The sequence below is a fragment of the Nymphaea colorata genome, chromosome 4 (assembly GCF_008831285.2).
Source record: "Nymphaea colorata isolate Beijing-Zhang1983 chromosome 4, ASM883128v2, whole genome shotgun sequence".
Classification (NCBI taxonomy): Eukaryota; Viridiplantae; Streptophyta; class Magnoliopsida; order Nymphaeales; family Nymphaeaceae; genus Nymphaea; species Nymphaea colorata.
In genome coordinates this window covers 3,582,292-3,654,380 of record NC_045141.1, presented here as the reverse complement: position 1 = coordinate 3,654,380, position 72,089 = coordinate 3,582,292, and the positions used below count along the sequence as shown (strand labels likewise).

General features: G+C 37.1%; 1 protein-coding gene across 4 annotated transcripts; it reads left to right on the top strand.

Annotated features, from left to right (window-relative positions):
• The first annotated feature begins 32,865 nt into the window (after window positions 1-32,865).
• LOC116252938 (casein kinase II subunit alpha-2-like) lies at window positions 32,866-62,087 on the top strand. Of its 4 annotated transcripts, none has more exons than XR_004172338.2 (11): window positions 32,866-33,325; window positions 33,708-33,837; window positions 34,556-34,750; window positions 39,565-39,722; window positions 49,686-49,776; window positions 49,859-49,924; window positions 60,875-60,957; window positions 61,274-61,337; window positions 61,417-61,485; window positions 61,561-61,693; window positions 61,858-62,087. XR_004172338.2 is itself a non-coding variant. In XM_031627582.2 (10 exons), the coding sequence occupies exons 1-10, from the start codon at window positions 33,030-33,032 to the stop codon at window positions 61,618-61,620; spliced, it is 1,212 nt and encodes a 403-aa protein (XP_031483442.1). In that variant the 5' UTR covers window positions 32,866-33,029; the 3' UTR covers window positions 61,621-62,087. The 4 variants fall into 4 exon arrangements, 1 of the variants encoding a protein (XP_031483442.1); XR_004172340.2 differs by having other exon boundaries at window positions 61,798-62,087; XR_004172339.2 differs by having other exon boundaries at window positions 61,561-61,730.
• The last annotated feature ends 10,002 nt before the right edge of the window (window positions 62,088-72,089 follow it).

Genomic DNA, 72,089 nt, shown 5'->3' with positions numbered 1-72,089 from the left:
TAGATGTTAAAGAGCTAAACGAGGTTTGGACATCATGCTTACATCACCTAAGGTTTTTGAAATCATTTAAAGAAGCTGCTTTTGAAAATATTTTAGAGAAAACTATGATTTTGAAAGGGTTCATGTCAGAGGACCAAGTTGGATTCAGGTTTGTACATATATGGGCTAATGCCACATGTATGTTATTAGGCTCATCTGGTATGGTTTCATACAAGGGGTGTATGTGGGTGCAAGGTGATCATATTAAAACAAAATAGTGCAATGCATGACTGGTGAAAGCATAAAAGAACTGCATTCTACATGCATGATTTAAGCAAAAACTATGGAAATAAAGAAAAACAAATAAGACCCTGGCATAACCTAGAGACATTAAATTAAATCTATCCTAGTAAAACAAATAAGCTAAACTAAAATATTATGTAAGCAAATAAAGAAAACGTAGGAATTAAGCATGAAAATAAACTAAACTAAGAATGCTAAAAGCAAAAAAGAAAGCTAAAACATGCATGAAGGAAAAGGAAAGAAAGAAGAACACTAAATTGCAAATAAGGAAAGAAGAGGAAGGAAAAAGAAATTTCCTGAACATAGATACCTAGCAAAGGTTGCTTCCACGACGTCTGCACAAGCCTAGTTGGTTCTTGTTCAAGAGCTAATGCAGCCCAAACCATGGCTTAGACCAAAGACTCTAAAAATTTAACTTATTTGATCCAAGCCTTTTGAGAACCCAACTGAAATTTAGCAGATTATGTGGGCTTCTTTAGACAAGCTCAAGGTGTGAAAGAGGGGTGGGGTGGGCTGAGCCCCTATTTATAGGAGAGAAGGGGTCAACCCCTTTGGGATTTGTGATATGGATTAAAATTTAGTTCCTTCTCTCTCCTCTCAAAACCCCAAACCATATTGTAAAATGTGTTTTCAATTAGAAAAATGTTTGCTAAATTATTGTCCGTGAACCAAATTTGATTCCACAGGAAGCAATGGATGCATGGAGAAGTGCTAATTTATTCTTGATAAAGGATTTAGATTGACATTGAGTGAGGAGAACAAACGATGCGAGAATATGAAGTGGAGAAAACACACATTAAAACCATAGTTTAAAATTGATATGTAACAGAAAAATGTTCATACTAATCATCTATGGCTACCAATTCCAGTTTCATCTGAGCCAGTGTGCTCACGGAGAATTTCACATGTTTCAAGTCCTTTCATGTAAATTGATGTTAAGCATAGCGTGAGAAAATCATGATGCATTTTTGAAATATAATGCGTAAGCTCACATGTGACTCCTAGATATGGGTTTGATACTAGAAGATGAATCTAGATATGAAAATGATATCTGGATCAGGATTTGATATCTAAGATTTGAAATGTGGGATAATGAATCTAGTCCTATGAAAACAGATTTTAGATCTGAGATTTGGATATGGGATCTAAATATAGAAATTGGACTTGGATATGCAATCTAGATTGAGAATCTGAATTCAAATCTCAAATAGTATGAACCTGGACTTGGCTCAACCTGGGCTAGGTGGGTTCTGGTTGTATGTCATGGACTATTTATGTGCTATGTTTACTGTTGAAAACTAGGTTCAGACCAAGGTTGAACACAGGTTTATTGGGCACAAGTTTATCAGGCTCAACCAGAGTGTTATTTTTGGAAACATTGGTCTAGTAAGCAATTGTGGAGATGTGAGCATGGGCTTGAGCCTACTAGATTCATGAGAATATACACAAAAGGCAAATTTAGGTTCACGTGGCTCCTAAATTAGGTTTTATCAAAAATTTGTGCATGATTGCAAATAATGTGTGTGATTTTGAGCTAACATAGGTTCAAATAAGGAGATTGGTTTATACCAAGTTTCTGGAAATGAAAGAAAATCCTAAACCAAGGTATACATGGCATATATCCTATGTTTATTCAGAAAAGCACGACTCAAAATGTAAATGACCTTTTTACCCCTATGTGCAATTCTTGAGATCCATATGAGTTTTCTCTATTTGACTGAACCAGCTTATGGGCCTACTCCTATATCAGCTTTGGTTAAAATTTTTTCTTTGATTGTTCTAAAATTCAAGTTAAAAAATTTACCAAACCATAGACATTATATTTCTAAAAGCAAATCAAGGAAAACCATGAAAATCTCTTTTTGTTTTTAAATTTTCACTAGTGGAGCTGAGAGTGCTTGGTGATTTCAGCTCACTCTATCAGCTTTAGCTCAAATTCAGCTCAACCCCTACAAACAAGAGAGAGAAAGAGCTTAAAACTGAATTGAACTGAAATTAGGATTAATAAACTCAAACCGTGCTAAAAGAAGATTGATTTATATATGATAAACATGGTTTTATATCAGTTCAACTTACTTTATCGGGTTGAGCTCAAATTTTGCTCAAACCCATGAAAATAGAAGAGAGAAAGAGCTTCAATGCCTGTAGAACAAATTAACTAAGGAAATATTTATGCACTGTAGAGAGGTTACTTTCAGCTCAGTTGGGATTGACATGGTCTTGGTGCATGAGAATTAGCATGTGCTTGGTTTCAATGAGCTGGTTGAACTAGAGTGGGCTGAATTTGAGATGAGATAACGCTACTGAGCTGACTCTAATGACTCATGAGGTCTTGTAAAGGTAAGAAATGATCTAACTACACAAATGTTAGGCAATTCCTAGAAATTTGGTAAAAACTTTTGCTTTCCAGGATAACCAAGATGCAGGGGCAAAATGATCATTTTTAGCTCAAGTAACCTGGGTGATTTGGGTCTAGGTACTCAATGTTGAGTCGTGTGTTTGTTTGGCTCAGAATTATCCCTTGTTCTTAGAATTTGAAATCTCAAAGTAAACGATAAAATGGTCATTTGGACATGTGAAATTTTTTTGGTGTTCATAGATGCCCCTCTTTGCTACTAACAAAAAAAAAACGTGCTTAACGGCAAAGACAGAACACCATCCCTAGAAATGATGAAATTTTTGAAATTAGGCTTTTGAATATCAGTGTGATCCTTGTGAAAATGTTTGAAATTCTAGTGAAATTTTTGTATTGGAGTGCATGTGCTTGTGTGCTTGTATGCACCAAAACGCAAAAATCTTGCATAAAAACATGAGTGCTTATGAAATATTTGTAGACTTGTAAAACGCTTGTGAAATTCATGCATTGATTTGCATGTTTTTGTATGCTTGTGTATACCAAAGCATGGAAATCTCTTATAAAAATGTGAGTGCTTGTATCTCTTTTTCCTTGTAAAGACTTGTATGGTTCATTTGCTGAAACGACAAAAGCTTTTAGCCGATGTTATGAGATTTACTTGAAACTACTGTTCTTCCATTTCCAAAAGCTAAAAATAGTTGCTCTCTATGTCAGGGTTTCTTAATGCAAGAATTTTCACTGTCCTGACTTCCTTTGTAAGAAGAAGAAATTTTTTACTTGATGGACCTTGGCTTTCTAGGCAAACATTTTGCATGTTTTGAATCTTCCTTGAATTTTGCCATTTTTTCTATTTTTATTCATTTCTGTTGTGTTCTTGATGTTTTAGGTCAACCTTCACTTGCAAGGGAAATTGCCCACCACACTACATGCTACTATGAGGCTCCATCACTTTGATGTTTATATAGTTTTGTCGTGTGCAATGTTATATCTATCTTGCTTTCCACTAAACCATTGTAATGACTTTTGGGTTTGTAGCTCCCAGACCAGTTGAACTAAGGTGTAGAATACCCATCGGATTTATTTATTAGAGCTCAAAAGGCATTATAAGACATGCAAACGTTCATGGATCATATAATTTCACAGAAAAGATACAAATCAGCTTTACACCTACTAGGTACTTTTGAGTGCTTATCCATTGGAATGGCTAAATTTACCCTGAGCCAATTTCTCAATGCTCATTTTTGCACATCTTGCTTGCTTTGCTTAGGTCAACTCAATCTTTTGTTCTTTGACTGATTCTTGGTAAGCCCTTGTTGCATTTAGGGGTCAAAGCCAGTTATAAGACTTTCAATTCCTTCTATGTCCTTGAGCTTTTTTCATGGCTTATAATATGGTCTTGTCAAAAGTTTCATCTTTCAATGGTCATCAAATCATTGGTTGAATTTTATTGTCCTTAAGTGCTTGCAAAATACAATATGATAACTTATAACAAATGTTTAGCAGACTTGAAATCATGTGATACTTCTATGTGTCAAGGCGTGAAAATGTGTACTAAAGTGTGAAAATATGCACTGAAGTGTGAAATCTCACATTCAAATGAGAGTTCTTGTATGCTTGTGGGTATCGCACAATTATGAGAAGTTGCATGCTTGTGTGTCTCATACGAATGTATGAGTATTTGTATGCATGTGGGTCTCGTATGAATACGAGTGCTTGTATGCTTGTGGATCTCATACAAATGTGTGATGCTTGTAGGTGTCTCTACGAATATGAGTGCTTGTATGCCTGTGTGACTGTAGATGCTTGTAAAGATTTGAAACTTATATGTACTGAAGCATGAAAATATGCACCAAAGTGCGAAATCATGTGTTGAAACACGAAATGTTGTACAAAGCACATAATCATTTTGAAAACTTGGAAGATTGAAGTCTATTGTTTGACAAAATTATAAAGCTTGTGAGCACTAAAGTGCAAAAATGAAAAAATTGTATGTGATTGGAAAGCTTTAGCACACAGAAGTGCAAAATTAGAAAAACATGCAGGCATTGAAATGTGAACTTGAAAAACTTGTATTCATTAAAGTGCAAAATTGAAAAACTTGTCACAAAGGTGCAAAATTTGAAAGACCTGACTGCACCAATGTGTAAAATTTGAAAAATTATGTATCAAATTCTTGAAAACTTGAGGTTCTTGAAAATATCACAAAACCTGAAAAATTGGTTTGGATGTGCACACTTGATGGATTGTTCTTAAATTTGAATAGTCTGGAATTTTTCTTGTTGAAAAATGTTTTGTGGCCATTTCCTTGGATTGGTATGCAACTTGTAGTCTTCATGTTAAAGAAAAAAATGCCCGAGTATGATGGGCAGTTAAGAGAATGCATGAGTTCATAAGAGAAGTCAGACCACCAAGAAATAAATTGCATGTAAGAATGCAAAGATGCTTGGATATGAAAGTGGAATCAACCTTTATTGCTCAAGACATTGTAGAGGGGACCTATCCCTACAGTGCATGGGAAAACACCAAAACAACACAATAGCAAGTTCAACTTAGACACCAACATTTTCTTTAGACATCACTTCCTCCACCAAAAGGCCATTGTCAATAGAATTGTTGCTTATTTTTCCCTTTTATCTCTGTAGGTTGTGCTACCTTTAGGAGTTTGCAAGCCCTTTTGTGAGAAAGTATTCCAAAATTTCTTCTCAAGTATTCCAAAATTTCTTCGCCCTTTTGTTCAAGTTTGGTGAATTTTATGTTATTTTTCCAACCTAGATATTTCTTGCTGTCACATTTGGATATAGGTGTCTTAGATTGCTTGTTGGTGTTCTTGTCCATTATCAACTAGCTTTGCATAGTGCTGACTTGTGGTTTACTGCAAATACAGTGTGTGCTTGTGCTGTGTTCGGCTTCTTGTTGCTTTGCTCAAGTTATGATTTGAGATAGCCATTTCTCATGGTTGTCTCAATCATGTTCACTTTCTTTGTTAAATCATAAAACTTCTCATATTCATATTGTATGAGATGTTACTAGAGATGCTTTTATAATCCCTTGAGAATCATAATGAGGGCATGGACCTCGGGCATCTGGGTTCTGAGTTGGAGGCTTGTTGTTTGCCACTTCTGAGTATAATCACAAGCTGATTCTTCAAGATCTTGTTAGAGGTTAATGAGAGTATTAATCGCTGGCACAATAGAAAGATTTGGCTCATATTTTGTTATGAAGGCATTGACCACCTCATCAGTTTTTAGATACCATTGAGTGGCATTCCATCCAGGTTTCATGGGAAACAAATAAATAAGGCCTTGTTGTTGTCCCTGAATGTTTTGCATTTACCAAACAAGATCGACAAATGCATATGAGGGCGATAGATACCTTCAAACTTGTTGAATTTGCATGGAAATCCCTCAAGGTCCTCATTATGTAGACCTTCATAGAAGGTTCACATGGAGTAGGACACTTTGCCTTTGCTTCGGATCCACCAACTAGTTTTCTCCATTTTTATATCCAAGATTGAATGGGGTCTGTCATATGCATGGTGGAGACCTTGAACTCTTTAGTCATGGTTAAGCCTTCCACGTTATTGTTGCTTGGCCCGATGGCCATTCTATTGTTCTTCATCTACTGTATCATCTTTTAAATCACCAACATGAGAGTGTGGTCAATTGGGGATTCTCCATTTCTTCTTGAATATTTGGTTATCTCTCCTCTTTGCCTTGTGATCTTGTGGGGCCATAATGAGTGCTTGTGATACCTGATGTTTGAAGGATGACAGTGAGTCCAAGAATAAAAGGGGAATCATGAGGAGGAATAAAACCTAGATAAAAGATAATGACATTGTAGGACCAAATGTCAGAAAACAGACATACAAGAAACCACAAATAAAATAGGAAGATGACCGAACTAGGTAATGAGACTGTGCTTGTTAGGGTCGACCCAGTAGGAGGGTTTGACTATGTGATAATTTTGAACATGATAGGTTAAAGGGACCCTACAGGACAACAAAAGAAAGGACAATTCTAGATGATTTTGACATAGGAAACAAAGGGTTCTTTTGAAAAATCTATTCAGTTTTTAATGAAAAATTTTGTGCATAGTATTGATCAAATGTGATGTATGTAAAATAAAAAAACATGTCATCAAACAATACACACAAAATTCATTAAACAACACCCCCTAATAACACAACTCTATTATACAGATGTTTGAAATAAGCTTGGTCACCTAGAACTAGATGTCTAAGATTTGAGATCATCAGTTGTTTCGTATACTAGATCTGCCTAGATACCAGGAGAAGAAGTCCAAAGTATATGGTGTAGACTCCTCCAAATGTGGTTCTAAAGGTTAAGGGTTTTCATTCCCCTTGATCATTCATCAATATGTTGGGCTAATGCCTCAATACGGGTTAGGAGAGGGGGCCAATACTTGCCTCTAGTGGGTTGGTCCTACCATTGAGCCATCCTGAGGTAATGCATACATGGAGTATGCTACAAAATACTGACCGGGATATGTAGGTGAGGGAAAATTTTAAAATATGTAGGCAAATACACAATTAGTTGGCTCTAAGGCAATCTGACCTAAGATGGAGGCTAAAATCAAGGAAAGAAGCAAACATTGTTTTCAAACAACAAATTGAGAGAAGTAGTATGTAATCCTATATCTATGTGAACATGGAAAATCTCCCTCAATTTTAAGACTTAATACACATCAAAAATATGCACATCAAATAAATGAGGGTACCTAAGTGGCTCTAAGGGTGAGATGACATTTGAAAAATAGAAATTGGAATATTTTTATCTAGTTAAATAGTGACAGGTCTTGTCACGATCACCACTTTCTTTGCATGTTTAAATCTTACATGTAGGCTATATAAATGAGATAACATACCTATACTCACCTTTGTTTCTTAGAGATGGGATCTGACCTGTCGGTACATGGTCTGACCATTTTGACACCTTTACCAAGGTAATCAAACCAATGGCTAGACTAAGCATTGCACTTTCTAAGTCTAAATGTCATCCAAAACCTATGAAAACCAAACATGTCCTAAAGCATGCTTTAAAATCTAAAAAACTCATAAATAGACTGATGAACAAATGAGAATATCATATATTGCTTATGTCCACATCATCATAGATCAATACAAATTGATGTTCTAAATATAATATGATGCATGCAAAACTAGATCATATTGATGGTCTCTATTGGGACTTGGGTGTAGGACATGGGACTATCTGGAGAAAACTGGACCTGAATTCAAAAATTGTAATCATAATCTAAGAGATATTATATAATTCTTGTTCTAAATTTGAAATGAGATATTATAGAGGTCCGAAAATATCATATGATATGAAAGTTCAAAATTCATGATGCTAGCTTCAAAGTCAGAAAACCAGTAAAACTTGATCTTGTGTTTACAATTTAATCTTCTAAAATTCAAAATAGGACAAGGTGGATCCAAATTTGGTAACTATCATGATTTAAAATCCTATTTTGAGTTTAATTCTATGGGAATTGACCAGGATTAAAATCAAGGATTATTGTTTAGAATCTGATTCAAAATCTTGTGTCTAAGATCCAAGATCCAAATTAAGCTTTGTGACCCAAAAACTTAGGTTCATAATGCAATAACTATAATTTAAGATCCAAACTCTAATACTTGAGATATAAAATCCAATACTTGGGATCCAAACCTAAGTGTGCTACAATTGGGCCTAATATCAAGGTTTATATCAACATAAGTTTCATAGTTTGAATCCAATACTTTTGAGTTAAAATCCAAGAATTGTAAGCTAGGTTTGAAACTACAAGGGGATATGTTTAATTAGAGTAAATCTGTTTAGCTTTAATCAAACCATATGATTCATGATATAGATTTCATTCATCTTATATGGATGGATGTTAAGGTAGAATCTAGGCTGTGAGACTAGGTTTATAGGTAGTAGGCTCTCAAAGAGGTCTGGGCCAGGTCTTAAAGAGCTGTACTAGGTTTGGACTCCACGCCAATATAACCTGGGGTTTTTTAAATCATTTAAAGAAGATGCAACTAAATTGCAACTAAAAAAATGAAGCGGAATGACAAAAATAACCTAAACCTAGAGATTTGTGTGAGCCTACTACCAGAACTATGTACTGAGCCTGGTAGGGTCTAGGTTGAGTGCTTATGCAGCCCAAACCAAGACCTAAACCCAAAAACTAAAATTTAACTTGTTTGAGGTAAACCTTTTGAGTACTATGGAGTTTTACCAGATTATATGGGCTCTAGGCAAGCTCATGGTGTGAAGAGAGAAGGGGGTGAGTCCCTATTTATAGGAGAGGAGAAGATCAACCATCTTGGGATTTGTCGTATGGACTAAACTTTTGTCCTTCTCTCTCCTCTCAAAACATCAAAACCATAATGTAAAATGTGTTTTCAATTAGAAAAATGTTTGTTGTGTCATTGTCTGTGCATGGAGAAGTGTTGATCAATTCTTGGTAAAGAGTTGAGATTGACATTGGGCATGGAGAAAACACACATTGAAACCATCATTTAAAACAAATATGGAACAAAAAAAAGTTAATTTCGACAACATATGGATACTGGCTCAAATTGTGTCAGTGTTAGTGTGTTCATTAAAGAATTTGACACGTTTCAAGTCCTTTTGTGTGAATTGACATTAAATGTGGTGTGAAAAGATCACATTACATTTTTTAAATACAATGTGCATTAACCTCATATGTGGATCCAAGATATGGGTTTGATACTGAGACTTAGATCAGTGTCCAGATCTTAAGAAAATTGTAGAAGATGGATCCAGATATGATAATGAGAAATAGATCATGATTTGATATTTGAGATTTAAAATTTGGAATCATGAATCCAGATCTATGAAAATAGATCTCAGATATGAGGCTTGGATATGAGATCCATATATGAAATCTTGGTCATGAATTTTTAATTGAAATCTAAAATGGCATGAGCCTGGACCTGGTTCAACCTGGGCTAGGTTAAATTTTGAAAACTAGGTTCAGACACAGGCTAGCTGTAGGTTTACTAGGCTCAGATTGAGTGCTATTTTTGGAAAACCTTGTTTAGTGAGAAATTGGGGTAGGCTGAGCTCTAGCAGATTCATGTGAATAGTGAAAATGACTAAAATACCCATGTGTGTGATTTTTTTGCTGAAGCAAGTTCAAATAAGGAGATTGGTTTGAACCAAGGTTCTAGAAATCAAAGAGAACCATAAACCAATGTATATGTAGCTATGCCTTATGTTTATGCATAAGAATATGGCTCAAAAGAAAAATTACCATTTTATCTGTGTATATAATTCTAGAGTTCTGGATGAATTTTCTCAATCTGACTGAGCCAGTCTATAAGCTTTCTGTTTTATCAGCTTTGGTCAAAATTTTACTCAAAGCTTCCACTCAGATTTTTCTAAAAGTCAAATCTAATTAAAGTTGTAAATGTCATACTTATAAAGGAATACCATGCAGGGCCATAAAAATCTAGTGTTGATTTGAGGGTGCTTGTATAAGCTGCTTAGCTATATGGATATGCTAAGATATTGGAAAATTTGATCTAATTCTACTAAATTGAGCTCAATAGTAGTTTACGGAGTGCAGCAAGTACTAGGAATGAATTTCATAGCCTTTAGAACTCAATTTAGCTCAAACTACAAGAAAGAACTCAAACAAATCTAGTGGAAGATTTGATTTATACATGACCAACATGATCATAACTCGGTTTCAGCTCAATCTATTGGGTTGAACTTAAATTCAACTAAACCATTGAAAATAGGAGAGAGAAATAACTTAGAACTGAATTGAACTCAAACCAGGATGAATGAGCTCAAACTAAATTAAGGAAAAAGTGATTTATGCTCGACAAACATGATCATAGTTCGGTTTTAGCTCACTTTATCAAGTTGAGTTCAAAATTCAGCTCAAACGCTTGAAAGCAAGAAAGAGAAAGAGCTTAGAACTAAATTGATCTCAAACCAAGATGAATGAACTTAAACCAAACTACGAAACATGATCTTAGCTTGGTTTCAGCTCACGGGAGAGAAAGAGCTCCAGGGCCTCGAAAAGTGTAACTAAGGAAATACTTTGTAGGATTGATAAGAGCTTACATTCAACTCAATTTGGATCAACATGATCTTGGCGCTCCAGATTTGGCAGGTGCTTGGTTTCAATGATCTAGTTGAGCTAGAGTTGACTTCGAGGTGAGATAACTCTAATGTGCTGGCTCTAACAATTCCTGAGTTCATGTAAAGGTGAGAAATGGCCTAATTGCTCAAATGTTAGGCAACTCTCAAAAAATTGGCAAAAATTCTTGCTTTTCAAGTCAAGATGCCAAGACATAGGGGTAAAATGGTATTTTTTAGCTTGAGTGACCGTGATCTAGGTTTAGGTGCTCAATGCTGAAATGAAATGTGCTTGTTTGGTTCAGAAATAGCCTTTGTTCTTGGAATTTGAAAACTTAGGTTGAAGGGTAAAATAGTCATTTGAACTTATGAAAATTTTGGGTGTTCACAAAATCCCTATGCAAAATCTCAATAGTTAAGCTCTTTTTTCAATTCAAGACCATGGAACCGGTGTCACGTACGAAGGGAGCATGATTTATGAAAAAAAAAAGTGCTACTTGCAACGGTCAAATAATCATGATCTTCAAATTAAGTGAAATTAATTGAAGAGAAACCCCAAAATTAGAATGTGCCAGTGATTTTTCTCCTCTAAACATGTATATGCTTCTTCGACCATGCTCTGCTCACCACTACTTGCGTGCATGTGCGTACAACTTAGCTTCTTCCCTAGCTTCACTCTTCCCCCCTCAATTTGTCACTCTCTTTTTTTTCTTCCGTCTCATTGTCTCTCTTTCACCCCAACTCTTATTTTGGAGCAAAAAATGGTGCACACCATCCCACATGAAGGGATGTTGGGTGGATCTTGGACCCATCCAAGTCCAAATCTAAGTCCATAATATGGATCAAGGTGATTAATATTGTCAATTATGGTTAAATATTAGTTAAGAATGGTCTAACTAATTCAATAATGTGATTAGCTAACTTAATCAGACATTAACATGTAATTAAGGTGTCCCAATTCTAGATTAATTTTCTTTATCCATCATTAACTTAGCGAATCTGTAGGTCTTAATCCTAGTTTAACGTCATTAATCCTATCATTAATAAACCTCTTTTCCACCCTAGTCTTTTGTTTAAGTGTCATTTAAATCCCAATTATTAACATTGCTAATCACGATTAATCAATGATTAATCTGTAAATTTAAGAACTTATTTAGGCAATCAACTAATTTAATCATTATTAATTTGGTAATTAAGAGGTCAACAATCCTAATATTGATTAATATCCTTGATCTTTACATTAGTAATTGACTAGCCTAACCTTAACTTCTTTCAAGATTACATCCATGTTCCCTATCCAATTACACAGTCACTTTTTAGTCTCTCAGGAATGCCCTAAAAAAGTTCACATTTGACTGGATAGATATCAGTGTTACAAGTTTTGTTTTTCTCCATGAGATCAACAAACTGCCATTTGAATACAACAAACTGCCATTTGAATACACATAGCATCTTCAGGCAAACAAGGCCAGTCTTCAGCAATAATGCCTATCTTCATCCAAATTTCTCATGCTTTGAGACCTTCAGGGGAATTTTTAAGATAGAATCTGTAATGCTCCTCATAGCATCTCCAAATTTTCATCATCAGTTCCTCAAAACCCCCCATCTTTTATCCACCAAAAACTTACTTCAAATCATCCATAAATTCCAAATGACAAGATGGTATGAAGTATGCCAGTAAACATTAAGCCAGCATGTTTGTGTCTATTGGCAAACCATATTTGAAGTTCTCTCCTCATTTCCAGGTGAGGTTTCCTTTGCTTTTTAAATTTCTGATGCAGCCAATCCCAGATATTGTTAGCCAAGGCACACATGAAAAATAAGTGCATATACATTTTCCTCACATTGATGATTGACATAACATCGATTAGCCAGAACAACCCTTTCATTTAAGCCTAGATGAGGTGGCTAATCTTCCCCAAGTGGCCACGTATACAAACCATTGGGCTCTTGGGTGGCATTCGTCTACCCAAAACCCATTTATGCCATAACACTTTATCATCCTTCTTTCTGCACATACCCCATAAAACATTAAGATCATAGTTGCCCATAGTTTCCTTAGGAGAAGGGAATCACAACCATTTGAAACCAAAGGAGTGGAGATTTGAAAATTTGAGCAAAACCTCTGAAGCTTGGACCCATATTGGACCTCAGAGCTAACAAATTCTCTAATTCTTATTCATTGGCTAGATTTAAAAGCCTCATACTTCTCAAAAGAGATCAGACTATACAAGCAGCTAGAACCTAGTCACCCATCCAGAATTTGATTTCTCCATCCCCTACCTACCACTTCACATTTCCACTATGTCACCTGATCTAGCTTCTTTGAGAAAATACGAAGCCTTATTACAGTACTTTAATGACCACAAACTATGGAATCTCAAGTACTTTTTACGGATTACATGAGTCCATAGTTGCTGACCTTGACAAATTCTCGGCATCAATCTACCAAGACTGGCCTTATTCATTTCCTATAATCTAACAACGCCCCCACCATCATCATCAACAGACCACAAATATTCTTCCAAGTGACAAGTTGCTCCATTTCGGTCCATCGTATCCCCCCATAGAAAATTTGTCATAGTCAGATCAACCCCTTTCATGGACAATTTAAACAACCCGCTCTGGAATTTGATGATGTAAAGCAAGATGTGCTTAATCAAGCACACTTTGCCTGCATAAGATAGGAAATTTCTTTTCCAAGATGCAAGTGGCTGATCCACCTTGACAATCAACTCTTCACAATAGGACACCAACATTTTTCTTCAAAATATTGGGAGACCAAGATATTTTAGGTGTAGTTCTTCAAAAGTTCATCGGAAGGTAGTAACAATTCTAACTGTCACTTCGTTTACCATGTTGTAAGGGACGATAACAAATTTCATAGGGTTAGCTCCCAACCTCACCTTTTCCTAAAGCTTGTCACAGAAAAAATGAAGCTCTTGGACTAAATTATCCTCCCCTCCATAGAAAATTCTAACATTGTCAGCAAAGTTTAGCATGAATGGGCACACTCCTAAACCATGAATTAGAGGAGGCTTGATCAGGTGCTATTCAACTCTTCTCATCACAGAATGATGTAGGACCTCCATCACAATAACAAAAAGTGGTGGTGATAACAGATCAACCAGCCTCAAGATTCTTCACATATAAAAAAAATTCTCCAATCTCGTCAGTTCACTATGACAAAAGCTAAGGTTATATTGACACACTTGATAACCCTGCAAATCCATCTTTCATTGAACACTAACACTTACAGCTTTCCTCAAAAAAGACCAATTCATTTTGTCATTAGCTTTGCCAATGACTAGTTTTAGACGTAGGCCCCTCCTATTGCTTTATCCATAGATTGGACTATTCCATAAGCAAGGATTGCATTGTCATACAATTCCATAAGCAAGGATTGCATTCTCATACAACTTCCTACTTGGAAGGAATGCCAACTGCTCACTACTGATTATCCTATCAACAATCAATCTCATCCTATTGACGACAACCTTGGTCAATATTTTGTACAAAAAATTGCTTAATGCAACTGACAAGAATTGCTGAACACTTATTGCATTGGGGACCTTAGGGATCAACACTACAATTGTTCTATTAAAGTTTCTAACTATCTTGCTACCAATGAAGCAATTTTGGACTGCGGCATTGATATCACTACCAACAATTTCCCAGTGGGTTTTATAAAATGAGCATGGGCAACCATCAATACCAGGTGCACTTAATCCATCATTATTGAAACTTGCCATCTTAACCTCTTCAGCTAAAAGAAGTTGGTTAAGGGCTTCATTTTCTATCACTGACACACAAGGACCAGTGTAGAGATCTCCAAAATCTCTCTTGAGCCTTCCTCCTTGCCCATCAGGTCTTGAAAGAAATTTGTACATGCCTTTCAACTCTCTTCTAGAGCTACTAAAATCACACCATTTTTTTCCAGCTTAGAGTTAGAGTTCTTCACTTTCCTCTCTCTTACCATGGCACGAAAGAATCTTGGGTTTTGGTCACCTCCCTACAACCACTTGACCATTGCTTTTTGTCTAAGCATATCATCTTCTTCTTCCAGCATCAAGGCTAGTTCCTCCTATAGCAGCTGATCGCATTCTTGTTCCCCATCTCTACTTTCACTTGATTCATGTCTACCACTTTCTTCAAATTGAAAACTATCACTACCATGTCCCCATAAAATAGTTTGCCCCACTTTGGCAAAGCATTGTGAGTTCTCTCCAATTTACACAATACTTTTATCATTGGGCAGTCCCAATCAATCTGGTTCTAGGCCAATTAAACAATGTTCTTTCGTTCTACCAATCTACTCCAGTGGTCAAAATATCTAAAAGAGAAAAACCGCCATGAAAATTGTTGTCCACATTCTACAAAAAATAACAGTGGGCAGTGATATGAAACAGTCCTTGAAAGAACCTTTAATGATTGCCTTCCATCCACTTTTCTTTCCAATATGCATTAATGACCTACCAGTCAACACAATGTTCTTCTCGCCTCTATGATTGTTAGACCAAGTAAACTTCCTCTTTGCTTGGTCTTCCAACTCCATGAGGTGACAGTCTCAAATGAGTTTATTATACACATGGTAAGATATAACAGTAGGTTCCTCCGTATCTTATCACCTCTTTCATGCATAGCATTAAAGTCACCCATCAATAGACATGCATCCCTGTCACTCATCATCAATGCTTGTAGCCTAGGCAGAAGGTTTTGGCTAAGGATAGACAAAATATAGACTACCAATCATGGCCTGCTCCCCTTCCTTCAGCATTGAGAAATTGATGAAAACCAACTTTTGGAAATGTCATTACAACTCTCCCATTTATTCTTGTAGGATCCTAGCTTGCGATCACATGCACCAAGCCATTATTCTCCTTCCATTTGCAGCAACAGCATACCTATCGATCCTCTTCTTCCACAATTCAAACCTAGCCACAATCATCATTGGACCAAAAATAAAGAAAACTGCTAGGCACAAGTCATTGATCAGCCTCCACAATTTAGCCTGGGCAGCCTTTCGTGCCAGACTTTGAATCTTTCAAGTAGGACTTCCATTTAGATGGGAAACATTTCCATTAATCCTGGAGGAAGACTCCCCGAACTCCTATTCCAAGGAAAGGTGCTTCCTTACCCCTTTATACTTTCTAACAAGTCTAGGAAGCATACACTTTTATTATTGACATCTTGCAAGACCTCTCTACCTTTTGCTTCTCTATTACCCCTTGCCTTGCCTTTCTTGTTTTTGTCTATCTACTGCAATGCCTTTCTTGGTTTTGTCTATCTATAGCAAAGAGTCCCTCGCTATCTTCCCTTTAACTTCATTCTTAGAAGGCCCAGGATTGGCTTCAACAAAGCTGATCAATTGATCCCCATTTTCACCTTTTGCTTTGAATTTGAAATGCTGGGGACTTTCACTTTTCACGCCCATCTCACATGGCTCTATTTGCGCCCAAATGCATTATGAGACCCCTCTTTCTTAATTTCACCCAGAACTTGCAATAGAACATCCCCTAGACGAAGCATTTTTGCGAATGTTCTTTTTCTTGCTGTAGAGCTATCACCAATTCTATCCACCTAGGCTTTTGACAAATCCGAAGGAGCTTCTTCTACAATCTCAAAGTCATTTCAGCCCCATCTTCCATTGGTTCACCCACCTCCTACAAGATCTGAGATCTGTTTTCTCCTATAGAACCCTCACCCGATTTGGCCTTTGCTCTTTTTCTTCTCATTGGAACAAATACAGCCTTTTCTGTACTTCTTTTTTGAGTTTCTTTGGCATTGTTAGGCCATGCAAATTCACTTCATATGCTCGGTAGAACCTTATTCTTCCCTCAATGACAAGTGCCTGCATTTTTAGATCTTTCCCTAATTCAAGCTCTACCTCTAATATGAGAGGAGCATTCAACATTGTATCCGTCCATGTTCATGCAAATACACTCCTCAAAACCTCACTTGTAGTTCCATCAACCTCAATTAGTTGCCACATAAGGCTCTTTGCAACACCCTAAAATGCACAGTGATTTTGTAGAATCGGTGTAGACCATGGAGGTGAACCCAAAGAGAAGCGACTTCCAAACCTATGAGTCCAACCTATGCAGATGCAATTGCAGACAGTCGCACTACCTCTGTTAGGCTTCTCTTTTTTACTCAAGATTGTGGTTTGGTCCTCGACGAAGATTGATAGTCAAATCCAGTCTTTTTGACAAGCCAGGGTCCAGCCACAACTTTGAATTCTGTGTCATGTCACGTCATGAGCAAAGCCCAATCAATGTCGAGGAGAGTTCAAAGTGCTCAAGCCAAAGCTCAAGGAATACCACGTCGTTGTATAGCACCTGATAACGGCGCCTGATTGACTCTTTTGGTCTGAATGTTCGAGCCTCTTCTTCCTCTTGCTGCCTGACTTGGTTGGGTGGACGAGTAAGGGGGCCAGGGCAAGGGTCAATTTCCATTCCTATTGGGAAGAGGGGGCGATCTCTGCCATGGACTGGAATTGCTCTCCAGCTAGGTCAAATTGGAGCAACATTGTATGAGAACATATTATCCATCTTCGGGGACAAGGGACAGAACAACCTCTCGATCTACTTACTATATCCTCTCCCAGAGAGTACCATCGCTATAGCTCACTGGTTACCAAAAAAGAAAGGGAGTAATGCTTCCTAGGATGGGACACGGAATGGGACCACTTAAATGAAAATAGCATGAAAAGAAATTTTCTCCTTGAAGTCAGGTAATGCTGGCCTTGAATGGTCGAGAGACCGTGATTGGATGAGGAGCAAAGAGATCCTCATTCTCCAAAATCAGAATGATTCCATCAAGTAGGAGGCCTAGCACCATCCGAAATTCCAATGTCTCTTGTTCTCGGGGGCATCAAAATGCCCACCTAACTTGAGGATCAATCACTCCTACTCTCGATCTACTAGTCACTAGGATTTTCTCCCAAGATCTTCTCATCGTTGCTACATCAACTTCTTTTTCTTTAGCAACACATATTAGGAAGCAACTCTGCTAAAGTAGTAAACATGACTGAAACCCTACCCTTCCATAAGCAAAAGAGCTCTTGAAATGCAAATCTGTAATCAATGCTTACCTTTGATGAAACACTGATGAAGCAGTCAACTACCAACCACTCAAAAGCCTTGGCCATCCATAGATAATCTGCATTAGGGATCACAATTCTTGGCCAACCTTGATTTTCAACAACTTCTAATGGAGGGAGACATTGATCATCTTCGTCTCACTACTGGCTACAATGCTTGCCCATGAAGGTTCATCCAAGCCCTTGGTCTCACAATGATTTTTCCCTAATCATGATCTCCACTGCCATGAATGTTTTCTTCTGAAAATCCTAGAGGAGGGAGCACAGTAGGGTCGTCAAACTCCATTTTTTACTTTGGCGCTTCTTTCTTCATTCTGTCGATTACTTTTTTTTCTCTCGCTTTCTAGATCACCCTCAACAAAATATTCTGTTCACTAAATCATTTGATGAACTAAATCAAATAAATATTGTTTTGAAGAATATTTTCTTATATAATTCAGGTCAAGCAATTGCTTACATGAAACATTCTATGGTTGTGAAAGTTGTTTTTAGGTTCAATAACCATATACTACCAATCCTCTTAGAAAACTATATCATTCAAGTTTTCGTCAAGTTCTTCATATTCTTCATGGTTATCCTATATTACAAGTGTTGGTTTTTCTACAATTATATTTGGAATGAAAAAGCAATCACATCCAAGAAAATAGCAAAGTAGGGTTAAAATAGGGGAAGTTTTTTTTTTTTTGGCTGCATTCCGGTTAATCAATCATTGTGTATGTGTGATGACACAAGTCCATGGGATTCATATATTTTTGGTTGTTCACATCTTCATGTGTGTTGAATGTTTGCATAGATTTTGTCATTGCCTATTTCCAGCTGTAAACATTTTCACCATAAGAGCATTGCAGCCCTAGCAGCAAGTGTTTGGTTAGTCATTGGACAGGTGGATGATGGAGTGATTTAATGATAAAAAAATGCAATCAGCTTATATGACTTGTAACTCGTACTTTCTGTGCACTAAAGTTTTATCTTTTAGAGAACATTTTTAGCTTAAGTTTTTCCTTTCAGTAGTAGTATGAACACCTAAAATTATCACAAGTCCAATTGACCATTTTATGCTTCACCATGAGTTTTCCAAATTGGTTTTCAAAAACCAAGTTTCAAGAACAAAGGTCACTACTAAACCATGTAAGCATACTTTACATCAGCATTGATCACCTAGACCTAGATCACCTAGGTCGCCATTACCAAAAGTGACCATTTTGTCCCTAATTATTGTCACTCTCAACTAAAAAATGGGGATTATCATCAAATTTCTGAGAATTGCCTAATATTTGAGTAACTAGAGCATTTCTCAGCTTGACATGACCTCAAGCTGATCCCAAATTTCTTACTACCCATAAAATTTGAATTTTTGAGTTTTGAAGGGGAAAATGAGGTCATTCTTCAACCAACTTCACAAGATTCCTTACTTTGACTTTGTGCAGATCCCAATGTGATCAGTTATGACCCTCTTACATTATCAAATGCAGAACCGTATGGATGCTTATGTTGACAATTTCCTAATCAAATAAAAAATAGGAGATAATTACTTGAATATCCTTTCTCAAGTATTTGGAAACTCATACAATACAAACTTATATTAAACCTGTAAAAGTGCATGTTTGGGGTAGAATATGGAAAATTTCTATGGTTCATGGTCAGCAAAAGGAGATCAAAATGGACCCAGCTAAAGCAAAGACAACCATTAATATGCCACCACCCACTAATGTAAAAGAGTTGTGCAGTTCGTAAGGTAAAATCCAATCAGTTTGGAGACTGATATCTAATTTGGCTATGAGATGCAAACCATTCAATCAACTCATAAGAAAATGAGTTAAATTTGGATGAAGTCTCGAACGCCAACAACCATTTTAAAAGATCAAGAAGTATCTCCTTGATCCTTCAAACTTAAAGCCCTAGTTTTAGGCAAACAACTATTACTATACATCACAGTTAATCACTCAGCTTGTGATGGCTTACTGGCACAATACAAGAATGGATTATATAATATTCCATCTACTATGTCTACAAAACATTCATACAATACAAAAAGAATTACCCTCACATGGAGAACACACGCTTAGCATTTGTCTGGATGTGTTAAAAATTAAGATACTACCTTCTATACTATGAAGTACAAAGTTTATCTAAACTTAATCCACTCAAATATATCCTTGAACAACCATTCTTAATGAGATGATAGCCAAGTGACAAGTCCTATTGATACAGTACAATCTGGACTATGTATCACAAGAATCAATATGGACAAGCCATTACATATCAATTGGCAGAGTTCCCCCTATTAGAAGAATTCCAAATAAATGATGACTTCCCAGATGAACAGATTGTAATGATTGAACAAGATCAGTTGTGGAATATGTACTTTGATGACTCCAAAGGCATCGAGAGAGCCATGATCAGAATACTTTTCATCACTCCAAAAATGAGTTGATTCATACTCAAATTAAACTTTTCTTGTACACACAACATGGCAGAGTACAAAGCGTTGATTGAAGGTTTCAAAATGCTCATCAAATCCAAAGTATGATGAGTTCATGTCTTTGAAGACTCACTCTTAGTTGTCAATCAAGTCAATGATGACTGGCAAGTTAAGTATCAAACATTGATTCCTTATTAAAAATGGGCAACATCGCTCATAGAGCAATTCAAGAAATGTCAATTATCACATATCAAACGAGAATTAAACTCAATCATAGATTGTTTAGCTAGCTTAGGCTCCACCATCACTTTTAAACTTGAAAAATCATTCAGATCTTTCGAGGTTGAAAAACTAGAACAATCTGCATACATCATATTAGAATTGGTGCTCTAAACAAAAAGTGAAGAAGCACCATAGTATCAAAACATTAAATGTTACATAAAATGGGACATTTCTACCAGAAATGTCCTCTAAAGCATGAACGGCATTGAGATATATATATCTACAATAGATTTTATTCTCGCATGAGTTCTCTACAGAAGAGGATTCAATGCAGAATATGCTTGACATCTTGATAAACAAGAAGCACTATAAATTATCCAAGAGAACCATGAAGGAATTTGTGAAGACCATGTAGGGTATCAAAGTCAAACAAATAATTAGGGCTGAATACTACTAGTCTACTATACAAAAAGATTGCTACCAATTTGTAAAGAAGTACATTAAATGTCAATTGCATGCACCTTCAATACATGCCCAAGCAGTTTACCTCTATTTGGTTAGCTCACCAGGACCTTTCTTGATGTGGGGCTTCAGCATGGTCTACTTAATCAATGTTCTTGCTTCAAAACGTCACTCTAAAAACAGTTGAAGGATGACATTTAGTGTCATTCATCCACCAAAACATTTTATGCAGATTCGACATTCCTCATGACATTGTTTCAGGCAACGACACTCATTCTAAGAATGAGAAAATGCATAGTCTCCATCAAAAATATCAAATATAACTTCACTTTTTTCCCATATTACTCCCAGAGTAATAGACATGCAAAAGAAACTAACAAGATTTTGATTTGTGACTTAGGAAGGTCTGTTGATGTAGGCCAAGATTGGCATAAGAAAAACACAATGCACTTTGGGCATATCAAACCACGATTTGGACACCCACATACACCACACAGGTCCAATTAGTATGTGGAATAGAGATGGTGTTCCTATTACACATTCAAAAACCAACAATGAAATTTGTTGCCATAATCAAGCTCCCCATAAGTAAATAGAAACGAAAGAGATTGACATAGCTCGATCTCCTTGATGAAAGAAGGTTACAAGCTATGAAACATGCTGAAGCCTACCGCAAAAGGGTAGCTCGGCACTATGCAAAATCTGTCATCAAAAGAAAGTTCAAAGTGAATGATCTAGTCCTTTAATCTATAGCTCATCATAGGGGCATGCCCAAAGGCAAATGATCTCCCCAATTGAAAAGGACCTTATGTCATGAAGGAAGCTCTTCCCCCACAACTTGTATCGACTTATTGACACTGATGGGGTGAAAATCCTCAACCCAATCAATGCATTACACCTCAAGAAATGCTATGTTTGAATATATGCATAATTTAAAATCATCAACATTTGAACAAAAAGTTCCTTCCAAATGAATTTCCCAAATGAAATTCAAATAATTTTTTCAAAACCATTTCTACAAATATTTTTCAAATTCCAAGAGTAAGTTTGCATGTTGACTGTGAACGAGCTAACACAAAGGGCATTGGCTTGCAATGTACAAGAAATGCCAACAAAACTGAGGGATCAATGTCTAGAAATTGATATTGATCTTGACAAGCAAAACAATTTCTAAAGGTCTAGCACAAGACATCACAGTGGAAAAGCCTTTGTAGCTCGAAAGACTTTGGCAAGTCAGAAAAAAACTATCAAATAGAATGAGTTGAGTGACGAACTCGGGTTGAGTGTAGAAGTTCCTTTGGTTCAATGCTCATAGCAGCTGTTGCGGATACAACCTATGCTTACACAGTGAAGCTAAAGGCAATCCATGAACATTGCTTACATCAAGCCTCCTAAAGTGTTTTGGACTCGAGAAAGTAAGTCTGAGGGGTGTTTTACACCTAGAACCCTAAGATCAACTGGTCTAGGAACTACCAACCCAAAACTTGCTATAAGGGTTTAGTAGGAAGCCCATTAGGCATGATGTTGCACAAAGAAAAATATACAAAAGTACAAAAGTGGTGGAACTCTATAGTAGCTTTTGGGGTAGTGAGGTATTCCCCCCAAAGAGTGAAGTGTAACTTGAAAGAAAAAAAATCAAAAAATGCAAAAGCAAAGCCAAAAAGAGGCAAAAACAAAAGCAAAAAAGCACTTTGCCAAGAAACATAAGACACAAAGTACTAAGTCCTCGGGGCGACAAGTGAAAAAACATCTTGCAATTACAAAATTTCTCTAATCAATATCAATTCCCTTCAATGTTTCCCATGACATAGAGGAAAAAATTATACATTAAAACTCCTGCCCCAAAAATTGCTCTTCAAAAAAAGATAGCAATACTCAATGCCCAAGAGTCAAACTTTCAAATCAAGTTGTAAAAATTTGTTGTGCATATCTTTGTTGCTAAGCAAAGTCTCCAACTTACTCAGCAGCAAAGAGAGACATCTATTTACACCCCCAATTTTCCCCATTTTTTTCAATAGAAATTTCGAAAATTTTCAAGAAAATTCTCGACTGGAGTCGATGTCTACCCAATCCAATCCTAGATCCATGTCTATGAACCACTTGCAAAATTAGAATTTTTGTCAAATTTAGGCAAATTTTCAAGTTTAAGTTTGAGATCGATGCAAATCAAGATCTAAAAATTAAATTTTCAATCAAGATCATTTTCATTGGTGGTCATTAAAATCTTATTCCAACACAAAAAGAGAAAAATAAGTCAGTGGGACTTTTTTTCTCTCTCTTTCTCTCTCCCTCTCTTCATATTTTCTTTCGAGAAAAATCTAGGATGAATTACCTAGAGTGAAGATTTCCTCAATTTTCTTAAAAACTATTTGGGAAAACAATTCACAAGAATCCCAATTTGAATTTAGCTCAGATCAAACCCGATCGAGTTAATCCATTCCAAATTCAAATGAACCAAAAGGCTCTTTCAATATTGATTTGTCATGATACATTGCTTGAGATTAGATCAACAATGACCTATAAAGAGTGGCTCAAGCAAGCATACTCTATTAAAAAATTTTCAAATTAATTAATTGGTTTTCAAAATAATGAATAAGCAAGGAGGCATTCAAAGACTAAGTCTTTCTTCATCCTCATGTGGAATTTCTGAAAAAACAAGAGGAAAGTACCAAAAAAGGCTTACCCCATTCCCTAGTTTCAATTTCAATCAAATTGAAACAAGGCTTTTAAAATTAACCAAAAAAATTAAGACAGCCCATTTGGGCATCCCCTTCCAACTGGTCCCCAAAAGAACCAAAAAATTCCTGTCGAGTTTAAGGGGAACAAACCAATAAAGGCATTCCCCCTTCTTCTTCTTCTTTCTTTCTTGAATACTAACTAGTTAGTCAAAGTCCAAATTTCTATAGCTGACATGAAGAGACGGTGTAATCACCCCAAATCTCTTTTATTAAGAACACAAAACACAATTTTTGGATCTAAATTGGTCCAAAGCCACAATCCAAATCCAAATTAGATCCAAAAACCCAAGTTCAAATCCAAATCAAGCATTTGAGAACCATTTGTCATTCCTTTTAACAAAAAGGTCTCTTTTTAGAGGGTGATTTTGGTCTTTTTGGTAAACAAGACCCATTTACCGCTCCTTTATTATAAAGAACTTCCTTTTAGAGGTTGATTTTGGTATTTTTGGTAAACAAGACCCATTTGCTCCTCTTTTTTTATAAAGAACTTCCTTTTATAGGGTAATTTTGGCCTTTTTGGTAAACAAGACCCATTTACCCCTCCTTTTTTACAAAGAACCTCCTTTTAGAAGGTAATTTTAGTCTTTTTGGGTGGACAAGACCAATTTGCCCTTTCTTTTAACAAAAAGTCTCATTTTAAAGGGTGATTTTAGTCTTTTTGGGTAGACAAGATCAATTTGTCTTTTCTTTTGACAAAAAGTCTCCTTTTAGAGGGTGATTTTAGTCTTTTTTGTGGACAAGACCAATTTGTCCTTTCTTTTGACAAAAAATCTCCTTTTAGAGGGTGATTTTAGTCTTTTTGGGTGGATATGACTCATTTGCCTTTCCTTTTGACAAAAAGTCTCCTTTTAGAGGGTGATTTTAGTCTTTTTAGGTCAAAAAAATTCAAAGTTAGGGTTTTGGCTCCAAAATCCTCTATAAATACCCCTCACTTCCCTCCTCTTGGGCAAGAGTTGGCCTTGGGAGAAACCCTAGAGTATTCTCACTTGAAGACTTAGGGTTTCTCTTGAGCTTTTTCTCTCTCCCTCTTTCTCTTTCCACTCCTCTCCAACTTGGAGCAAGCCACAACCCTCTTGGAGTCATCATCTTGGAGCTTCACTCAATGGGATCTTCAGTCTAGGGTGTTCATTTTTCCAAAAGCTATTCTCACTAGAGGTATGTAATCAATATTTCATCTCTTTTTTTCTTCATTTTCCTCTCTTCTTCATCTCCCCATCTCCCCATGGCCAAAGGAGATAGCACTTAACCTCTTTTTAGAGACAAGAGCTCAAGTGCACCGGGAGCATGGAAAGATGAGATAATCTTTCATTTCATGATTGAATCATGTTTTTCCTTCTATTGAATATAGCATTGTCTTCATTTCTTCATTTTTTTCTCATCTTTATCTTCCCATGGCCAAAGGAGATAGCACTCAACCTCTTTTTAGAGACAAGAGGCTATGCTCAAGTGCACCGGGAGTATGGAAAGATGAGATAATCCTTTATTTCATAGTTATATCATGCCCTCATTCCTAGTTGAATCTTTCTCTTCTTATCATCCTCTCTTTCTCTCTCTCTTTCTTTCCTTCCTTGAATATTGTCCATGTATCACCCATGCATAGTTGTTTGGTTTTCCCTCTATATGTGAATGTAGGGTGAGAATGAGAGTATGGTTTGGGGATTTTTTATTTTCATATTGATTTTTGAGGTTGGGACTTGTCCAACCCGGGGAAAACCCTTACGAATCTGTACATGTTAATATGCATTTGCATAACATTTCATGTTAGTTTTCTTTTAATCATCCCATTAAGAACCCTAATGAGCATCTTATTGTATGATTTGTTTCCTTTCATACCCAACGGTGGAAGAAATATATCTCTTGTGGCAAACTAAATCATAACATTCTATGTTTTTATATAAATCATATTTTTCAAAATATTTTCAAAAGAAATCTCTCTAATGCGGCCTTGGAGACTTAGCTTAGGCTCTTGCATGAGTCCAAGCTCCCTTCCGGCCTATATCAAAATTTGAAGTCGGCTATTTTCAAATCATTCCTTGATTTTCATATTCATGAAAACGTATGTGTATATACATGTTATATACGTATGCATGCACATGAATATCTTTCTTTGTTGCTTCTCTTTCTATGATTTAACATACTTTTATAAACTCTCGTATACGTATATATAAATATATATATGTACGTGTATGCCATTTTAAAATTTCTCTTTCTCTTTCTAAAATGATCTTCTCTTCTCTACTTGATATAAATATCATTTTCATAAGCTTTCATATATGTATACAAACACATATCTTTCTTTTTCAAAACATGTGATTTTATGATTTTTAAGATATTTTTCTTTCTCTATATCCCTCTTGAGATGTAGTCCTTCATCTTTTCCATTCTTTCAATATCTTACTATGTAAGATTTTAATTTTTCATTTACCGACTTTATCAAGACCACAAACCAAGTAATGATCCAATATTGGATTCATGCTTGATGGTCTACAACCCCAATCCATTTTCAAAAACTTTTCCTTCATATATATGATAACTATAAAAACAAAAATCTTAGATATATGTTATGGTAGGAATGCCTTAGATGAATGTTGTGGTAGGAATGAGTCATTTTTCTTTCATTCATCTTACGATTGATGCATCCATGCATTCACTTCCACTCAATATCACAAATGAGTACAAACACATCTCTAAAAGAATTTAAGCAAGATGAGATGGAGCTCTAACTAGGTGGAAACCAAATTAGAGCAAAATCTCAAGCCTACTTAAAGTCTTAAGAGAACACTAAAATGATTTCAAAATGACTTTTCAAGTTTTCCAATGATATTCACAACGATTTCCTTCTAGTTTTCCTAAAACATTTCACATTCTCAAGCAACTCTTCAAGAACCTTTTCAAAAGTTTGAAACATCAAACTTTCAATATTTTTCTACACCGCATATAGAATCAAAAAGATGTTCAAGTTTAAACGAAGTGCATCAATAATAAACATAGCCCTTGGGTTGATTACCCCCGGTAAAGGTGCTGGGAACGGTCGGCCCTCGTATCGACGGGCGAGTCCCCTTCTTTCTTATTTCAAAACAAAAACTCATTTTTCTGGAGCACTCCAAAACCAAACTAAAAATTTTGGGATGCAAACAGACAGCTATTCCATGCTTGTCTGATTTTCAAACTAAGGAAGATAGACAAAGAAGTCAAAGTTAGAGAGCTGATTGGCAAGGGAGAATGTGCCATTGCATGCAACCATTGCTTCGTCCCTATGCCAAAATCATGGAGATTGCTCCATGATTCCTTGGCTTCTCAAGAGATTATATAAACCCACTCTTAGGAGCAGCTAAGAACCCTTAGCATCTCTCTCACGCCACTCTTTCAAGCTCTCATGCCACTCTTTCAAGCTCTCTTAAGCTTCCTTGCTCTAGTTCCTAGCAGTCACAAGGACGCACTTCAACTGTGGGCATCAACTCTTCCAGCCATCCTCTCCATCAGCCCAAGCACTTCAAAGTTTGATTCAGCACCCCAACTCCTAGCCGACCTCTTCCCAAGGACGTTATCTCCCAATTTGATTCAGTCGACTCCTTACTTAAGGTGTCACCTGCCCAAGTACTTTCAAGCATGGCACAATCCCATCAATGTTGATCCAACTCTCCAACTGGTCATTCCCACCAAACTGTGATCGAGCTAGGCCTTACCAACTTGATTCATACTAGCTTCAAAGTAGTAGCTTGATGTCTCTGTTTGAGACATCCTAGTCCAGCCGAGCCTGGCCTAGACGGCCCCTTTACTTGAGGCGTCTCAGCCTAGTCACTCTCCCATCCTAGGCATTTCAGCCTAATCAACCCACCAGCTCAAGGCGACTCTGCTTGGTCAGCTCCCAAAAGCAACTCAACCCAACCGGTCTTCAATCAAGCAACTTGCTGCTCCAGCCAGCCGTTTGCTCAAGGCAACGCCAGCAAAATGCCTCACAAGCTTGTTCCTTCCAACACCACCTAGCTGCTCAAGGTGTCTTCAAATCGAGTTCCACCAAGGTGGGCTACTTCTAGGTGATTCAACTCACTAGCCACCCCTTTTGTCCAAGTTGGTTCCAGCTTCAACACCAAGTCCAGCTTGGCAACCCTATTCTCCCTTGTTTTGGACGACATTCTAGCTCGTGTTTGCTTCAAATTTTCCAGAAAATCAGGTCAGCTACCTCTCCAACTTGCATGTAATTATTTATATTGTCGAGCATGCCTGATTTTTTTTTCAAAAGAATGAGGACTGAACCTCATTTTGGCAACCACAAAGTTGCAGGCTGCTAACAGGGTCAGAACAACTCCACTATCAGCAGCCTTGGTGAAGTCAACACCTCCTTCCATCAAGTTTTAAGAAACCAGAGTTCAAAACACCCAAACCAATGGGTTTCATTTCTGCTATTCACTAAGAACTAGCAAGTTAATTTTTAGCTTGCCAAATGTTAGTGATTTGTCACCATGATCAAGACCCTAACCAGTCCCATGGTTTGAGGTTTTCACCAAGCTATCTAACTCAATGAGGCCTCTATCTTACTGTCCTACAACAGTGACTTTCATGCATGATTTTTATCATTCCAATTCTCATGATTTGTAGCATTTTCCTAAGCATTATCTTGCTGGAAATGGTGGACGTTCCATGATTGCCTCTTCATGAGAATGATGGATGGAAATGACAAACGAACTGTGGATTTGGGCTGAGATTTCTTATATTCTTAAAAGCTGGGAATGATGTCCACCTGGATGGATATGAAGAAAATGTACATCTTAATGCATTCCCACGATCTTCCTAACCCATTTGAGCTAAAATTCTGTTTTCAAAAATCAGAAAATGATGTTTCAAATCATATTTAAAGAGATTTCATTTGTGGAATATTGGAGGAATACCACCATGGGTTGGGCAAGAATGTCATCCTTTCATCTATATGATTGAATGAATGAATGCAAAGAGAGAGAGAGTGAAAGAAGCATGGATGTTCTCTTGAATGCATGATAGATTAGATCTCACAACCTTGCCAAAATGGTTCCACCAAGGATTGGATCTACTCAATTCATGGGTATGATCCACCCTAAAGTGGAATAAAGCAAGCAAAATGGGCTTGTTTCAACTTATCTCATTTATGAAATTTTCAGAAATCTATATGATTTCAGAAATCAACAATCAGTAAATTCATCTAGTTGGGTTTCAAAAGAAGGCCCTAGTTTCAAAACAAGTGTTTTGGCCAAATTCCAAAGCCCCAAGAGAAATCCGATTCTCACCAAAAATCATTTGAAAATATGAATTTCCAAATATCTCACCATTTTCAAATCAATTCTACAAAAGCCAAGCTATTTCCATCTCTATTTCAATCTTCTAAAAAACATCAACCTAGAGAAATTTGGAGAAATTCATAAAAATTCCCTTGGTCTAAATCCTAGAGTTTTGGATTGCTAGTGTGATAGTAAAGCGGATTGCAATTAATTCAAAACAGAAAAGGTTGTTTGTTAAGAGATCATATACAATAAATTGTAAATGGTCTGGGCCAAATGGTTCAATAGTTTCATACACACCCTCATAAATGTTCATCCTCCATTACTTCGTACAATACTTGATTCACTCATTTATATTATTTCAGATCTTCTTATAAGTTGTACACAAAGTAGTAGAGTTAAAGTAATAATCACCAGAAAATCAAACCCGCTGTGTGCTCGGTCCATTCACCATGGTATAAGGTTTTCCAATTTGTACTTTATCGATAATGAGTTGTGTGATAGCTAGTCAATTCATGTATATCTCGTTTGTTATAGTGTATAGTGTACAATCTGGCAGTTGCCCTTTGGTTCTGGTTTTCCACAAGCTAAAAGATGATTTTCCATGATCCAAACCTATTCACATCATTTGAAGTTGTCTGTGCTCAAGTGATTGATTAATATAATAACTAAACTTAGTATTTGCTCATGTAACATCATTATTCCTTTTGTTTTGCATATTATCCTCCATACCTTGTAGGGAGAGTGCAATCATTGGGTATTGTATGTTATCCATGTTCCAAACAGTGTTATGTTGTATTATGATTCAATGAACGTACACAAAAGTGTATATGTTGACTTGGTGCACATGAAAGGATTCTTGGATAATGAATTGGGGATAAACATGCAATCCTAGTGATTTCTCCATAAGACAGAAGTTCCACAATAAAACAATGGCTATGATTGCAGAATATTCATCCTCAAGTATTTTGAGGCAGGCTAATGTGGCAGGGAACCTGGATTTAATTGTATAAATGTTTGAATTAAGATACCAGTTTAAAGCTGTGATCGTTCTAAAAATGGAGTGTTCTTTCTTTGCAAGAAGATGTACCTCATTTTCAAGAGAAGATGTGTTTGGATGTAGTGGCCTACATAACATTAAAGGTGGGAAAGGAACAGTTAGGAGTGGGATTGTATATCAAGAAAGAATTATAGAACAAACATGAAAAAAACTTGCATATCATACTAATGAGTCAAATTTGACAAGTATATGATTGGATGTCTTGTAGTGTGTGATATAATTTATGATACATAGTACACTATACTGTGTAATTTAATGTGTGATACTATGTGTGAGCACTATACACTCATCAATCCTCTTGATTTTAAACAGTGTCAGTGCATGTAGTGTGTACGACTGTAGTGTCTTCCCTTCCAAACCAAGTAGAGATTAACCTATTTCAGACAAATCTAAAACAAACACAATACTTGGTGACTAGTTATTCAAATATTACACAGTAATGAATTGAAGGTACAAAAGTCATTTGTATTTATTTCGTATCATTCCATCGCTTCATCTCTAATGCATAACTTACACATGTTCATTCAATTTCCTTATCTCTTACAACAAACTTAATAAGATGCAAATAGAGTTATTGATTTCCTCGTATTGTGCATCCAATGGATGAGGTTGGCTTGAGGAAGAAACATACATAGGCGATGGAGGATGACAAAACTTGGGTGTGTTGCAAAGAATAAGGCCACTAAACTGATCTATAGCTAGGGCAGGAACCTGAGAGAAATAAGTGAGCTTGGGGGGTTATGTGGTATCAACATCAATTGTTGAATGTAGCCCCTTCTAGGGGTCTTACAGCTCCTGACAGGACGTGACTGCGCTCTTTGCCAGCAAAGCTTGTGGTACCTAGTGTGAACCCTTGGCCAGCATAGGGACGTCCCTCAATGCCTCCCATCCCCTAGTCCTCTAATTCAATGGTAATCAGAACTCGACCATCCTGTCTACGTTGAAAACTATGTGTTCTCTATTCACATTGTGTTCCTCTGGTGGCTTTGGAGCATACTGACATTTCCTCATATTCTCCCCCCTATACGGTCTCCAAATAACATGTACATAAAACAAGTATGAATTTAGTAATTATCGCATCCCCGCTATTGCATGATATATATGTGCAACTGTACCTGTCGATCGTTAGCCCCTCCATTATTTTCTTGGCATAATTTGAAACACAATAATAAACTTGTACAATATATTAATGGTGTCGTTATTGGGAAACCATTAGCATTTGGAGGCACAAACCTCGGTTGCAAAGAAAGTACAAGTTTCCACATCTAGGCCTGTAAAGGTGACATATTTATGTATTTAAACACAAATCGTGCACTAAGAGGATAGTGTGTGCAATAGATTGTTCAATGTAATCTATACATATATTAATGGCTAAAATCCTCCAACGTATTGAGTGCCATGTTCAAATCTATGGAGCTGGCTAAATAAATGAGCCAACATTACTGTACCCCATGCATAGTTTTCAACTGCAGCTAAGTTCACGAGGAATTGCAAGTACTCCAGCTAATTCTCGTGTTAGCATTATCACTGAACATCAACATTGCAACAAAATAAAGAAAAAATTGCTTCAATACTCTGTTAGTTTTTTGTGATGATGGGTCATTGATGTATTGGTTCATTCTCGTGGAGGTGGATCATATAAATCATTGTTGACTTCCCATTTCCAAATAGACAGTGCCAGAATGTAAGTAGCTCCTTGCACCTGTTTCTCATATTGGACTTGGAGGTCCCTACAACTGCATTCTTATGACAGTTTATGCTTGCTAGTATTGCAACATTCTCTAACGTCATGGTAATCTCAAATCCATGGAAGACACATGTGTTTGTCTAGGAGTAGGAACCCATTTCTTGCGAGAGAATAGACAGGCCTCTAGAACGCGGTGAACCAGCCATTATCCAGCACCCCACCAAAGTGCACACTCCACAATATGTCCTTATGGTAGTGCCTGAGCACATCGTACAAAAACAACACATTGTGCCATTGAATGCACTCACATTTCTTTGCATTGAAAACACATCATCACACATATATAATCCCACAACCTATCTTACAAATGCAAATGGTATCGTGCATACAATTACACCTATCACGTATTCTATCTCACATACTATTGCACAGTCAACACACACTATCGTAATTCGCATGCGATCAGATACAATATCGCACAACCTACAAAATAAAGTTAAATGCCTTGTCAAAGTTAACTGATCAACTTTGAGCATGAGAACCATGATGATAATCTAATAGATCTTTAGGCATTTAGGGCTATTTTTTTAGAGGTGTCTACACTCTTCTCAAGTTTAGGATTCTAAGAGGGGTTTGCGATCTTCACAGGATAATTTTTTCTCTGCTTAGCTGGTATGAAGCGAAACGATGCATAAACATGCCTATTGATACACCCATTTATGGAGGCCAATTTCAGAATGATCTAAATGTAGAGACATGAACCACATTTTCTCTCGTATTGAAGACAGTGAGGCAGTTATGACATTTAAGTTTTAATATGATTCATCGTCCCTCCACTCTCATCTGGTGATCAAAATCTGAAACTACGTGGCAGCATCCAACCCACCGTACACCAATTTGTAGTGTTCGAATCGCAAGGGGTGCATAGATCCAATAAGAGCGGTTTCATCAAAGGGTCGAATGGTCGTCCATTCTGTGGGCCCCACCATGAGAGCCACCAAATAGAGTCGTGGGATGAAGCATCGACTTGAATGCCCGGCCCACGGGAATTCAATGTGTCGCGCTCGGTGTGGGCTATGTCTAAATCGAACCTAATCCATGGAAAATTAAAAAATTGTATTGTCTATATCAGCAATTGAATGCGAAATCGGGGATCTAATTGAAATTATGTTTCTTTTCTTGCCTGTGGTTTCCTGATCAGGCCGACCGCCACCGAGCGCTCCCACACGACGGAAGCGAAGACAGGGAACACTCGATGGTGGCGGTGGCGCTGCTGGTGGCCGTGGTTGCATCCTCGTCCGCCTACCCGTTGATCGCTTGGATTTAATGGCCGAGAGGCCCCTTCGTCTCATCCTCCGCCGCTTCGTTCACAACCGCGTTCTACCTCTCGCCCCTTCGGTTTCTCGTCATTCGGCCCCTCCTCGTGAGGTCTGCTGCGCGGCCCCACTCGCTCCTACTGACCGGCCCTATCGTCGACTTTTCCTTGAGGAAAACCTGGCGCAGAAGATCGGAAAGTCTGTCCGTCGGCCTGGCGCTGCCTCGAAGGCCAGGGTTTACGCGGACGTTAATGTCATCCGCCCCAAAGAATACTGGGACTACGAAAATCTCACTGTCCAGTGGGGGTGATTCTCTCTCTCTCTTTCTTTGTGTGCGTGTGTCTGTGTCTCCGAAGTGTTTCTTTCCTTCCGTTAGACATTATGGTCCTGTATAGATGAGATCATTTATTTGCGTAGAATTTTAGGCTTAAACAGGTCTAGACTACGGTTTTTTGTTCGCATTATGTAATTCACGGGAAGTACGCGCAGGTCTTCTTTTCTAGATGCTATAGTTGAGGCTTTAAGTTGGACTTTTAACGTGGGTTTGAAGGGTGAGATAGGTGAAAGATAGCCGTTCAAGTGGGAAGTTTGAAGAAATTTCGTCGAATTTGATTATTTTGGTTCTTTTCTGTTGGTGACCTTTTGGAAGAAGTTCAGGTGAACTTTAATTTTGAAATTCTCCTTGCAGGGATCAGGATGAGTATGAGGTGGTTCGGAAGGTAGGAAGAGGAAAGTATAGTGAGGTTTTTGAAGGCGTTCATTGTACGAACAACGAAAGATGCATAATTAAGATACTTAAGCCTGTCAAAAAGAAGAAGGTAAGGACGGACGTTTCTGTTGTGGATTTCCTCATAGTTGTTATTTAGGAACTTCTTCTATACTACCTGCTATGTATTTGATCCCATTAGTTAAGTAACAGTCTCTTCCGTTTAATAATGTCATTCAAGATCATGTTGGATTCTCATGAATTCTTCTTTCTTCAAGGTACAAAAATTAGAAGTCTCCTTCTTCATGCTGAGTCATTCCTTGATTGGATTATTTAGCGGAATGCTGACTATTTGGGCTTAAAATTGATTTTGTTAGTGCGTAGCATTCTTTTGCTTCATAATAGTTGCATCCAGGGGCTGCTTATCTCCAATTATAGTTCTTGTGTTTTTCAAGAGCGGAGAGATCAGGAAAGATTGAACTATGTCCACTCAGGTATTTATAATTCTCTGAATAGACATGCTATTTTTCGTTGATGGACAATTTAATGTAAGGATGCTAGAACAGTCATTCACTATCTTAACCCAATGTGCGTGCAAGTGCTTTGTCTCATGCTAACTTGTTCGTAATCAATGCGTAGCTTCCTAGCCTTCCTTCCATAATTTTTGTGTCTGTCTGGTTCCTTTTTTTTTTCCTTTTAACAAATTTTTTGAGCTCTATCAAGCATATAGGATGCTATTTCTATTCATACCATGTCTGATCTTGCTATTCTCTTAATTTTAACAATTTGTTTTCAAATTTCATTGTATATATTTGATTTCATCTATGCAGATAAAGAGGGAAATAAAGATTCTACAGAACCTTTGTGGTGGGCCAAACATTGTGAAGTTGTTAGATATAGTTAGGGATCAGCAGTCAAAGACCCCCAGTCTGATATTTGAATATGTCAACAATACTGACTTCAAAGTGCTTTATCCAACATTATCTGATTATGATACCCGATATTATATTTATGAGCTGCTGAAGGTAAGCCTGTGTTCTTTGCATATATTTTCATTCTTATGTGAAAATAATTGAGCTGCTCGTCTTTTGAATTCTCAATACATATTCAATAACTTCATCATAACTCAAAAATAATCTTGGTGCTTTAACTTACCTGAAAATTAATATATTTATACTCTTTTTCGGGTGTGTGTGCTATGTTCACATTGACTCGTCATTAAAAAATAAATTTTAAAGTAAAGCAGTCCAATGCAGGTTTGTTGGTTATGCAGATGAAAACAAAGATTTCAGATATTATGAATCCAGGCACATCAAAAGATCAATAAATGTTGTGTTTGAAGAACACAATTTTAACATTTCTACTAAGCATTCTCAACCCGTGGAATCATATGATCCTTGGGTAAGTGCTGAACTATTTGCAGGAAGCAGTCTAGAATCTTATCCACATGATGAGATAGGATCTCCACATATCACACAAACAGAAGGAAACAAAGAACTCATTCCAGCTATGAAAGAAGGAGAAAACAATGCTTCATGTCAATTTTCAGGATAGGTTTATAGCACTGTCACAAAAAAACGCATCTTATTGGAAAAAGACGCATATAATACGCCAAAATGGAGTCAGCTGTATTAAACGTGAAAAAAGGGTCAGAAAATAAAAAAACATAAACCCGTATTATACGCATATTATTTTTTATGATTTTTATTTTTTTATAATTTTTAGGATTTTTTAAAAATTTGCTGGGATTTTTCCGTTTTATTCTCGAGATATACAACTTTGCCGTATTATACCAGAAAAATTCCTTGCCGTATAATACCCGTACATGTTTTTTGTGACAATGGTTTATAGTTGTCAGAAAAGAGGGATAGATGGCAATCCGACCTCTTCCCATGATGAAGTCTATAATGATCAACCTATTAGAATATCTGAGAGAGTATGACACCCCATTCATAGATGGGTAAGTTATGATAATCTTTCCTTAGATTTTCAGCTCTTTATGTCTCAAGTTATAAAACAAGATGAACCTACTTCTTTTCAGAAAGCATCCAAGTCGTCACATTGGATCAGGGCAATGAATGAAGAAATAGATGCACTACATGAATTTGGGACATAGAAAATTGTTCCTAGACACAAAGAAAAGAATGTAGTAGGATCAAAATGGATTTATAAAGTCAAATATAGACCTGATGGTAGTGTGGAAAGATACAAGGCAAGATTGGTGGCACGAGGCTTCACGCATCAATATGGACAAGATTATGATGAGATATTCAGCCTTGTGATCAAAATGAGAATGATTGATGTGATTATATCGTTGGCAGTTAAATATAGATGGAGACTACATCAAATGGACGTGAAGAATGCTTTTCTTCACCGTACTTTGAGGGAGGAAGTATATATGGAACAACCTCTAGGATATACGAAAGGAGACTCTCATGCGTACGTGGGTTGTAAACTAAGAAAATCTATTTATGAACTCAAACAGGCCTCACTCTCATGGTTTGGCAGTCTCTCATGCAAAATTCAAGCATGTGGCTTTCGGATATATCCTTTAGATCACTCTCTTTTCATTTATCAAAAAGAAAAAATATTTTCTTTACTTCTTATATATGTTGATGACTATGTCACAAAGATACGGGTACGGGTACTGACCATTTTCAAAAAACTTGAGTGCGGGGGTATGGCTGTATATATATGTAAACAATAAGAAATACTTAGAGAATATGTATCAAAATAAAGAATATACATTAACATAATCAAATAAATAACTTAGAAAATATATATCAATAGTTCTTGTAGCAGTGTGTTTAAGAAACCTATGAAAAGCTTTAAACATGTGAACAACCAAGGAGCCCCCTAGTCAAATATGAACATCAATCGAATTTTCACATCCAAAGAATAGAATAAAAAAATAAGGTGAAAAAAATTAAATCAAAGTAAAATTAAGCAGTTTGGATCTATAGGTACCCAAGTGTCAAAGTACCCATTTTGGGTACGGGTACGGCGACACAGGTACGTGGACCTTACTCAAGTACCCATGTGACTTAGGTTGATGATATTGTTATCACAGACAATTCTGATAAACACATAGGAGACACTAAAACTTTGATGATGCGAAACTTCAAAATGAAAGAGCTTGGTGATTTACGATTCTTTCTTGGAGTGGAGGTTCATAGGCACAATGATCGCCTCACATTGACACAACAAAACTACACGTTGGAGTTTGGATCTACTGAAAAAGACAGGTAGGTCTAATTGTAAGCCTGTTGGAACTCCTAGTGTTCTAAATCAAAGACTAAGTGCTCAGGTTGGAGAGTTATATGAAGATCCTATATAATATCAAAGCATTGTTGGGGCACTCCAATATCTTACATTCACCAGACCATATATTATATATGCTATGAGTCAAATATCTCAATTTTATGCATGCATCTAGAGATACTCACATGGATGCTATCAAAAGAATATTAAGATATCTAAAAGGGACAGTAGGAGATGACTTAGTTTATGGTAAGAGTGGAATATAACTGCTGGACATCAACTTATGACATTCACAGATGCAGATTGGGTTGGAGATCTCGTTCAAAGAAAGTCTATTTCTGGTTTTCGTATTTTCATTGGACGTAGCCTTTTGTTTTGGAGCTGTCAAAAGCAAAAAGCAGTGGCAAGATCCAACAATGAAGCTGAATGCAAATGTATGGTTACAGATACTGCTGAAGTTACATGGGTTAGACATTTGCTAGAGGAGATTGGAGAAAAGATTAAAATATCAATGTTAATGTGCGATAAGCACTATTAACATTGCTTTTAATCCCATACAACATGGTCAAACAAAGCATATTGAGATTGATCAACATTTTATTAGACAAAAGGTGGAAGACAAGGAGATTCAGCCTATTTATGTTTGTACAGATGGACAAGTCGCTGACGTATTTACAAAAGGATTAATGAAGTAACGATTTTGATCTCTAAAAGGCAAGTTGTACATGGTGCAAAACCATATACAACTTGAAGGCGGATGATAAGATGTTGGGTTTAATCTGATCCAGATCCAACACGTCTAACTATATCTAATCACATTTATCTAGGCAGGGTCATGATTATAATTTATGTAATTGTTTCATTCTAGACTCTAGATTATTGTGTCTGCTTCACTCTAGACTCTAGATTATTGTGATCGCTTCATTCTGGATTCTTGTAAACTGTGTAGAAGAATTATTATATAAATGGGCTGCGTGAGAATGTGAATGCTCACCTCCCTTCCTCATTTCTCTTCTCTTGTTCTCTCTCTTAACATTTCTTTTATTGAAATTGATCGTGGGTTATAGTTCGATACCCAAAATCTATCACCTATGTGACATAGCCTACAGTAGGATATCTTGCTATTGTGTTGAGCAGTGTTGTACATATCGTTTAAAAAATACGATACGATACACTCTCTATATCGTAAATAGGAGTGTATCGTGCCTGTATCGTACGATACGACGCGATACAGGCCTCCGTATCGTATGATACAGGTTGATTTAAAAAACAGGGGGCTTGAATCCCCTTTTTTCGAGTTTTCTTTATAAAAATCCCCCCCTTCTTCATTTCTAACCTAGAGATTGTGCCGCCGTGGAGGGAAATCATCGATTTCCATGGTTAAATCATCGATTTTCAAAGTGAAATCATCGATTAAACCATGGATTTGTGTGTGGGTGGCTGATTCCCGTTGGGAGGAAAGGGGTTTTTTTAAATCGTGAAGATGAAGAAGAAGATGGAGATGAAGATGAGAATGAATATGATGAGGATTATGAATGAGAGTCGAGAGTGCTTTCATTTTATATGTATTGACATTGAACATTTTCACAATTTCATTATCTTGATGAATTTTGATGTTTACGAATGAAGAACGGTAACTTTACAACAATAATAAGTCTATCGTTTTGTAAAACATGTTTTTTATGAACAACATATTATTCTTGATTTTTACTGATTTTTTATGATTTTTTCGATTTTTTTGTGATTTATTAAAAAACAATACGGTTATGATATTTTACGATACGGTGTATCTTAAAGCCAGACAGATATGGCTTATGATACACTTTTTACAACATTGATGCTGAGAATTATGAGGCATGTAAAAATATATAATGCATTAAGGAGTGTTCTTCTCTTCTTCAAATTCAGAAGAACTTATAGCCTTCTATGATGCTGACTTTGGGAGATCAATACGTGCTCAGCTATCCACAACTGGATTTTGTATTTTCTTTGGTAAGTCTTTGACCTCTTCAAAGAACAAGAAGCAATAAGCAACAAATTTTAGTGGCTTTATCTATATTTGCAGCCGAATATAGGGTTACGCTCTAACGACAATGAAAATAATTTGGTGGCTTCTAGCGAGATCGGAATTCCAGTTGTCAATGAGTAAATTGATTTGTGGCAACCTGAATGCTATTCATATGGCTAAAAGTCCAGAATTTTATGAAAGAACTAATTAAATGGCGATTGATTGCCACTTTACAAGGAAGGCAATATCGAGAAAGAATGGTATCTGTTGGAGCATATAAAGACTGAAGACCAAGTTGCTGATATTTTTAAAAAGAGTTTGTCACATCTAAATTCAAAAATTTTGTTGGTAAACTTGGTATGATGTCTGTTCATGCAAGTCTTGTATTAACAAACATGTAACTAGTGTTAGCCATTGTTCATGTTTGTATATTTATTTTTCATCATTTTAGTGCTTGATGAAAATAAGAAGTGTTGATAATGAATGCTGTTTGGATCTCATGGCTCTAAAACTGGACTGATTTCTGACTAGAAAGTCATTGATTTCAAGTTTATTTGCATTTATGTGTAGGCATTGGACTACTGTCATTCACAAGGTATCATGCACCGAGATGTGAAACCGCATAATGTCATGATCGATCATGAGCAGCGGAAGCTTCGTCTGATTGATTGGGGGCTTGCTGAGTTTTATCATCCAGGGAAAGAATACAATGTTCGGGTTGCTTCAAGGTGGACCTGCTTCTCAAGCGAATTTGACTTGATTTTGCAATATCATGGCCCCATCTTGTTATTTAGAATTTTGTCTTTGTGAATCAATGATGGTGTAGTTTTACTACTTTAGCAATATTTTTAGCATAGAAGTGTCTAATATTGCTTGATCAAAATTGAATTGTTAGTTCATGCTTCATTTATCTCATCGAAATTGCATGGTTAGTTTCATTTAATTTACTTATTTTTCCTTAGCTGGTTGAAGCATTATTCAAAGTTATTAAATTGTAGGTACTTTCTAAACTAGGTTAGTTGTTAAATATTGTTGCTTATTAAATTTGATTTAGTTATTTTGTATCTGCTGGTTGAAGTTTTTTTAGTAATTAAATCATAATTAAGTTTTTAGTTTAGTTTTTATACATTTTCTTCTTTCATTCTTTAAAGTTTCATCTTCTCTTGGTTTTCTCACAATGGCTATATCTGTTCATGGTTTTTTCATTTCTGAATGTTTTTTTATTAATTTTATCTTCCTTTATTATGCTCTATCATTGGCTTCCTGTCTTTTTTCTGCACTTTTTTTTGGTTAAAAAAGAAGTGACTTTTAAAGTAGTTTTACTTAAAAGTGACATTCAAGAATTATGGATAACAATGTCAAAGACTATGTTCAGTTACAGAAAAGATTGTTTGACAAGTAAGAAATATGCTGTTAGAATTGTGGTGTTGGAATGTGATACATCCATTATCATAGATATCCTCATTAGGCTTTATATGGAGCTGTTTCTTGGGTACTAAATGGGAAGTTTGTTTTCCTTGGGTAAAGCTCGGGAATTCAAAAAATTTTAAAAAATAGAAGAAAATAGGAAAATATAAACTTTAGGTTCTTCTAATTTTCTTACAGAAAGTTTGACAAAAAATAAAAACAGTTATTAAATATTAACAGCAGCATAAAAATATATTAAAAATATTCTCTTATGAGAAAATGGGAAAAAATGAGACAGAAACACAATATTTCCACTGTTTTCCCATTTTTTGTCCTTCATTTTTGCATTCTTGATTTAGAACAACCATTCATATTTGTGAAAATGGAAACACTTAGAAAGATAATGAATTTCAAACAGACAGGATCAGGCATATGATTACATACATACAATGTTATCCGTATCGTACGATACGGACGCGTATCGTACGATACATATCGTATAGGTCAAAGAAACCTATGCGATACATCTTCGATACGCGATACGTGTGCGTATCGTACGCGTATCGCACGATACGTGCGATACACCCCCGTATCGTACGATACGGGTTAAAACACAAAATTTTTTATTTTTTAAAGTTTAAACGCTCCTCTCTCTCTCTCCCTTCTTGTATTTACAAACTCCAAGAGATGTAGGAGGGAGAGATTTTGCACATTTTCATCAAAAATAACCAAGGATTCATCGATTTGGGAGATATTATTGTTAAATCATGAAAGATGATAACTATATATTTTGAACTTATGAAATTGTGATGTAATCTAAGTCCTAAAACTCCAAGTCCTAAGACTTTAAAGCTATGATACACGTACGATACCAGTACCGGTACGGGGCTGGGTACGGCTCCGGTACGCGTTGACCGTACCGGATACGGTCAACGCACCGGAGGCCGTATCCGTCCAAAATTGGACACAGTCAACATTGACCGAGTCCAATTTTGTCCATTTTTTTTAAACGTTTATTTCATTTTAACGTTAAAAATCATTTTGACGTTAGAAAAAAAAAAGTAAAACGAAACCCTTTCGTTTCTGCCTTTACGACTCTTTACCTCTCGTCTCTCTTCGGCAACGAAGCAGCGGCGACAGGCGACGGCAGGGGCGGCGAACGCAGGGCGGAACGGCGATGGCAGCGGCGACGACAGGAGGTGACTTTGCGTTTTTTTCATTTTTTGTTTTCATTTTCATCGGCTCCATCGCCTCCACCCCTGCCTTCGCCGCCGGCGACGACCGACGACAGGTTGTGTGTGCAGAAAACTCATCGCCTGAAAGTGAAAACCCAACACCCCTCCCTTTGGCTCGCCCTTTCTCTACCCGAGAGGGTTTCAAATCTCTCTCCCTCTCTACCCGAGAGGCTAGCCGACGATTTATAGCCCAGCCGCTTCCTCGTGTTTTGTGTGTTTATTTGTATGTGTCAATGTGATTTGCAGCTTTTTTGTGTGTTTTCATAATAAACTTGATATTCTTCCTGGTAAGCCAGAGATTCAGAGAATATAATAGAGGCCTCCTTTTCATTCTTCACTGTCTTAGAATATGAGGCCTTTTCATTCTTCACTATCTTAGAATATTGTTGAATGTGGATTGCATTTGCCGACAGGGCATGTGAATGAGTGTTGCACTCATGCCGTTGTACTGAATGAGTGCTGCATGTAGAGCCGTTGTACTGTGATATATCGTTTCATGAGAGGATTCATCTATTTCGAATGATCCCTGTTTTTATTGGTTATGTGTTGCAGTTGCAACTCATTTGCTAGGTTCTGTTCAGACATAAGTTGTAATGGCTGATAAAGGAAAAGAAATACTGCCTCCTACAGGAAGTGGGAATGTAGAAAGCAGCAATGGTAGTGTTAATACTGCTACAGTAGAGAAGGATAATCCATCTCAGCCTCTTTGGCGCTATGTGAAGAAACTATCAAAAGGACCAGGTGGTGGTGGGAATGTAATGTTTTCTTGCAAATTTTGTGATATGATGTTCACGGGCTCTTATACACGTTGCAAGGCACATTTGTTGCATATTTCTGGCGTTGGAATTAGACCATGCCCAAAAGATACCAACGAGGAGATCAAGATATTCAAAAAAGAACAAGATGCAGCTAAGACGAAGAAATCTTCATCCAGATCAAGTGTGTCTGTTCCTCTTTATGCTACTGAAGGAGGTGAAGATCCTTCAAAGAAAAGAAAAACATTAGCACAAGCATTCAATAATATGGGAAGGGCAGAAATGGATAGAAGGATCGGAAGGTTCTTTTTTGCAAGTTCACTTCCTTTTAATGTAGCCAGAAGTCCTTATTGGAAAGATGTTGTTACAGGTTTGGCTAATTGCAGTTTGAGTGGTTATGTACCTCCGAGTTCAGAGAAGTTAAGAACAGTAATTCTTGCAGAAGAGAAGGCAAACATTGAAAAATTATTAGAGAAGAAGAAATTTTCGTGGATACAATATGGAGTATCCATTGTTTCTGACGGGTGGACTGATATACAAAGGCGGCCACTAATAAATTTTATTGCTTATTCGCTTGATGAACCAATCTTCTTGAAATGTGTTGATGCATCTGGGGAGTATAAAGATGCTGAGTTTTTAAAAGGGCTATTTATAGAAGTCCTCAAAGAAGTGGGTGAAGATAATGTTGTGTAGCTTATTACTGATAATGCTCCAGTTTGCCAACGAGCAGGAATGAATTTGGCAAGTGATCCCAAGTATAGTCACATATTCTGGCTATTTATAGAAGTCATCAAAGAAGTGGGTGAAGATAATGTTGTGTAGCTTATTACTGATAATGCTCCAGTTTGCCAACGAGCAGGAATGAATTTGGCAAGTGATCCCAAGTATAGTCACATATTCTGGACTCCTTGTGTGGCACACAATATAAATCTAGCACTTAAAACTTTACACATAACAATAACAGTCATAGCTAGCCGTCATACAATACGGGTACGACTACCCTCCAATTCCATTATTTGCATCATTGCCCACAACAATGTGTATGCAACAGAACAAAACATTCACATTATTCATCATATCAATCACATCTTTAAAAACTTAGCCAAACCACAGAGAGTAGTCTCGATCTGTGATTGGCTAGTAGCTGTCTTATGCAATTATCATTCTAGGATGCTTTCTAATGCACAATTGGGGTCGAAGAGACACTCGACTCGATACCCCGCCTCATCTGTCCTAAACAGTTATCAATTCTAGCATGCACATGCAAATGTGTAACATTTTCAAAACAAACTTCTTATAGTCTTTCCAAAACAATTCATATCATATATCAAAACATTTACATGCATACCCACATTCATTCACTCAACAGTCAATCAATTGCATCACAATCCTAGGATCCCACGACCCTAGGAACACACATTCATACATTTGCCCCAAGCAGGGATTTGCCTGGAATGCTGCCATACCTGTGGTGCGCTCACAAACTCTTCAAAATGCCTCGAGCTTCGAAACTGGTCGCTCAAGGTCGACGGGACGTGCCTGGTGTACCTGCAAACATACACAAGTGGTAAATGACTAAACTCTACACTAGTTTAGATTCACAATCAAAACAAATATAAAACAAAATCATTGAGGCACGCCATTGCCTCAAGAGGGTATCGAAGGGTAGTGTCGACCCACAAAGCCCTCAAAAGGGTCTCTCCTCAGCCCTAGAGGTTACCTCCAAAGGCTTAAGCTTCGCACCATCGATTTGAATCGATCACTAATCCATTTCTCTCTTGCTTCCTTAGTGAAGGTGTCTTCCCAACATGTACCCTTCTTCCTTCCCACACATGCTACCCACGTCGACAAGGACGCTCCCAAGCGTTCACAAAGACGGTCCTACACTTCTCCACAACACCACAATCCTAACCATGCTTCCCTATTGCTTCAAAAATTAACCCATCATGCACAAATGATCATTATAGCCATGAATCAACGCTTCTCCAACATAATCCTACTCTTCCCCCAAAAAGCAAAATCGCTAACATGCGTCTCAAATCATCAATTCTAGATTCTAGCATGCTTAAACAATAATTATACATGCTCTCATAGATACTATTCAATAATCTAAGCTCAAATAGGCCTTGCTCACCCCAATCTAAGTGTCCAAACTGCTGTGACGCCTCCGACAGCCACCTCAAGCGTACAATCGGTCCCCAAATGGCAGAAATTGTGCCAAGCCGCCACCACCAACACCACCTAACGCTGATACGAGGGGAAGAACGCGTTCCCCAAACTGGAATCCTAACAAACAGTGATGAAATCCATGAGAAAGAGTGCTCGGTTGGAGAAAAAGGGGAAAAACAAATAGAAAAAATGGGGAGAGAGCTCACGTAAGGAGTGTGTAGGCAAGGGGAGGCGCTGACAGAAAGGGGCGGACAGAAGAGAGAGTGAGGGAAGGAGGGTTCGGACAGAAATGGGGAAGAAGGGTAGTGAGGGGGAGAGGACGTGAGAGAAGAGAGAGAGCCAGTGGGAGAGTGAGGGTGAGTGAGGAGAGGGACCGTGCGGGAGGGAGCTAGCGGAAAGGGGAAAGAGAGTGGCGAGAGAGAGGAAGAGAGAACGTGTGGTAGAGAGGGCAAGGGAGCATGAGAGTGGCGGAGAAAGGAAAACAAAGCACGAGAGAGAGAAAAAGAGTTTACCCAAGTGCCGCCGCCTCAGTCGCCGTCGTCACCGCCGCCGCCGGCACCACCTCTGTCTTCTTCTTCTTCTTCTCTGCGTGGAGCTCCCCAGCAACAAGAGAGGCAACGAAAGGGGGAGAGCGAGAGGAGGATGAGGGAGAACAGCCCTCGTCGGGCTCTTACGTGGGTAAGCTGCGGGTCCAGGTCTGGGTCCCGATCCGACCCGACCTGCCCAAAATTATAACGGGCGTTACATTTACAAAGCCTATTTGGCAGATGCTGAGAGAAGTTGATAAAGAAGGGCCCATGCTTCATAAAGTTTCTGATATGTGGGATAACATGATTGAAAAAATTCAAAACATCATTTTTAGACATGAGAAGAAGAATGTTGCACTTGATGATTCTAAGTTTTTCGATCATGTGCATAGAATTTTAGTAAGAAGATGGAACAAAAGCAATAACCCTTTGCATTGTATGGCACACTCTTTAAATCCCAAATATTATGGACAAACATGGTTGGCAGGAGGTACTAGTCGTGTTCTTCCTAATCGAGATCCAAAAATATCAAAAAATAGGGAGGTATGTTTGGGAAGACTGTATTCTGATTTTCATCGGTTGAAGATAATAAATAATGAGTTTGCGAGCTTCTCTGGTGGAAGAAATGATTCAATACAAGCTGCAATGGCAAGAGATGAAGAAGTTCTTGTTAATTGGTGGTTGTGTTTTGGAGCATCGACACCAAATCTCCAACAACTTAAGCTGAAGTTATTATCTCAACCTGCAATCTCTTCATGTTGTGAAAGAAATTGGAGCACTTATTCTCAAATTCACAACATCAAGAGAAATAAGCTAACTAGTAAGCGAGCAGAAGATTTAGTTTATGTCCACTCCAACCTACGCTTACTTTTACGTACTTCAAATGATTACCTGTATTTCTTTCTTTTTGTATCTTTGATATGTATACATGATTTAGTTTATGTCCACTCCAACCTCTTCATGTTGTAAAAGAAATTGTTGCAACTTGCAGTTCAGGATCATCCAAATATTGGGATGTTAATCCAGAGGACATTGATGTGGAACTTGAAGGAGAACATGATTTGCATACTTTTAAGATGGACCTTACAGAACCTGTTGCTCCTTGCTCCTTCTAATCTTCATGATGCGATTGAGGAGAATCAAGAAAGCTGACATGTTTGTATAATTGTATGTTAATTACTTCCATACTGTGTTTTGGACCATGATTTTATTTTGTTTGCAATTTTTTGATATATATGTGTGAATATGTTATTTTGTTTGAAATTTTTTGATATATATATATTTATATATATATATATATATATATGCCCGTGTGTGTACGGCCGTACTCCCGTACCCCTACCGGTACCCGTACCCGTACCTATGTGACATAGCTTTAAAGCTATGTCACATGGGTACTCCTCCAAAGGAGGAGTACCCGTATGGTACCGGTACAACACGGGTACCGGTACGGGTACGGGGTTGGGTACGCCTTTTTTGTGCGTTGATCGTACTGGGTACGGTCAAAGCACCAGAGGTCATTTTTGACCTTTTTTGGGTACGGTCAACTTTGACCGAGTCCAAATGTGTCTTTTTTTTATTTTAACGATTTTTAGATTTTAAAGTTTTAAACGATTATAACGTTAAAAAAAACAAGCTCGAAACCCTTAAAACATGTTTTCGTTTTAAGGGTTTCGTTTCCTCTCATCGTGCGACGGCCGGCGACAGGCAGGGGCGGCGACGAAAGGCGAAGACAGTTGAACGGTGACTGATCGGCGACGGTAGGAGGCGAACAGCGACGGCAGGAGGCGAACGGCGACAGTATATTTTTGTTTTTATCATGTTTTAGTTCATTTTCATCGGTTCTGCCCCTGCCTTCACCTCCGGCGACGACCGTTGGGCGTTGTATTGTTTCTGTTCTTTCACTATTATCTCTTGTTTTCTGTTTGCGTAGTTGATTCTCAATGAGTCCATCTTCTTTGCATAGTTGTTTTCTGTTTTTCATTGTATGCAGCGTGTTTTCTGTTTTTCGTTGGGTTCATCCCAATCTGCTGATGAACCCAAGTCCGATGTCTTTTGAGCATGTCCTTTGATAAATTGAAAAGAACTCCAAGCTTTATCACATCATATTCGTATTTTGGTATGCCTTGTCCAACAATGACCTATTCTTCTTTGAATGTATTTTGAATGTTATTTATGAGCCTGAGGAGAATGAGAATGTATTTATGAATATGACAATATGTTATTCTGATTGTGTAATTTTTGATATAGATATGTGCAAATATGTTATTTTTCTGCATTTTTTGACATATATATGTGTGTGTGTAGTGTGTACGGCGGTACCCCCGTACCCAAGTTTTTTGAAAATGGTCCGTACCCGTACCAGTACTGGCACCCGTACCGGCACCCGTACCGGTACCCATGTGACATAGCTTTAAAGTCTTAAGATTTTATAAAATTTTCAAGTTTAAAATTGTCATGGATGCTTATTATGTTATTTTGAATATCTAATTTCTTATTTTTGAATGTGTTGTTGATACACATGAATGTTCCTTATGTATGATGATATTTTGTATATTTGAATACATCTTTCTTGATCTCTGATTTTTTGTTCATTTTTTCAGATTTTTAATGATTTTCTCTATTTTTTTCTGATTTTTAAATATTTTTTAAAATTAAAAAATTAATTTTACGATACGCTACACTACGTTTGCGATACGTTACGATACGGCGTATAGGTCGGCCCGACCGATACGTGATACGCTACGCCTTTTATAACATTGCATACATATGCATTGTACGTGCATGCAACATTCAATAAGTTAGTTATGATAAGCATCATAAGATACAGTAACAGGAAAACTGGAAAACTAGAAGACCATAGTTGGTAATAGTAAAATGCGCTAAGTCTCATTTTCATTATAGACTTGGAGTCACCTAGATATAGTCATTATGAACTTGGCTGTCGCTTCTTGGGTGAAGTGTGAAAAGGCGGAATATCTGCTGGACATGATGAATATAAGGTTATGTTTTTGGCATCATTATTGAAATTTGTATCCAAAATGAAAGGTGACTACACATGGTCAAATTAAGGATCGGCCGCCTATTATTCAGCTGTAAATTGAGAAGGATAGGAAGGCACTGTCTTGTATTCTGCCAATCTGGTTAGGGATCCAACATCTCCTGTCAATTATGCATTGTTCTTCAGATGACATTGTTTGTGTTCCAATTCATCCCATTGTTCATAAGCTCACCAGTCACCATTTGATCATTGCCATGTATAAATTGTGTCTAATTCTTGAGACAATTTCTCATGTACAAATCGCTCTCTTGTTGTATTGCTGGAATTCAATGATTTCATAATACTGTAAAACATTATGTAAATAGTGTTTATGTGCTTCAGTTAGCTTAGAGACATTGTATTAACTTTGCTTTCAAAACTTGTAAAGATAGTCACATTTTTTCCAGATTCATTCTAACATGAGGATACATGTAGATAAGGGCAACTTAGTTATGACTAGTAATTCATATACAAGGGTCTTCTGACATAGTTAAGACTGCCTTTTCTTGTTCTCTCATCATTGCTATTTTCTCATTGCAATGAGGTAAATTAGAGATGCACTGCATTAGGGAATAAGGGTGGCGCGGTTGGGAAAGGGCTATTCTTGTTCAGTAAAAGGTCCAAAGGAAATACAATATGTTGATATACAAATTCTGAAGTCAAAACTTATTGTCCTCGAGGTAAACCAGATCCAAGTTTTGATGTATTACATCATATTTTCTGAAGGCTTACATTTGTAAAGAGTAAATTGAAGGGTAGACATAGACTTGAACACGTGAATGGGTGTTAAAGATGCAGAAGTACAAGCTACAAGACAATGTTTGCACAAAAGCAGTGAAGATAAAGCTGGTCACAAAGGGCTTAGGAAACAGCAGTAAAAATGGAAACTTAAAACAATTCTTTGAAGGAAAAACATACATTACGAGGGAGAAAATCCCTCTACATATACAAGAGGAGCATGGCTGACTAGCCAACAGTGTCTCTAAATGGAGCCGCTGGAAGATGGCCCATGGGGTGTATTGTTGCCCAAAAATTACACAAAAAAAAAGAAAGAAGAAAGACCTACTTATATATACGTATATATAAAATGCCTAACTGTATACGTAGATAAGTAGACCTTCCTACAAAATCCATATGAAAATGTGTTATATATATATATATATATATATAGAAAATGTATGTACGCACGTACTCGGACGCCCTCATTCAAACTTATTGTGTAATGGTCAAAAGTTTACCATGGAAGAAAATAAGTCAAGTTGCACGGTGTCCTAGTCAGATGTCATGTAAGCTAAACCTACAACTCTTCAAATATTCTTCAACATAGTGGTCGTCCATCTTATATGTTCTTGCACTACTGAAAGGTTTGATTTTGGCAATATTCATTGCACTGTTATTATCACAACATTACCTAGCAAGTTGTTGAATGCAAATTGTGAGTTTCGTTCTCTAGTGAGATGCTTTGTCAGCATGTCCTTTTTCTGTTCAATTATGCTTTAATGATGCCATTTGTTCCTTTTCTGGTAAATTTTCTTGAAACTTCCGTTGGGAATAACAGATACTTCAAAGGTCCAGAACTCCTTGTTGATTTGCAAGATTATGATTATTCCTTGGACTTGTGGAGTCTTGGATGTATGTTTGCTGGGATGGTAAGCAGCTTTCTTGTTTCAACTCTTCCAAGTTTATCTGTTCATTTGCTTTTCCTGAAAATTTATTTTCAATTGTTCGTAGATATTCCGCAAGGAACCTTTCTTCTATGGGCATGATAATTATGATCAGCTGGTCAAAATAGCCAAGGTGCGTATGCTTTCGTAGTGGATTAAGCTTAACCTTCTTTGGTGAAATGTCACTTCATTGTGGCTTGGTTATGTCTAAATTAAGAAATTTGACTATTTTAGTATTAAAATCTCTATGGCCAAATTGATTGTATGTGCATGTTTCATGGAACACAGTTCAAGAAATGCATGTGCACTTCATTAGTGGAACCAATATGACTACTCAAGTAGTTCAAGTGGCTATGTTTGCCATTGTCAGCTCTAAAGAAACTTTTTCTATTTTGAAACTGTTAGAATATTGTGTATTGGGAACCAGGTCTAGATATGGACCCGGTCCCATGGGTGCGGGAACCGAGAGTGGCTCGGTACCCTAGGCGGGTCTCCCTCTTATATTCCCACTTATTGTTGTTTTGTTGATTAAGTGGTAATAATATTTTCTCTCTCCTAGGGTTGCGGTGGTGCCCCTAGGTCAGAGCTTCTCCATGGTTTTTCACCTCTCTTTGAGGTTTTCCACGTATATCGTGTGTTTCTTCTCTATCTCCCTATCCTGTTACGTGTTTCTACATGGTATCAGAGCCATTGTTGGTGTGCCAGTAGAGTTTCCGCCGCTAGCCGTTGTTTTTCCGCCGCCACCGCTGCCGTTTCCGCCGCCGTCATCTGTTTTCCAGCCGCTGCCGTTTCAGCCGCTGCCATCACCTTCTACAGAGCCACCGCCGTCGCCTATTCCAGCGCCGCCGCCGTCGCCCTCTCCAACGCCGCCGCCATTGCGCTTCGCCATTATCGTGATTCTTGGACCAGCCTCCTGGTTGTGTTTCCTGGTGTTGGGTAGTGCTGCTCGTTGGTGCACGTGATGGCCGAAGAGATGACCTCTAAGATTGATGTTGCCTTCGACACGAGCCATACTACCAAGAGCGAGAACTTGCCGGTTCAGGTCACGTCTATTCGCTTGAATAAAGACAACTATCTCTCTTGGTCTGCCACCCTTGAAATAGGGATAACTAGTTGCGGTCGCCTTCCCTATATCACAGGAGAGAAACCGGCGCCTAGCAAAACAGATCCTCGATGGGCAACTTGGGCATTGGAAGACAGTCAGGTTAAGGTGTGGATCATCAGTTCTGTTTCTGCTGATATTCAGCCACTTATTCTACGGAAGTCGACCTCTTATGATATGTGGACTGTGCTTGCGAGGATGTATGGTCGTAAGAAGAGGGTTCTGCGTACATATCAGATTAAACGCAATATCTACTCCCTTAAACAGGGTGATTTGTCCGTGGCATCCTTTTATGCAGCCCTGAAGACTAAATGGGAGGAACTCGACTATCATGTGAATGATGACTGGAACTGTGGTTCTGATCATGCCTTGTACTGGGAAAAGGAATGGATGGACCGTACTTTTATTTTCCTTGGAGGCCTGCGTGATGAATTTGAATCCATTCGGAGTCAAATTCTCAACTGTGATGAGATTCCCGGGATAGAAGAGGTGTATGCTCGAGTGGAATCTGAGGAACAATGACGCCAAGTGATGCATATTGACTCTAGTCATGGGAGTTCTCCTTCAGCCTTTGTTAGTCGTGCTTTAGAGACTGGACAGCGTCCTGCCCGACGTTGTAGCCATTGTAACAAATTGGGACATTCAGTTGATTTTTGTTGGGATATTCATCCTGAGAAGAGACTTGTCCGGGGTCGTCCTCCTTCTAGTCGACGTAGTCTTTCTGTGCCAGATTCTAGTCAGAGTGGCTCTTCAAGTGTTGAAAAATCGAAGCTGTCCTCAGATCAAATCAAGGAACTGCAAGCGTACATCAGCCGCTTGGCTACTACTCAGGAGGAAGCCTCCACGTCTGAGGGAGCTAAATTAGCCCAAGCTCTTGTTGCCACCAGCGATCAAGGTAATCCTTCTCTTGGTGATTGGATTGTTGACAGTGGAGCTACGCATCATATGACAGGGGATCCTAAGATGTTTCAAGAATACAAATTGTCTTCCGGGCAGCAACGTGTGTCTATGGCTGATGGTTCCTCTATTTCTGTGGCTGGAAAAGGGAGTTTGTCCTTGTTAAATAAATATCATCTTCATAATGCTCTTCATGTTCCCAATATTCCTATGAATTTGTTATCTGTCAGCAGTATTACCAAAGAACTCAACTGCAATATAATCTTTTCTGCTGATCGGTGTTTCCTGCAGGACTTGGTGACGGGGCAGAAGATTGGGATTGGTTCGGCTATTGATGGGCTATACAGACTGCCAGTGCAGGTCGCTTCTGCTCTTATTTCAGCCACTAGTGGACAGTTGTCAGGCATGGAAGACAGATCCACCATTATGCGATGGCACGAGCGGCTTGGTCATCTTCCGTTTCCGTTGATTAAGAAGTTGTTTCCTAGGTTTTTTCATTCTGTTTCTATGGACTCCTTCACCTGTGAAGTGTGTCAGTTGGCTAAACATGTTCGGGCTTCGTACCCTATTTCCTTCAATAAAACCACTCGTCTTTTTGCTTTGGTTCACTCTGATGTTTGGGGTCCTTCGGGAGTACCCACTTGTCGTGGTTTTCACTACTTTATGACTCTTATTGATGACTACTCCTGTTGTACGTTCGTGTACCTGTTGAGAGACCGTAGTGAAGTTCCCGTTATTGTCAAAAATTTTGTTGCCTTTGTTGAGACTCAGTTTCAGACCTTTATTCAGGCTTTCCGCATTGATAATGCTAGAGAGTATGTCTCTCAATCCCTAGATGATTTCTTGAGAGACAAGGGTATTGTTCATGAAACATCCTGTAGTTACACACCTCCCCAAAATGGCGTGGCTGAACGGAAGAATCGCCATTTATTAGATGTCACCCGGGCTATTATGCTCCATCGGCATGTCCCTAAGCGCTACTGGGGTGATGCACTTCTCACTAGTGCACACCTTATTAACCGTATGCCTACTCGTGTGTTGAATGGTCATTCCCCGTATTCTGTCCTTTGGCCTACTCAAAATCCCTGGCCTCTTACTCCTCGGGTGTTTGGGTGTATTTGCTTTGTACATGACCATAGTCCCTCTCTCAAGAAACTTGACCCTCGGTCTATCAAGGCTGTCTTTTTGGGGTGTTCCTCTACTCAGAAGGGATACAAATGTGTTGATCCTACCACTTCCAAAGTTTATGTCTCCCAGGATGTTACTTTTCATGAACATGAGGCATACTTTCCTATGAATCCTCTTCAGGGGGAGTGTCTAGGGAACCGTGTGGAAGAGTATTCCTCAAATCAGCTGATTCAGTTTACGGATTTCTTAGATTACAAGCCTAGTCACAGTGTGGCAGACATAGTCAGAGATGATAGAGACAGTCACATGGAATCCCGCTCTGTAGATGATCAGCCCACTGCCTGTGATCACATGTTTGGCCTGGTGTACACCAGGAAGAAGAAAGATGTGGTTGAGGATGTTAATGTTACCAATCCCAATCCTAAGAGTTCCCCGGATGACCCAAGTCCAATGAATGAAGAGCTTCCCATAGCCTTGCGCAAGGGCACCAGGTCATGTACTTCTCATCCTATTCAGAGATTTGTCTCTTACGCTAAACTTGGTAAGGATTACAAATGCTTTATTACATCCTTATCTAAGTCTGTGATTCCCAGGTGTGTGGAAGATGCTAGAGAGGATCCCAAATGGCTACAGGCCATGACAGAGGAGCTGGATGCCTTGGCAAAGAACAACACTTGGGAAGTTGTTGATATTCCCAAGGGCGCTCATTTAGTTGGTTCCAAGTGGGTGTTCAATGTGAAGTTCAAGCCTGATGGTACTGTGGAACGGTATAAGGCTCGCCTTGTTGCTAAGGGGTTCAGTCAAAAATATGGTATTGATTATCTTGAAACTTTTGCTCCTGTTACTAAACTGAAAACTGTGAGGGTTATCCTAGTACTTGCTGTGCAAAAGAAGTGGAGCATGGACCAGCTTGATGTCAAAAATGCATTCTTGAATGGCCATCTTGAAGAAGAAGTCTATATGAGCATGCCTCCTGGATATGCCCAAAGCGAAAAATGTTGTCATCTCAAGAAAGCCTTGTATGGACTAAAGCAGTCCCCTAGAGCATGGTTTGTGAGGATAGTTATGAAGATTAATGGATACAAACAGGGAAATAGTGATCACACTTTATTCATTAAGCAGAGAAATGGTCTAGTGAGTATTCTTCTTGTATATGTTGATGATATGATTATCACAGGTGACGATGAAGAAGAAAAAAGGAAGATGAAGGAGAGGTTAGCTGCTGAATTCGACCTTAAAGATCTGGGTAAATTAAGGTATTTTCTGGGGATAGAGATTGCTAGATCAGAGACAGGGCTTGTTATGAGCCAAAGGAAGTACACTCTGGATTTGTTAAAGGAGACAGGTAAACTTGGATGTAGGCCTTTTCTTACTCCAATGGAGTTTGGTACTAAGATTAGCATCAAAACTGGCAACATCTTGGATGAGAAAGGAAAAGGACGGTATCAGAGGCTGGTTGGTAAGCTCATCTATCTTACTCTTACTCACCCTGATATCACTTATGCTGTGAATGTGTTGAGTCAGTTTATGCATGCTCCCACTGATTGTCACTGGAAGAGTTCCGGTGTTGGGGTACCTAAAGAATGACCCAGGGAAAGGATTGTTGTATACTCAGCAAGACCAACTGAATATTGAAGGGTACTCTGACGCAGATTGGGCAGGGGGCACTGATACTAGGAGGTCTACCACAGGGTATTGCATTTTTCTGGGGGGTAACCTGGTTGTATGGAGAAGTAAAAGACAGGAAGTTTGTTCGAAATCCAGTGCTGAGGCTGAATACAGGGCTGTTGCTATGGGAGTTACAGAAATGTTATGGTTAAAGATTCTTCTAGCAGATATTGGAGTTGAAATGGAAGAGAAGATGAAGATGTACTGTGACAACAAGTCGGCGATTAACCTTGCAAATAATCCTGTCCTGCATGACCGGACCAAACATGTGGAGATCGATCGCCACTTCATACAGGAACGCATAGATTCAAAGGAGTTGATTCTGCCGTATATGAAGTCTGAAGATCAAATTGCAGATGTTTTAACTAAAGCCTTATGTAAATCCCAATTTGAAAAGAATGTGAGCAAGCTTGGCATGTTTGACATGCATGCCAAGCTTGAGGGGGAGTGTTAGAATATTGTGTATTGGGAACCGGGTCTGGATATGGACCCGGTCCCATGGGCGCGGGAACCGAGAGTGGCTTGGTACCCTAGGCGGGTCTCCCTCTTATATTCCCACTTATTGTTGTTTTGTTGATTAAGTGGTAATAATATTTTCTCTCTCCTAGGGTTGCGGTGGTGCCCCTAGGTTAGAACTTCTCCGTGGTTTTTCACATCTCTTTGAGGTTTTTCACGTATATCGTGTGTTTCTTCTCTATCTCCCTATCCTGTTATGTGTTTCTACAGAAACCAACTTGCTAGGCTAAAAAGGCCCTCAAAACCTTTTTCGCAAAGAGCACGATGTTTGTACAATAGGTCTTTGTAGAAAGCATCATTTCAAATATCATTTTCTGGTTTTATTGGCAAACTTTTCCTCGGGTTTTTTTTTTTTTTAAGCAAAGTTGCTTTGCTAGAAAATCTTGGGAATTCAAAAATAAAAATATATAAAAATAATTAAAAATTATGCAACTGTGGGTTTTCTATCAATTTCCTGATACATACATTGTTAAAGCTTCAAAATAATTTCAAAATGTTCGAACTTAAAAGAGAAAAAAATGGAATACAAGTTTTGAAGCTTAGCTGCAAATATCACGATATTTTTGAAAATATTGCAATATTAATAAGAAAAATGATAAAAACAAAAAATCCTTAAAAAAACACATCTTTTTAAAAAAGCATGAAATATATATTTCTCGTTTTTTGGTGTTTTTCCCATTTTTTTCTTTTTAATGCTAGTGATGTCATGGATTCACCTTTAAACTTAAATTAAACTATTTATTATAATTTGTATCATTGTTAAGACATTATTTTTAACCTTTTATCTATTTTTTAATATCTTCTTATTAGTTTCTCATTTGTTTTATTTTAACGAAATTTTTAGGTTTTTTTTATTTACCAAAAATTTGCCAATATTTTCTTGAAATTTTCCTTTGAAAAACATCGCTTAAAAATACCTGAGGAAATGTTAAACACCCGAGAAAGATTTTTGTGGCTATGGTTTGAACTTTGAACTCTGAAGTATAGTCACAAATAACGTTTTGGAGTTATAAAATGCGAGGTTTTTCTCAAATATAATATGGCGAGCTTGAAAAGAGGAAAGGGAAAAAACAGGAAAAATACAGTACATTTTTAAAAATTGTTAAAAAAATTAAAAAATCCTAAAAATTTAAAAAATAAAATAAATGAGAAACTAATAAGATAACATTAAAAAAAGTACATAACGTGACATCATAAATCTCATTTTATCTTAAGAAATCAGAATTCATAAATGATAAAATCATTAAAGTAAAACAAAGACAACTGAAAATAAGGCCTTAGCTGAATAGCTATGCACAACAGCATAATATTTATTCATCAAACATTGAATCTCACGTCTATAAAGTATGAACTATTAACTATTATTAAGTTATAGTGTTATACTATATTAACCCCTTCTGTAGAATTGAGACATCGAATAAAAAATCAGTCTTCAGCCGAAGAGCTATGCACAAAATATGGATTCCACAGAAATAAAAATAATCTGAAATACACGACACATTAACTATTCCAAGGCACATAAAACCCAAAAGCAAAAACCAAAGAGTTTCTAATGGACAGAATGCATAGCTAAAAAAAAAAAAACTAACCAATAAAAAACCGACGCACAATGAACTGAAAAATCCAATGCAAATAGACTGAAAAATCCATCGTTTGTAATCGAATCCTACCGCCGTGGCTGCTGCTCACCGGTCGGAGATCTGCTGGGTGCTGGAAAACGCACCTGTGCGTTTGCGAATACCACTGCTGTGGCTGCCGCTCAACGGAAATCGCTTGAGGGAGAAATGCTGGTGAGTTTTTCCGTCGGAAAAGTGTGTCGGAAGTAGGCAATTGACAAAACCCTAAAATGCCAATGAGTTTTCCCCTTTCTTCATCAACTGATTTCCTCTTTGTTGATGAAGGCTTTTTAACTTCTAAGTTTTATAAAATCTATTCAGCATCTACCGTCAAATGATGCCACCTTCTGCCCAAAAAAATAAAAGTGTCAAAAAAGACGCACAAAAACGTGTTTTAAATGTGTTTCTTTGCGTTTTTCTCATTTCAAGTTTTCAACCTTTGTTTTGGAGAAAACGTGCTTTTTGGCGAGTTTTTTAGCAAATCAAAATCATACATTTTATTTGCATTTTTTTCAAAAATATCGTGTTTTTTGTGACTATGGACTTTAGACTCTGAAGTACATTAAGGAACATTCTTATTAAAATGGGGAAAATAACGTGGTATTATTGCGAGAAATTGATTTTAGCAATAGTTTGAAAATATATCATAGCTTGGCACTGTTTCAGTTTTCTCTGGTTTGCTTATTCTGATATTTTTGAAAAAATGATAATATATGTTACAATGGTATAGAGAATGACAAAAAGGACTTGGGAACTAAGTTAGGAGAGACATTCCGCTCCAATCTCTTGCTAGGTTGATTTGGAATCAGGAGAGAACTCAAAAGCAGGATTCAACTAGCTTGACACTAGAGAATCCTTGTTTCTGCAGACATCTACTTAACGATTCTGTAACTGCAATGATTGCTGATACTTCTTTCTAACCATATTTCTATTACTTATTGTTTAATCATATTTCTATTAGCCCTCTGATAATATCAATCAAGATGAGTAAGTTGTTCATAGCCTCCATTTCAGGGATTAGCACTTCCATATTGTTCCACATAATGCATCTAGTCAAACCGTCCTCTTCACATCTCAATGATTGGGTGATCTTAAAATAGTTGTCGGTTTTTTATCGGCAAAGTTTTCTTTTCTTGTCTTTATTAGGTTTATTCTTGAGAAAATTCTCATGAATTCAAAAAATTAAAAAGTTGTGTCAAATATAGAGAAGCTCTGCAATTATGAGTTTTCTATTAATTTTCTTATAGATATCGATAAAAATTCAAAATAGTTATTAAAATTTAAAAAGAAACTCATAAAAAAATTAAATATATTGAAGTGTTTTTATGAAAAGAACTTTCTAAAGGATCACGATAAAACATGATGTTCTTTTTTCAGTATTCCCATCTTGGGGATATTTTCCAAATATCACAGCTTTTCTAGCTTTTACTTAATTTTCTCTTTTTTTCTCTTTCTATTGCCATGTTTTGAAAAGAAAAGGCAGTGATATTTGTGACAATGCTTAAAATGATCTTCGGTAAAGGAGGAGATCTGTACTGAGTAAGCAACATTGCTGTTGTCAAACCTTTGCTCTGAGACAATACCAGTTCTCGGTCATATTTTGGAAAATTTCTTTTCCTCCTGCTTCCAAGTTAGGGTGAGCTAATGTATGGACTTCTCAACATGTATCAATAATTTTTTTCTAGCATGAATCACCAAAACTTTTAGAGAATCAGTAACTGCTGCACTTCTCAACATCCAAATCCTCAAAGCTACTGTAGAGAAAATACTACTCCTACGTTTCTCACCCTTACTGGCAAAAGTCTTTTCTAGACCTTCATTGTTACCATTGTCCAATTTCCTGCAGTGGGAATTGCTTTACTCTGAAGCTTTTTGTAGATTGCCAAAAATTGACAAGTTAAAAGGAGTTGTTGAATATCATCAGCTTTTTTACATAACTTACAGCTACGAGCAAGAAATAACCTAACCACCTTATCCCCTCCTGGTAGAAGGAATCAGAAGTTGAGTTGTCCAAAATCAGAACTTGGATGCAGGTTGGTCAAGATTCAAGACTAGCTATGATATTCATTATTGGATTGTCTGCAGTCTACTGAATCCACAATCCAATTGGCATCATTTTTTGACAAACTAATTAAACAATTTAAACCTATGTCACATAGGTACGGGTACGGATGCCGGTACGGGTTTTGGTGCGGGTATAGGTACGGATCATTTTCAAAAAAATTTGGGTGCGGGGGTACGGCCGTACACACATGCGGCGATATATATATATATATATATATATATATATATATATATATACATATATATATATATATCAAAAATTTCAAACAAAATAACATATTCACACGTATATATATATCAAAAAATTACAAACAGAATAGCATATTCATAAATCATGATCCAAAACAAGTGTGGAAGTAAATAACATACAAATATTTCAGCTTTCTTGATAAACAAGTCACAACTCAAGCCATGGTTAAAGAGGAAATGCTAAACAGGTAAAAAGAACATGCTAAACAAGTCAAACTGTAAAACAGTAAAAGTCAGTGCAGGGTGCAGCCAAAAATTACTGATTTAATCATTTTAATGATAAAAAAACATAACAGTTAGAACAGAAACATAGCATTATAGCCTATAATGCTATTTTTCTGTTCTAAGTGTATTTATAGCAGGCTTAGCAGCACTCATAAGCCTTGAGTGGCTGTCTGGCAGAGTCTTGACGACCGAAACCAAGAAAACAGAAACAGAAAACAAATAAAAAGTCCATAGAACATTCACTTATTCAGAAGACAGACCAAATTAAGATGCATCGTTAAAATTTTTAAACGAACAACAAGAAAACAAAAAAACGTAAAAACGAAATCAAAACGACATACAATAGATTAATAAAACAAAGAAAGGGACTGTAAGATGGGATTTGAAGAACCAGAGAAAGCTACCGGAAAAACTACCGAACATATGGTTGTAATCGCCGCCAGAGGAACATGTTGCTGCCGACCGTCGAAAACACAAGCGTCAGTCGAGAGGATTCACAAAAAATAAGCAAAATACCGTCGCCAACGCCGCCTGCCGTCGCCGGTCGCCGCCTGCAGTCCACTGGCCGGTCGCCAAAGAGATTGCCGCAGTCGGTGAGAAATGCGTCGACGGAGGAAGAAGACGTCTTTGGGGTTTAGGGTTTTCAACCATTTTAACGTGACATGATGTTTAAAACGTTAAAAACTTAAAATCATAAAAAAAAAAATGGACAACTATGGACTCGGTCAAAGTTGACCGAGTCCGCAATTGGACGAAATTGAACCCGGGTACGTTGACTGTACCCAGTACCACGTTGACCGCATTAAAGGCGCACCCACGGGTGTACCGGTACCCGTACTGGTACCGTACCCGTACCGTGCGGGTACTCTTACTCCTTAAGAGGAGTAACCGTGTGACATAGATTTAAACTATAAAATTTATAAAATAGGAAAATAAAGAATAAAAGACGAGCAAATACACATGAGAAATAGAGAGAGAGAGAGACCAGCATGGAAAAAATAAAGTACCTAAAAATTTAGGATTTCCAGCAAAAACAAATCCAAATATTGGAATAGGAAAAGGGTGGCCTAAGTGACTTGGTCTGAAGGAATGATTTGCACCAGTGAGTATTGGCCGAGTCTTGAAGGATATATGGTTCAAGTCCAAGGCAGTTGGTTCTCGCAACCCTTGTCAGTTGATTCTCACAGTCGTGAAAGGGCATACTTAATCATTCTTTCAATGAACTGGTTCTGATTGGTTATTTTGGTTGACTCCTTTCAATTTTAATCCTGCTCTACAAAGAGGTTATCCGTCAAATCAAAATTTGTCACTTCATTATTTCAAGTTTTGTTTTGTTTTTATCATCTCAATTGCAAACTGAATTTCCACCATTTGGCTAGTGGTTTGTCTTGAAACCTTCAAGCTTCACCATTTGGCTAGTTGTTTGTCTAAAAAAAAAAGAAAACTTTTAGTTTGGAGAAGGTCAAGCATTTTGACACCTGTTGTATGTCGTTTGGTGGGGGTTCTGCCTAGGCCCAACTTGCCAATTTGAAAAAAGATGAAACAACCGGCCTCATGATTTTTTCCCTCCCTTGGTTTCTTATAGTAATCTGCATCTAATTTCATTCTGTATCGATAGGTGCTTGGAACTGATGACTTAAATGCTTACCTCAGCAAGTACCGTTTGGAACTTGATCCCCACCTGGAGGTTCTTGTCGGAAGGTTGATGCCACTTCTTTGTGCTACAGATAGTTATATGTTTATTGCTTCGATGGCTCTCCTTGATTTCATTATGTTTCTTAGTTGGCAGAGAAAAGCATTTTCAAGAAACCTAGTGAAATCAGATATATCCTTTTTGCGAACCACTCTAGTTGTGCTGGTAAAGTACGGCTTGTGGTTCCAAAATTGCACTGGCTATTGATTTCGTGCTCGTGACTATCATTTATACTTTTCAATGTTCTGATGGTCTGCTGTCTCTTGGTTTATGATTTTATGATGGTATGTTCTGCTTGATATTCTTTGCAAATATTTTCTGCAGGCATACTAGGAAGCCATGGACAAAATTCATTAATCAGGATAATCAACATTTGGCTGTTCCTGAGGTGGGTGTTGGTCTCATGACTCTCATCACGTCTATTTTTAATCTTTTCTTTTTAATCTTTCTTACTTTTAACTGGGCAGGCTATCGATTTCCTGGACAAGTTGCTTCGATATGATCACCAGGAGCGGGTAACAGCAAGACAAGCTATGGTATCATGACTTTCCTCTGTTTCTTCTTTTCTCTGCTCTTGGATGATGCCGCGACTGTTTTCTGGCCTTTTGCAGGCTCATCCTTATTTTTATCCAGTCAGAAATGCAGAAGCCAGCGGGATCCACCCTCAGTAAACAGACAAATGTTATTTTTATCCAGTCAGAAATGCAGAAGCCAGCAGGACCAACACTCAGTGAACAGACAAATGTAAGAAATGCAGAGCTGGCCCCTCCCTTTCCTTTATGTATGTTTTCCCTCGAAGGGGTTTTGTTCATTAGTTGGTTTTCTTGTCCCTTTTTCAATGTTCTCAGATTTTCCTTTTATTAAGATTGTCCTATCTTGGCATGTGATCGAACATCACAATTGATCAGTTGAACCGGTGAGTAAAGATGCATCAAGGACTGTCACGGCGTCGAACAAAAGATGAGGTTCTCAGTGTCAGTTATGTGAAAAAATAGCTAATTTGATGGTAACATGATAAATACCTTTTCTTTTCTTCTCTTTTGTAGCAAAAAGCCTTTGATGTCGTATTCTCTTGTCTATTATTGAATCCTACACACACTTTGGTCTGATAGCAAGGGTTACCTCAGGATTGAATTGACCCTTTGACCTGAGACAGGCAGAAGATCTTATAGTGCCAGCTTACGCAGGTATGCAGACGCTTTATGGATTTTCAAATGATCCGAGTCTATTGAAAACAATGAAATTATCCAATTTTATTTACGTGTTGTCACCCACTTAAAATGCGACGAAAATTTTGTTGAGAGGTTTTCAGTTGGTGAGGTTTCCTCGAATGTTTTTTTGGCAGTAATTTTTTCTTGGAAAAACTTTGGCAATTTTTTGAGAAAATAAAAACTCTTAAAAATTTGGTAAAATAAAAAGACACTAATAAGAAGACAAAAAACTAGTTGAAATGATAAAAATAATGTTTCAGTGATGATAAATATTTAATTAATGCAACTCCAGAAGTTAATTCACGATAATGTTAACGTTAAAAGCGAGGAAAAAGGCATTCAATTTATTCACTTTTTATTCAAAAAGGCTTTTTTCATGTTATCTTTGTTTTTCCATTTTTCTCAAGTTATTATCTTTACCTAAACTAGCTCGAAGTATCAAATCGGTTCCAGTTCACTGCCTCCCACATGACATCCTTGTTAAGAGGGACATATTTGATTTGGATTGGATATCCGTTTGAATTGCTTTAAAAAGACAGGATAATGGTAAGCAATTTAGCATTTGGATTCAGGTTTAAGATTTAAGAAATAATCAAATATGGACTTGGATTCAGTTTTAAATAAATATCTGGTTTGATACTCTAACTATCTTAACAAGTATATCCGAATTTGAATTCTAACATAATATTTGAATCTGAATTGATATATTGTAACTTGATATCCGAATTTGAACTGTGAGAGTTGATATCTGAATGTTATAACCTAATATCTGAATTGGTGAGAGCTTGAGTTGGTGGGCCTAGGTATTAGAGTTACAACCTATGACTGTTAAAATATAAATCCTTCACCAGCACGTTGAAGAGGAGTCTCTTAGGATTCCACCTCCTTGTAGAATGTGTTAAAATATTTAATGTCCTTGTAACATGTGAAGAGTCTCCTAGGATTCTATGTTATAGTTAATATCCTTGTTATATGGGAAGTCTCCTAGGATTCTATGTTGTAGTTAATATCCTTGTAATATGTGAAGTCTCTTAGGTTTCTATGATGTAATTAATGTCCTTGGAGCTTGTGAAATCTCCTAGGATTCTACGATTGGAGACTCTTAGAATTCTGAAAATGAGATTATAAATAGAGGCCGTGCAAACCATTTTGGCTACGGCTTCTTCTCCTCAGTTTCTTCTTGTTTTCATTCACTCTCTCTCTCTCTCTCTCTCTCTCTCTCTCTCTATCTTCCTGCTTGAGTGCTGTTTTCGGGTTACAGATATTGGTGCTACATTTCTATCATGGTATCAGAGCGCCAGGTTACGTTATCTCTACCAAACGAAATGCCCAAACAGGTCTGATCTGGTTAGAACTCTTTTCTCATCTTGTCTCTATCCTGAATTTACTTTTCTCTTGCGCAATTCTTGTTCCTTTTTTCTTCTTGCTTACCAAGGACACATCTTGTTATATCGTGTCTTCTTTCCCTCTCATCTTCTACCTATATACCATTCTTTTCTGCTGTCATGGAAAACCTTTCGCATTCTGGCATGTCCTCAAGTTTTCTTCCTCACCTTATTACCGAAAAACTCAACCATGAGAATTATCTGATCTGGAAAAGGCAAATCATGCCTTTCATAAGAAGTCAAGGCCTCTTTGGACATCTCGATGGTTCAACAAAGGCTCCACCAATATCCGTCTTACAGGAAATAAAAAATGAGGCAGGAGAAGTTATTGCTGTTCATGAAGACAACAATCCTGAACATGCTATGTGGATGAGACGTGATCAAAGTCTGGTTGCGTATATTTTGTCCACTTTATCTCAACAAGTGTTACTTTCAGTTTCTGATGATTGTACTGCAGAAGAATTATGGGAAACCCTTGCTGATACCTTTTCCCAAATATCAGAAGCTCGAATTATGTACTTAAAGAAAGAATTTCAGAATTTGAGCAAAGGTTCAACGTCTATCATGGATTATTTGGGGCGTATTAAGGCCGTCGCAGACCAACTTGCTGCCTCAGGGAATAACATTTCTGATAAGGAAAAGGTGCAGCAAACCTTGAATGGACTTGGGCATGATTATCATGCTTTTATTACAGCTCTTGAGGTCCTTCCTGTTCTGCCTTCCTTCAACGAACTACAAGGTAAACTTCTCCAACATGAAATGAATATGAAAAGAGTCATTGAAAGGACTGATCAAGGGAACTCCCAAAATGTGTTGGCTATGAATGTAAAGTTTGGTAAGAGCCATGGGAACTCCAACCATGGTGGTCGTGGCATTCTACCAACACCACATAACCAAGGTATGTCTCCTTTGGATACTTCAAGAAAAATACCAATTTGTTTTCAGTGCAACAAGAAAGGACACATGAAGGCACAATGTTGGTTTAATCCTCAAAATAAAAACAAAGGAGTAAGACATGATTATAAACAAGGAGGACAAAGTTCTAAATCCACCGCTGAAGATATGCAACAGCTATTGATGGCCGCATTCTCAAAGATGACTATAAAGCAAAATGAGCAGGGAGAATGGTTCTTGGATTCAGGTGCAGCTACCCATGTGACAGGAAATGCAGGTAAATTGACTAACTTATCCCCTCATTACGGTAGAAGTTGCATTATAACAGGTGATGGAAAATCTCATCCTATTACACATATTGGAAATGCACATATTCCATTGTCATCCTCGTCTCTATCACTGTCTAATGTTGTTCTTGCTCCCAATATCAAAAAGAACATCATATCCATTTCTAAACTCATTGATGATACAAGCTCTTCTGTTGAATTCACACCTTCTTCTGTCTATGTCAAGGACCTCCAAACGAAGAAAATGTTCGCTAGAGGGGAGCGTCAAGGGAATATGTACGTCCTCAAGGAATGTCTACCCAAGGATTCATCCACTTTTGATATAGGATTGAAGACATTTTCTCTTTCTCATAATGCGTCATCAGTGCCAAGTTCTTGCCATTTTCAATCAAAAGTAAGGGGCCCTAACCAATTTTTGGAGTCTGATTTGTGGCATAGTCGGCTAGGACACTGTGGTCGACATTTCATTGAAAAACTTGTCACAGATAGTCTCATTCCAAGATCAAGTTTACCTCTTACTTCAAGTGTCAAAAAATGTTCAAGTTGTGGACTTTGTAAGAGTCATGTTTTACCTTTCCATAATATAAATCAAAGGGCTTCCAAACCTTTTGAAACTATTTTTTCTGATGTATGGGGGCCAGCCCCTATTGATTCCATGTCTGGGTCAAGATATTATGTCTTATTCATTGACTCTTACTCACGTTTCACCTGGATTTACTTCATGAAACACAAATCAGAAGTACCTCACATATTTCGAAACTTCTATGCCATGATTCAAACTAAATTTTCATCCAATGTGGTGCATTTTCAATGTGATGGAGGGGGAGAATATTCCTCGCTTGATTTTATTGAATTTCTACGTGAAAAAGGGATAACTAGACAAATTTCCTGCCCTTACACACCACAACAAAATGGTGTAGTTGAGCGGAAACATCGACATATAGTTGAAAGCGCCATGAGCATGATGCATGATACTAATGTGCCCATTTCCTTGTGGACTGAAGCCTTCCATACTGCTGTATACATAATAAATTGTTTGCCTATGACACTCTTGATGTCTAAATCGCCATATTTTACACTCTTAGGCAAACAACCTGATTACAAGAACTTGAAGGTTTTTGGTTGTGTATGCTATGTTCACGTTGATGCTGCCTTGAGGAACAAGTTTCAAGACAAAGCTATTCAATGTAGATTCGTTGGATATGCTGATGAATATAAAGGTTTTCGATGCTATGATCCAACAACTAAACGTATCAAAACTTCAAGAAATGTCATTTTTGATGAACATAGTTTTGATAATACAAATGAAATGCCTATGACCATTGAATCTTATGATCCCTGGACCAGTACACAGTTATTCAATGCAGATCCTGTTATAGAAAATGATGTGCCTCAAAGTGAAGATTCAGAGAGAGCAATACAACCGTCGGATATGGCTCAAAGTGAAAATCAAGAAGATCCAACACAGTCATTAAGTCATCACGAAAACAATAATGAACAGAGCAACGATGCACATCGGTATTCGGGTCTTATCTACAGTCGACGACTAAGGGACAGAGATGCTCACAGTGAAGAAGACAACATGCCCCACCTTAGAAGATCCCAACGCATTCGTCATCCCATTCACAGGTGGGTTAGCTATGATTCTTTATCACTTGATTTTCAGTTATTCATGGCAAAAGTTGGCAAGGAGGAAGAACCTACTTCATTTGATGAAGCATCAAAATCACATCATTGGAGAAAGGCTATGAAAGAAGAAATGGATGCCTTGCATGAATGTGGAACATGGGAGATCGTTCCGAGGCCACACGAAAAGAACGTAGTGGGCTCCAAATGGGTATACAAAATTAAATACAAACCTGACGGCAGCATAGAAAGACACAAAGCAAGGTTAGTAGCAAAAGGGTTTACACAACAATATGGAGAAGATTATGATGAGACATTCAGCCCTGTGATCAAAATGGGAACAATTCGCGTGATTATATCATTGGCAGTTGAATATGGATGGAGACTACATCAAATGGACGTGAAGAATGCTTTTCTTCATGGTGATTTAAGGGAGGAAGTATATATGGAACAACCTCCAGGATACACGAAAGGAGACTCTCATGCATGGGTTTGCAAACTAAGAAAATCTATTTATGGACTTAAACAGGCCTCACGTTCGTGGTTTGACAGTTTCTCTTGCAAGATTCAAGAATGTGGTTTTCGGAGATGTCCTCTAGATCACTCTCTTTTCATTTATCGAAAGGAAAACATATTTACTTTACTTCTTATATATGTTGATGATATTGTTATCACAGGCAATTCAGAAAAACACATAGAAGAAGCTAAAGTTTTGATGATGCAAAACTTCAAAATGAAAGAGCTTGGTGATTTACGATTCTTTCTTGGAGTGGAGATTGATAGGCACAATAATCGCCTCACATTGACACAACAGAAATACACGTTGGATTTGTTGAAAAAGTCAGGTATGTCTGATTGTAAGCCTGTTGGAACTCCTAGTGTTCTAAATCAAAGACTAAGTGCTCAAGATGGGGAGTTATATGAAGATCCTACGCAATATCGAAGTATTGTTGGGGCACTTCAATATCTTACATTTACTAGACCAGATATTATATATGCTGTGAATCAAGTATCCCAATTTATGCATGCACCTAGAGATACTCACATGGATGCTGTCAAAAGAATATTAAGATATCTTAAAGGGACAGCAGGAGATGGCTTAGTTTATGGTAAGAGTGAAAATATAACTACTGGACATCAACTTATGACATTCACAGATGCAGATTGGGCTGGAGATCCCGATCAAAGAAAGTCCATTTCTGGTTTTTGTATTTTCATTGGACGTAATCTTGTGTCTTGGAGTTGTCGAAAGCAAAAGGCAGTAGCAAGATCCAGCACTGAAGCTGAATACAGATGCATGGCTGCAGGTACTGCTGAAGTTACATGGGTTAGACATTTGCTAGAAGACATTGGAGAAAAGATTAAAACATCAATGTTAATGTGCGATAATCAAAGCGCTATTAACATTGCCTTTAATCCCGTACAACATGGTCGAACAAAGCACATTGAGATTGATCAACACTTTGTTAGACAAAAGGTGGAAGACAAGGAAATTCAGCCTATTTATGTTCGTACAGATGAACAAGTTGCAGACTTATTTACAAAAGGATTAACAAAGGAACGATTCTGGTTTCTAAAAGGCAAGTTGTACATGGTGCAAAACCATGCACAACTTGAGGGAGGGTGTTAAAATATAAATCCTTCACCAGCACGTTGAAGAGGAGTCTCTTAGGATTCCACCTCCTTGTAGAATGTGTTAAAATATTTAATGTCCTTGTAACATGTGAAGAGTCTCCTAGGATTCTATGTTATAGTTAATATCCTTGTTATATGGGAAGTCTCCTAGGATTCTATGTTGTAGTTAATATCCTTGTAATATGTGAAGTCTCTTAGGTTTCTATGATGTAATTAATGTCCTTGGAGCTTGTGAAATCTCCTAGGATTCTACGATTGGAGACTCTTAGAATTCTGAAAATGAGATTATAAATAGAGGCCGTGCAAACCATTTTGGCTACGGCTTCTTCTCCTCAGTTTCTTCTTGTTTTCATTCACTCTCTCTCTCTCTCTCTCTCTCTCTCTCTCTCTATCTTCCTGCTTGAGTGCTGTTTTCGGGTTACAGATATTGGTGCTACATTTCTATCAATGACAACGGTAGAATGTTTGGGTAAAAGGTCTAGTTAAATGCATTAACTTAACATCATGACATAAGAAGAATATAAATTTCAACAAAATGATCATTTTTTAAAATATGAAAATTAATCTCAAATAAAAAAGTTTTATTTATCAAATTATCAACTACTTATTTAATCAATCAAGTAAATGATTTTGTATAATCATATAATTTGTCTAAAAGTCTTAGGTATTTGATATATAACATATAATTTCACAAATTTGAAAACACTTTAACTGGTAGGAAAACAACAAATTGTTCGATTTAATAAACCATCCGATATATCATTGGATTAAATATACAATTTTATGTAAAAAAAATACCTAGTACAATAAAGCTAACTACTAAATTATCTCATATATCACTGGATACTCTTTTTACGATGTAACCAAATTGTTTCGATTAACCCAATGAAATGAGAAAAATTTATTAAATAATGTTCTTTTTAAATAAGAAATAATGTGGGTCACCCGATTTAATAATGATCAATAAGTGAGAATTATGAAATACTAGTTTACTCGATTAAAATATGTTATTATTTAAAAATAGACAAATCAATGTTTAATATGCATATTAGTATCGAAAAGGTATGATAGTCATATGAATAATGAATAACTTATGAAAAAAGTATGCAAACCTTATGAAAAATTTGTGAAAAAGGTGTGAAAACCATATGATAAACTTGTTTATTGAGAAAGCTATTTATCTAATTACTCAAACATATAATTTGCACAAACATGCGACCTCATAAAAATTTTATTTAGTTGATAAAGTAGTTGTTTTAGATAAGTATTTAAAAAAGCGAAATGATCAAAGAATGTATGTGAAAATAATATAACATGTCCTTAAACAATTTCAAGACAGAAAAATCAAAGATGACAAAAATGAGCATGAAAAACTTTTTGAGAAAATTGATAAGTTGACAGTTAACATATCAAACATCTTAACCAACCAGGTCAAAATTAAGTAATAATATTTATTCATAAAAAGAAAATATGAAAATCTAAAAGATCAAAATAAAATTATTTATCCAATGGAGTTAAGAGTAAAACCCGACAATATTTTCCAATTTATCCAATGGAGTTAAGAGTTTAAACTCTCATAGAAGATGAATACAATGACACAAGATGATAAGCCAACTCGTTAATAAGAATTTCAGTAGAAAACTTTATGAAATCACATGCAGAAAGCAGTAATCCAACACAGTGCAAAGATTGTGTCCATATTACACACGACATGCAATTGAAGAAAAGTTGTCCACCTTACAAGACAAGATATAATCATACAACTTGTCCGAAAGTCTTGCTTATTTGATATATAACAAAAAAATTTAACTAATAGAAAAAGAAGATTGATTGAATATTTGAATCATGAAATCAATTCAATAATTCGGAGTGTGAAATGTGCAAATGGGACAATTTGTTTGAAAGATAAACAATACAATGTGCAAATTGATCAATTTGTAAGTTGTTTTATTTATGTAATTAAGCAACCTAATATACTAAGAGGAATAACTCAAAGAGCTAGTGATGATGTGGAAAGAATGAAGGTTTGACATCATTGAACACTCGTTATATATTGCAAAACAATTTATAGTCAAATTCGCCAAAAAAAAACTCAACTCATTGAAATGCATATACATACATACATATATATATAATATAAATATTTAATTTTTCATACTAAATTTGAAATGGGCCCAAACGCACCTAATTGAAATCATTTGTGAATCAGAATGGTTAAAAATGTATTTTGATTATAAAAATAAAATTTGAAAGTTATTAAGAAATCAAACATGTTAAAATTTTTTTAAAAATAGAGATAAAGAAGCTTCCTGCCCCTTCCCCTTTGCTTATAAAAAAAATTTCTTTCTATTAGTGGTTTCATGTACGTTAGTGGAGATTATTGCTGTCTCTCTCTTTCGTTTCTTCCTCAAATATGTCTTCCCTAACACCTGTACACCACCCGACACCAACAGAAACGATTGTTTAGGTTTTTTTAGAGAAAAATTGAGCGACTGTCCTACTCAAAGAGAAGAAAGAGGAACTGCTGAACCTGAAAGGCAGAACAATAGGAGAATCGGTAAGAGAGACACCTCTCTCTCTCTCTCTCTCTCTCTCTCTCTCTCTCTCTCTCTCTCTCTCTCTCTCTCTCTCTCTCTCTCTCTCTCTCTCGGTTGTTTATGTTCCTTGTTTGGTTGTTTATAAACAAATGATCTTTGTTTTGTTCTTGGGTTGATTTTGCTTTTTTGTTCTGTTCTTGGGTTCTCTCTCAAACATTTTCTTTTTGTTTTGTTCTTTGTTCTGTTTTGCTCTTTGTTCTCTTCTTGGGTTGTTTCACTTCTACGTGTATGTTCTTTCTCCTGTTGTTCTATGGTTCTTGTGGAGACAGGAAACATTAGAATAATACTATGTAACCTATATACATAAAGATATCATTTACTTTTTCTACTACGTATCAATGTTTGACATATATCTAATAGTATATCCAAATTTTGAAAACTTGAAAGATGATGAATATCATTTTTATAATGTCTCAACTGATAATTTAGACCCATAAAATCTGAGTATAGAAAATCTTGAAGATAAAATTTCTGTGTAAGAGTGTACGCATCTCGTGCATTAAAGTACTCATATTGATTTCTATAGTTGAATGTCGACATCAAACAAAGTATTTCCATAGAATTCTCATTTAATCTACTCTTCAACTCTACCAACTAAAATCAATATCAGCAATAAAAATATTGACATAATAATGATGTCTCATTGTAATAAAATTACGTTCACCAAGAACACATGATCATTTGACAAAACATTGGGCATTTATATCCATAATAGGGCATCATATGCCATACAAAATGCTCCCACAGTATCTATAAATGAATCCCAACTAGTCTCTCTAAGTTCTTGTAAAAACATTTTTGAATTATAAAATATAGTCATTGCATTTAAAATGTTTTGTTTTTGCCTTTGTAATGCTAACAAAGAGTATCACTCTGTCTCAAAATTTCTTCTACCAAGTACAAAATAAATACAAATTTCCTTTACCACATATTTGATCCGTTGATCTATTTTCTTAAAGTTTTTAATACTGCACCTGTTGCATCGAACACTTTTATGAAACTGTACACAGACAAAAAATGAAATCCCCATCTAGTATCACCAGGGTGCTGTAGTAATCTAATTTGATTAAGTCTTTTTCATGTTTTAGGTTCATCTTTACCAATTCTAAATGTAATTTCATTTGCTTGAGCTTCATACAATTCATCATTATGTTTACTGCTTGTACTAACAACATTAATTTAAACATATATTAACTCTTCAAAAAAACTTTGAACATCAACAACTTTTTTTGAAACTGCAACAAGTGCAAGTTGTAATCTATGAAAAAAACAATGAATATAATATGCATAAAGAAATTCATTCAAAATTAATGCTTGCAATCCATTCCATTCATCTCACATATTACTAGCACTATCATATTCTTGACCCCGTATATCTTGAATACTAAGATTATGTTGAGACAACAAAGTATAAATTGCATTCTTCAAAATAATTGTTGTAGTATCTCTCACATGCACAACATCTAAAAATCACTCTTGAACTTGACCATACTTATTAACAGATC

What these genes read in the sequence shown, in the direction of transcription:
- LOC116252938 (XM_031627582.2), top strand. Translation starts at nt 33,030, where the DNA reads ATGGCCGAGAGGCCCCTTCGTCTCATCCTCCGCCGCTTCGTTCACAAC. An exon ending in AGCTGGTCAAAATAGCCAAG is followed by an intron (nt 49,925 to 60,874) that starts GTGCGTATGCTT and finishes CTGTATCGATAG; the next exon opens with GTGCTTGGAACTGATGACTT. An exon ending in AACATTTGGCTGTTCCTGAG is followed by an intron (nt 61,338 to 61,416) that starts GTGGGTGTTGGT and finishes TTAACTGGGCAG; the next exon opens with GCTATCGATTTCCTGGACAA.